The 72089-nt window shown below is 36.2% G+C and overlaps 1 long non-coding RNA gene across 1 annotated transcript; it reads right to left on the bottom strand.

The window, feature by feature from the left end:
- Window positions 1-11240: 11240 nt before the first annotated feature.
- LOC143269485 (uncharacterized) lies at window positions 11241-38899 on the bottom strand. Its single transcript, XR_013045910.1, has 4 exons — window positions 38772-38899; window positions 18044-18198; window positions 15019-15078; window positions 11241-11681 (listed from the first exon to the last, which is right to left on the bottom strand). It is a non-coding gene; the product is annotated as an uncharacterized LOC143269485 (long non-coding RNA).
- Window positions 38900-72089: the final 33190 nt, after the last annotated feature.

The raw sequence follows: 72089 nt of genomic DNA on the forward strand, positions 1-72089 counted from the left end.
CCTATTCTCATGTGGTCTTCATTTACCATGGTCTTCTATTCCTTGTTCTCCCTCTCTGTTTTGATCCAGCTGGGATCTCTTGCTCCCCCAAGCTCTCTTTCCCTCTACCCTTGCCCTTTTGTTTTTGTTTTTGTTTTAAAAGGAGGTTGACCAGTTGGCCTTTCCTGTATTCCTATGTATGTATGTATGTATGTATGCATGCATGCATGTATGTATGTATGTATACATGTATATGTTATGCCTACACAGTGAGGTTGAGGCTCGCTATTTATTTATTTGTTTATTTATTTATTTATTTATTTATTTATTCATTTATTTATTTATGAGGTTGACCGGTTGGCCTTTTCAATTCGATTAACTTAGGACAGTTGTATAGTGGTTGTGAATTTATTTTATTTTATTTTATTGTTTAAGAGGAGGTCGACCAGTTGGCATGTGGACCAATGGAATCGAATTGAAGACCCTGACATTAACCCACACACCTATGGACATATAATTTTTGACAAAGAAGCCAAAGTGTACAATGGAAAAAAGAAAGCAACTTCAATAAATGGTGCTGGCATAACTGGATATCAACATGTAGAAGGCTGTAATAGATCCATATCTATCACTGTGCACAAAACTTAAGTCCAAGTGGATCAAGGACCTCAACATAAATCTAGCTACTCTGAACCTGCTAGAAGAGAAAGTAGGGAGTAGTCTTGAACACATTGGCATAGGAGATCATTTCCTAAATATAGACACTGAGAGAAACAATCAATCAATGGGACCTCCTGAAACTGAGAAGCTTTTGTAGAGCAAAGGATACGGTCAACAAGGCAAAGCGACAGCCTACAGAATGGGAAAAGGTCTTCACCAACCCCACATCTGACAGAGGACTACTATCCAGAATATATAAGGAACTCAAGAAATTAGACATCAAAACGACCAACAGTCCAATTAAGAAATGGGCTATAGAACTAAAGAGAGAATTCTCAACAGAGGAAACTCAAATGGCTGAAAGACATTTAAGGAATTGCTCAACATCCCTAATTATCAGGGAAATGCAAATCAAAACAACTCTGAGATACTAGCCTGTCAGAAAAGCTAAAATCAAAAACACTGAAGACACCTTATGTTGGAGAGGATGTGGAGCTAGGGAAACTCTCCTTCACTGCTGGTGGAAATGCAAGCTTGTACAACCACTTTAGAAATCAATATGATGCTTTCTTAGAAAATGGGGAATCAATCTCCCCCAAGATCTAGCTATACCACTCTTGGGCATATACCCAAGGAATGCTCAATCATACCACAAGAGCACTTGCTCAGCTGTGTTCATATAAGCATTGTTTGTAATAGCCAGAACCTGGAAACAATCTAGATGCCCTTCAACTGAGGAATGGATAAATAAAATGTGGTACATATACACAATGGAATACTACTCAGCAGAGAAAAACAATGACATCCTGAGGTTTGCAGGCAAATGGATGGATCTAGAAAAAAATCATCCTGAGTGAGGTAACCCAGACTCAGAAAGAGAAGCATGGTATGTACTCACTCATAGGAGGATAGGAGCACACAACTATCATTGGCATAGAATTAAAAACTCTATGACATTTCCAACAGTAAACACAAACCTGTGTATTAACAATAAATAACTGATGTCCACAATCCAGGAAGGAAGGCTTTACTGACACACCTATAGAGAGCAGATTAATTATTGTAGTTCTCCAAGTTTGCCAAACAAGCTGGCTCACTCTATCACTGGCTAGACAAAAAATTTCGAACAGGTAGCCTTGGGATATCTTGCAGTGCCTGAGGATGATGGAGACCTGAAAATCTCTCCTATTTCCTCTATTTTGTCATGCCTGGCTTCCTTGACATGGAAGTCCTTGCATTGTTTCTATACAGCCCTACATCTCCTAGTACTGTTAACACAGGAAGTTGACACAGAAAATCTCATGTGTCCAGTTCTTCACACACTGCACTTAAAAGAAAAGCCAGAATTTCTTTTGCACAAAAGACTCTTCCTATCACCAAAATTCCCCTGTCCTTAAAAAAAGATACAAATAAGAGTGAGTGCTCTGCATTGTTGATGGGAAGAAGATAACAAAGATACCCAGAAGCAGGAAACTTACATCCAGACACACAAATAGAACATAGTTGGCTTGTGACTGGTCCATGAAAATAAACCAAAAGAAACTTCCCAGAACAGTTCCTTGTGGTCAAAGAGTCTTTTCGGATTCACTTCATCTCAACACAGTGCTGGAGCTCTGTTTCAGAATTTCTGTCATAATTTGTTTATAGCTTTGCATTTGTAAGCTTGTGATATAGAAGTACAGAGTCTTCATAGCCATTTTCTAAATAAACAAGAAACAGATTGCCATGTGCTGTAAAATATGTGCTTTTCAGATGATGAGTTGATTTTTAAAAGGCATTGTGTAATAGTGTCTTTAAATGCAACATTATTTTATAAACACAAAAATTTTAAACAATGTGTGTAGAGATGATCAATCATGGAAGAATACTTCCTTGGTAACTTGATGATTATTTTTCTCTTATCCACACTTGCTAAACTCACTGTATTCTGCCAGTATTTTCCTAATTTCCAGAACAAGTATATTCCTTTATAAATAACTACTTTATCTAACTTTTCTCCCACTGATTTTTGTTACTTAGCTAAAATTATGTGATTACTTAATATTTTCCAGGTATGGCAGATGTTACGTAGTTCCTTAAGGCAATGGGATAATGTTCTATCAACAGCTTTCAAGGTAAATCAACTTCCATTCATAAATCTAAGTCTGGATTATATGTTTATTAGCAATCCTTTCCTATTTACAGCTTCTCTTGGGAATACCCATCTTTCCTTTGCCTTGCAAAAATGAACAACAAATGCCCTGTAAAAGATACATTTTAGGAATGGGATATGTAGTTGATATATTGTGCACCCCAATAAGCTTACCTGGGTGTCAGAGAACAGAACAGCTGCTATATTAAAGAGAGGTTTAGGCAATGGTAGCATATGCCTTTAATTCTAACATTCCGGGGGCAGAGATCTGTCTGGATCTCTGTGAGTTCAAAGCCACACTGGAAACAGCCAGTCATGGTGACACATGCACCTTTAATCCCAGGAAGTGATGGCAGGAAGCGGGAAGGTATGTAAGGTGTGAGGACCGGGAACTAGAGCCTGGTTAAGCTTTTAGCTTTTAGCAGGAGTTCAGCCAAGATTCATTCAGATGAGGATTCAGAGGCTTTCAGTCTGAGGAAACAAGATTGGCTGAGGAATTGGAGAGGTGAGGTTAAATGTGCCTTGTTCTGCTTCTCTGATCTTTCAGCATTCACTCTAATAACTGGCTCTGGGTTTGTTTGGATTAATAAGACCTTTTAGAAACTCATCTACAGGGGAAGAAGATCAACAAATATATTTTGTAGTATGATTGTCCCTTTTGTTTTACCTAGACTTTTTCAACTCGTGATAAAAACTGATTTCTAAGCAGTGATAATATTATCCCATTTGATACCTTTCAAAAATAGATAATTTCAATATTTATTTGTTCAATGAAGCATGAACACAGTCTAAAACAAAAGCTTTTGTTACATACTTATTTGAACTATGTGATTTATTTTCAAGAGAATTTGTGTTTTTTTAACCCCCAAGAAAGTATTTGGTTCAAAAATATTGGATAATTTAAAAAATAATGTAATAAAAAGTACTTACCCATAAGGCTATATTGAAGTACCAAAGAAAAGAAATTGGCTGAGAGGAAGTTGCTTAGATGATGCAAATAGGCTAAAGAATAATAAAAAGGGATTAGCAATCAGTGAGTCAGTTTTTTAATTAAAAATAAAAATTCATGAGATCCTGTGCAAGCATTAAAGTACAGAAAGCCAATATTTGTTCATAAAACCTTCTCAATGAAAGTTGAATGAGGAATATTAAACTATTAGACTACTTATGAGATAGAGCAAAAGAGTTCATTTAATTCCTCAATAAATGAAAATGGAAAAAGTCCTCTGAAAGGCAAAATGGACAATAAATGCCTTGTAGAAGATACATTGGACAATGCGGTAGAAGATCAACAAATATATTTTGTTGTATGAATGTCCTTAGAATAACTGCAGTTTGAGTTTGTAGTTGTCATCTTTGAAAGGATATGATCTCCCTAATCTTCTCTCACCTATATCCTCTAGTCATGAAGCCCAGTTGGTCTTTTATGGTTGTGATCTAAATGTAAAATGTCCTCCACAGACTTACATGTCTGAACACATGATCACCAGCTGATGGCGCTATTTGGGAAAGTTGGGGAATGTTTAAGAATTAGAATATCCAGGAAGCAATAGGTCACAGGGAAGCACCCTGAGGCCTTACAGCTGTGCCTCACTTCCCATTCACTCTCTGTTTCCTGAGAATGGATTCAGTATGAGTAACCAGGCTACTGATACCACCACCATGTCTTCACTGACTGTGGTCATGTTTTCCCACCATGATGGACTGAATCTCTCTAGAACCATAAATCTAAATAAACTTTCTTTCTCTTTATGGCGCTTTTGGCAGGATTGTTTTAAAATCTTTATTAAATTCATTCTTTGATATTTCTACGCAGATAGATAGATAGATAGATAGATAGATAGATAGATAGATAGATAAGATACATTCTGATTACTACTCACCATAAAATACCCTTAACTCCTTTACTGCCCTCTTCTCTACAAGCTCCTTTCTCTCTTTCATGTGTTTTGTTTGTATTATGACTTACTGTCTATTTGACCAGGGATTTGGGCTATCCTTTGCAGACTACTGGGATAAGCTACACAGTTTAGCCTATTGTGTACCAACTGTAGACAATTTCTGCCCCTGCACTCTAATACATCAGTAGCCCGGTTATCCTCTCCTGGATCCGTAGTTGACTGTTGACTATACCAGTCTTAAACAGACACACTACAGGTAGCCATAGCTATCATGAGATCACAGTCATTTTGGTTGTGTCATGCTTAGAAGAATTTCCCCTGTCTTCTAGTTCTTACATTCTCTTTTCTATAATGTTCACTGGTCTTTGTGGGGATGGTATAAATGTACTGTTTATGGATCAACACTCAACTGTTACTTATACTAAGCACCTTGAGTAGCTATATGTCCTTGTACCTACTGCCCCTCAGCCATTCATTGCTAAACAAAATTTCTCTAAGGCTGAGAGTAACATGCAACTGGGGGTATAAATACAGATATTAATATCTGGCTCGAAATTACAATAATTCAGCTAAATAATAGTAATAATTACCCCTCTCTGTGATAAGACCTCCTCAGCCATGGGGTTTTACATTACTGGGCATGAATAGTCTCTTATGACATGCTCTCTTCTATGGTGTTTACTGGTCCTTGTGGGGATGGTATAAATGTCTTGTTTATGGATGAAAACTCAACTGTTACTTATACGAAGCACCTTAAGACTACGACTAAGACTAAGAAGGTCTCCTATAGAGAGTGTTGGTCAACCTCATAATAACTTGCTACAACTATACCAGTGAGAAAATCTTGCCTGGAAGGTTGGTATTGGAGTTTGTAGGGTTCATAGCTAGGTAAAGCCCTTAATGCCTTTTCCCCCCAGCAGTCTGCAAAACATCTGTAAACACTATAGAAGGTGGCTGACAGGAATGATGCCCCAGCTAGCTCCATCTTTCTTTGTCTGTACCTTTCAACCAAGATGTGTGTTATCTTAAGAAATAGAGAGAGATCAACTTGTCTTGTTTGCAACTAAAAGCAGATGTTATTAGAGCAGGGGGTGGTCAGGGGTTTGCTAACCAACAGCTCATAAGGAGGTCTTGTATCTTAGACTGAGGTTTTTAGTCAATAGCCCATTATCTAACCCCACCGGACAGCTCTCAGTGGATTTCAAGTGCTTTTACAACTCCCTCAAAAATTACAAGTAGAACTACAATATGATTCATCTATTGTACTGCTGGTTATTTAAGCATAGGAAATGAAGTCAGAGCAAAGCAAAAATCCCTGCATCTTCATCCATATTGTGGCACTCTTCATGTTATTGAAGCTATGAACCAGCTAGGTGCACATTAACATTTAAATGAAGAAAGGAACTGTGGTATGAGTACACAATGGAGTAGAATTCAACCATGAGGAACAATAAACTTAAGTCATTTTCAAGAAAATGCATAGAATTGAAGGGTATTATACTAAGTAAAATAAGCCAGAAGCAAACAAGTACAACTGAATAAGACTACCTGAAAGAAAAGAAGAGCTATTAATAAATGAGAAGAGACCAAGGGAAGGAAACTGAGAAAGGAGGGAAAACTTGATCACAGCACAATACATCCATGTATCTCATCATTTCATGAAAATAATATATACTGCTAATTATTATTGTTAAAACAAAATATATTCACATAGAAAAAAACAGAGTATGGAGGAAGTCTTAGAGTGACTTCATATTAGATCTGATATGGCTGGAAATCACATGTCCAACAGCCTTGTTTAGAAAGAGTTTGTTACTTAACATTTTTCCTGAGTGAGTAGTAATGTCTGGTAATCTATGAGCTATCTGACAAGTTAAGATGAGGACTTATCCATCCCTTCATTCACTCCACATGCCCCTTATTATTTTCCCTATTCCAGTTATTCTTGTTTTATTGCTGAAGTCCAGAATTTTCTGATTTTGCATGGTGATGGAGAATTCTAAAGTTTCTCTGGGCCAAGTAGAAATAAGCCCCTTGGATATGCTTTGTCTCAATAATATTTCCCAAAGCAAATATTATTTTCCAGTACAAATTGTAGTTTCCCGTCATTGAATAAGCTGATTGTTCTCTGGATCCCAAAATTCTATAATTTAAAAATTTATAAGTCTGAAGAATAAAAATTTTTCCTCTACAGTTATTTCCCATGAAGAAAAGAAGCAGCAACAGGAGGAGAAAGACCGTTAGCCCTCCAGGAATAGATCTGAGTTCAAAGACAACAGAGTGGTTGCCAATCCCGGGCCAGCTTCCCTCCCTGAAGATGGTAGCAGGTAGAACTGCTTTCTATCAGATCTTTGGCCAGAAAGTGAAGAGCCTATAATTTTAAGCTCTTTGAATGGGCAATATTTAGTAATAGAACACTAAAATTTCATACTGTTTCAGATAGTTACAATGGTATGTAATCATCTAACCAGCACTTTATCAAATGAATAAACATTGTTCTTCAAATATATTTACTAAAGGTGAATCCCCCTCATAAATATGTAATGAAGTACTGCAGGCCAGCATTTCTCTGTCACAAAAAAGTTACATCTAAAATGTCTCCTTGAGACAATCACTTATAGGGAGTAGGCAGTATTTACTTACTCCTCAGCTTTATTGATTCTAGAACATGTATTTTCATGTGTTAATTTTCAAGAATAGATATTTCTCTAAATAAGTTATAAAGATGGTCAACAAGTACATAAAAGTTATCCAGTTTCATTAATCATCAAGGAAATGAAAATTAAAAAACCAAATGATCTATCTCTTCACAGATCCAATGATCTATCACTTCATAGCTGTTGAGTGTCTGATGTTAGAAATTTTAGATCATATTGCTGGAGAGAGCAGAGAGAAGGGAAAAAGAATGCCTACTATTGTTGGAAACAAAGAATAGAACAGCTATTATGGAAAATATTATAGAAGTTTCTTCTCACCCTGACACAAATAGAAGTGCCATATGACCTAGCAATCCCTCTTCTGGGTATATATCAAAGGAAATGATATCAATAACTCATAGAATTATTGACAATCTTATCAGTCACTTACAGCATACAATGTAGGGAAACCACATGGTTATACACAAGCCAATGAACAAGAAAACTTGCTGTGTTTTTATATTACATCCTATATGTTACATCTATTGATATCTATAAACCATGTATTCAATATATGAGATATTATATACAAGAAATGCAGTTTGTACTGTAAAATATTGCTAAATCCTCTGAAACCCAAAGACATTCTGTTTTAGTTTGTCTAACTATGGCTGTGATAAAAAACAAACAAAAAAACATGACCAATTTGGGAAAGAAAGAATTCATTCACTTTACACATCCTTATCACAGTCTGCCACGGAGGGAAGCCAGGGCAGAACTGGAGGCAGAGAATGAAGCAAAAACTACGTTGGTGTGCTGCTTACTGGATTGCTTGTCTATGGATTGCTCACTCTGCTCTCTTATACCACCCAGAGCCAACTAGCCAGGAGTGGCATTGTCCAAAGATGGCTTTGCTTTCCCACATCAAACATAAATCAAGAAAATGAACCACAGATATGTCTGCAGGCCAATCCAATAGCGGCAACTTCTTAATTGGGATACCCTCTTCCCAGATGTATTTAGTTGTGTCAAGCTGACAAAAAAAAAACAACCAACACACATTCATATTTACTACAACCTGAAAGAACATTATTCTAGCTAAGTGAAAAGTACCAGACATGAAAAGAAGAAATATTGTATGTTCATATTTGCACCTGGAATCGAAAGGAAAAATATGACTAAATACATGAGGCCAATGTAGAACCATAGTCTCCATGGGTGGGGTTTCAGAGAGTTGGTGCAAAGCACACAGCTGTACTTATACAGGGCCAATACTTCTAGAGATTTAAAGCACAGCATATACAGTGAGGTTAATAATATTTATTATTTGCAAGTAATTCGCAACACAATGGATTTCATTCTCATTTATCATACAAAAAGATAATAGAAAAGGAATAGGTAAATATTTGAAATAAAGGTTATGCTAACTGACCTGATAATATAATGATTCTACTAAATATGTGCATGGAAATATTGTGTTATACAAATTAAATATATACAATAAAGATATTATAAACAAGCTCTTTAACTGCTCCAAAAATCACTGAACAGTGAGGGAATTGTTCCTGCTACCTCAAATCTCAGAATGTGTAGATACTGCTCAGGAAGTCTGGGTTTGAAAGTTTCTAGTAATTATTTTAATAAATTGTCTTTCTTCTAATACGAACAAAAAATAGTTGCAATCTTACCTGAAATATTTCTGATACAAGATTTATGTAAAAATGTAATAGCTTTTCTATATACCAGCAAAGTATAATTTACATGAATCTCATTACTAAAGAAACAAAATTGATTCTATAGAAGGTATCCTTTGAAACAACCAACACAACACAAAAAATAATAGAAGAACAAAATTGCAAATCTTTACAAAAACATAAACTTTATTATAATGGTGTACCATATTTTTGAATGGGAAGACAAAATATGTTAATTGCTCACATTTTTATAATACAAAACACCATGTTCATGCAATCCAAAATGAAATGCCACTAAACTCCATCTAAATGAATTAGTCCTAAAATATTATACAGGGAAAAATATGTGATAGAACAGTCAAACTACAAAAAGTAAAAAGGCACTTGAAATACAAGATGTATATATGCACATTGTGGATCTTTAGGAATGGTTTGGATACTAAAATATGTAAATATATTAATAGAAAACAACAGAATAGCAATACTGGGATGTATATATTCATCAGTTAAATTTTGTGGCATGTGTAGCATTTCAAGGTAGTAAAACAAAGAGTTTCCAGGAAAGGTTCTATAAAATGGAGGAAACAAATCACAGGCTTGAGAAATCATGCCTTAGATAGAAGTGGCAGCTAGTACCTGTAATCTACTAGTCGGGAGGTTGAGAGTTCAAGGCTAGCCAATGATACTTACTGAGACCTTGTCTCAAAAGTGAGCCCAAATTCACAGTATATTAGATCCTCAAGATTACAATAAAAATTAAAACTATAACATACCTATTTAACACAGGAAGAGATGCTTATGGTATTTATTGAAAAGTACTCTCCTACATGAGATCAAACAAATACAACCGAGATACCACACTTATGATCCAAAATTAGAAAGATTGAAAGGAGGTTTTGGGTTTTTTTGCCATCTAAAAAGACTTAAATTACATCAAAAGGAAGCAAGCAAAAATAAAGGCCTACCTTGAAATGCAACTTTGACGGACCAAGAGAATGAATGCCAAACTGAGAGCAGTAATTTTTCATCTGCAAGCAGGAGAACCATAAAAGGCTTTTGACAAGAGAGCAAAATGATCAAAGATGCCTTTTAACAATGAAATGTGTTCAGCCACACACAGAATGGAATAGAGCGGCAGGGCAAGGCCAGGTGGTGAGGAGAGGAATATGCACACAGCTGCTGAGTTGGACACACGATCAAGTAGGAAGCGGTTACACTATCCAGGCAACTAAGAGCAATGGCTGCTTTGGTAGCCACAGGAAAATGAAAATCCAAGCTGGGAATCTGAAACTCTGAAAGGGTAGAATGGTAGTACTTATCGAAGGCCAATATTTATTACCAGTTCTGTCTTTCCTGTGGGCATACAAACTGTGACTAAATCTGGCCCCTTCAGTGTTCCTGGTTTACTTCCTTGGTTCTTCTGTATCTTCTGAGTTACCTCATACATAGCTTAAGGGAGGTATGCCCACCATTGCTCCAGCCCCATATCATCAGAGGGTCAGTGCATAAGATGGACATGTCTGTATAAGGTGCATGTAGAAAAGTATTATTTTAGCAGTCTGAGTTCTTCAGACCCTTCACAATTAAGAAAGTTCTGATTCCATGGCTGGATTTTGCTAGATACAGATGGGTTTGTTGTCGTTGTTATTGTTTGTTAGATTTTGTTTTTTAATTTTGTTTTAGAGCTTAAGCATTTGGAACATGAAGCGCTAATTTGACCAAATATTTTATACTAATATGACCACTTATAACTGTTTTCACACTGGCAGCTAAATCTAGAGAGTTGAAGTCAGAAATATAGACCCTGTGAGCCAATGTGACTGTCTGTCAATTAATGTTCTGAACACCCTGACTTTAGTGAACTTTTCTGTCTGGCAATACTTTTCACATGTTTTTATATTATTTCCATGAGGAGGAAGTATCTTTTCATGAAACTCCACTACAAAGAGACCATAAAAGCTTAGAGTTGGTTTCTCTTGGATGTCATCCCCATGTTTCCTCCCTTTACTTATTGTATTCTGGGAGCTGTCTCAGTGATAATCTATAAATGTAATTTAACCATTTTGCTGAGGCCTGTGAATCTTTTCAGTGAATCACTAAGATTGAGAATAATCCTGGGGACCCTTGACACAGAACAGCCTTGCTGATGAAGGGCTTCTCTCTGATAGATATTTGTTTTCTTGTATCACTAGTCATGAAACTTAATAAGAATTTGGACACAGAAGAAGCAAAGGGCACACACATTTAAAAACCAAAAAGGATAGCTGGTACATAGACAGACAATAAGGAAGAGAGATTTGGTGAGGGGTAAGGAAGAGAGAGCTTCACAGTGGATGAGAAATTAAAGTCAGTTATTACATTAAGGCATCTGAAATCTGGTAATACCCTAGAAGAAAATAGTTTCAGTATTATGATGAAAAATCTGAAAAGATTTAAGATCAGTAGCATGTGACTCCTCTAAAAGTAAATGATCTGCACAATTTATAGGGACAAAGAGTTTGAATGAAAGGTAATATGTTAATTTTTGTTTATAATAGTTAATGTGATATATCTTCAACCACAAAATATAAGTTCAACTGCTGTTCTATATAACTCATTTTACCTAATTTTTATAGTCCTCAGATATCTCATCAGCAGCAATAGGGCCCAACCTATTTTTGCCCATTTTTCTTCAGGGTTGCTATGGAGAAAGAATGATAATATACAAAGATGTTTAGAAATATAAATGACTCTTCCTTCTGTCTTATGAAAAAATAGGAAACACAATTAAGCAAAATAATAAAAAATTTCTGAACATACACTTTTTTCTATAATTATAATTAATACACATTTGAAGTATGTATGTAATATACAAAGATCATATCCTTATATTGTATAGCTCCCTCTATCATTGTTTGTAAATTCTTGTGTTACTGAGGGTATTGATGATTTTTTTTCCATCTTGTATCATTACATCAGTAAATAAAATAATCATTTTAATTAGGTTAGGTATTAACATCAGGCACCAGCCCTCCACACTCAGAGAGTTCTTATATAAGCATCTAGTTGTAGCTGGGTTTTTTTTTAACCTCTTTGGAGGCCCACCACTTAGCTCCCAAATAAATACACTGAGATTTTTTCTTACATATGAATGCCCAGCCTTAGCTTGACTTGTTTCTAGTCAGTTTTTCTAATTTAAATTATTTAATTTCTCTTTAACTATGTTTTGCCCCTGGGCTTTTCACCTTTCTTTATTCTATATTACCTTTCTTTCATTCTTACTCCATGGCTGGCTGTGTGCCTGGGTGGCTGACCCCTGGCATCCTCCTCTCCTTCTTCTTTTCTTGCTCCTTGCTTTTCTCCAAAGTCTTGCTTTCCCCTCCTATTTATTCTCTTTGCCTGGCAGCCCTGCCTATCCTTTCTCCTGCCTAGGTACTGGCCATTCAGCTCTTTATTAGACTAAACAGGTGTTTTAGGCAGGCAAATTAACACAGCTTTACAGAGTTGAATAAATTCAGCATAAAAGAATGCAACACATCTTTGCATCATTAAACAAATATTCCACAGCACAAATGAATGTAACACTAATTAAACTAATATTCAACAACACCTAATTAAGACTTTAGCAGCAACAGAGATTGATTCTAATCATTTTCTCCTAAGGAATTGAAAAATGACTCTGTTTGCCTTTTGGGTCAATATAGTTTTTCACAAAATCTGAACAAGGTCATAAAAATGATGATAGTGCAGTGTAGGATACTTTCAATGGCATGCCAAGTTCTGAATATGTGGAGGGACAAAGAAGCAGGTGACCAGGACTATAGATCATTTTTGTTTTATTGTTGATAGTCTTCTTGTAGCATCATGAAAATCATCACCTCTGGTGTGCCCATCCCATTAATTTGAATGTTGTTACCTCCAGAGCCATGGATGAGAATGCTCCAATCAATAGAAATAATTGAGTAGACTCCACCTTGTGAAGTCAAGGAGAAAACCGAACACCGTTTTTGAACACCGAAAAACTAGTTGCTCAGAAGTAGTTTCATAAAATCAACTGGCCCATTTCAAACCAGACTCATTTGCAGAAAGCAGCTCTTTAGTTTGCATTACAACAGGGAAAACTCTCCGTTACTGAAATATCTTGAATCTGATGCGTTGTTTTTAAAAGGAAGAGTGACACTGCCAAGATGTACACAGTAGAAAAACTAGTAAACAGCCAAGTGCAGACAGCACCAAACTTAAGCATTGCGCTATAAATCAGGGCAGCACTTTCTCCCTCCACACGTATTGATACAGTCTTCAGTGGGCCTTGAAGGGACAAGTGTTAAAAGCACATGGTCATAATAACAAAGTAAAGCTACCAAAGTCTGTAAGATCAAGAATCAGTTATAACTCAAAAAGAAATGCAAGGTCAACCCACATTTCTTTCGGAAGCTACAGGTTAGATGTTTTCTTACTGAGAAAAATAAACATTGTACACCTTTAAAAGTACTTTATGCTGCTGACCTATTCTGGTGATGGGATGGCCGAACACCTTAATAGTCGTGCCAGAAACCCCATCCAAGGACTGAGGGATCTGGATGCAGAGATCCACGGCTAGGCCCCGGATGGAGCTCCAGGAGTCTAATTAGTGAGAAAGAGGAGGGTTTATATGAGCAAGAATTGTTGAAACCAAGGTTGGATAAAGCACAGGGACATATAGCCAAATGAATGGAAACACATGAACTATGAACCAAAGGCTGAGGGGCCCCCAACTGGATCAGGCCCTCTGAATAGGTGAGACAGTTGATTGGCTTGACCTGTTTGGGAGGCATCTAGGCAGTGGTACCGGGTCCTGTGCTCATTACATGAGTTGGGGCTTATGCAGGATCGCTAGGCTCAGTCTGGGAGGAGGGGACTGGACCTGCCTGGACTGAGTCTACCAGGTTGATCTCAGTCCTCGGGAGAGGCTTTGCCCTGGAGGAGGTGGGAATGGGAGTGGGCTAGTGGGAAGGGGAGGGGGGAGGAGGGGGGAAAACAGGGCAATCCGTGGCTGATATGTAGAACTGAATGGTATTGTAAAATAAAATAACAGGGGGAAAAAGTACCGTATGCATCTTCAAAGGTGAATTCTGAAAATATTAGACCACCTAGCTCTTTAAAATATATGTACTGTTGTATATTTGACCTTCATAACCAGCTATTCAAAAATGGTCCATAGATTAAATTTTGCTTAAGTGTAGATTTGGTTTGGAGAATCAAGTTGTTAATTTCAGAATAGTTTTTATTCATGAGAACAAGTTATTCTTCCATTTAGCAATTTATTATTATTAAATTTTCAAGTGCTTATCCATGGATTCTTCCCATAGATACTTAAAATTCACTAGTTAACACACACACACTGAACTTCAGCCCAAATATCCTATAAGAGAGGATGGGTAAGAAAAATCAAGTATTGGCTGGAGATTAGTCTCAGTAGTGAAAAACTCTGCTGCTCAAACATGAGTCCATGAGTTCAGAACACCATCAATTAGGGGAAAGCCATGTGTGATGACACAAGTCTGTAACCCCAGCTCTATAGGGGTGAGGGCAGAGATAAGATCTCTGGAGCTCATTGACTACCCAATCTAACTAAATTGTTTATCATGAGGTTCAGTGAGAGACTTGTCTAAAATAATATTAAAAATAAGGTAGAGATCAATGGAGGAGTTAGACACTCAACACTGACATCAACATCATGTCTCCACTTGCATAAAACCCCTCACACATATGTATATATTCACTTAAATATGTATATATGTACATATAGTACAATAACACTTACATGCCCATACCTTTTCCCATACTAGATAAAGGAAACAAACCTGAAAACAAAAACACATTTTAAAATCCTGAATGGGATTCTGTCATAAACCAAGTGCATAAACCATAAACTATAAATTGAACACAGCATTTGTCTATAGCTGAATGCTTTTGGGAAATCATCAACATACAGAAAAATAATTGCTACATTGCTACTAAATAGCTAGTGAGATCTTGAAATTTTACAATATAGGCACCTTCGTAGAAATTATCTTGTTATTCCTTTCTTCCCTCTGTTAGTTCTCACTTTCATGCTCCTTCAAAAGAGATACAGAAGTACACCAAGTGAGATTAATTGATATTATAAAATAGGTGAAGATTAATATTAGAATGGTTCATTAGTATCCCATGGGCCATTTGTGGACATTATTGAAGTTATTGAGGACATGGTTGTTGTTGTTGTTTATAGTGACAGGGACTGAACTTAGGGCCTATGCAAACTAAAACCATGCTCTACCACTAAGCCCAAGAATTATTTTTAAAGAAAAGTATTAGTATCAACATATTTTGAGAGTCTGTCAATTCAATACATATTTGGAATATATTCTAAAGTCATGAATTTATTTAAATTGTACTTACAAATAACCTCCATGCTTTTAGTGAGCTGATGAAAATTGGAATATTTTCAGAGCCAGGCTTTCAGAAATTTGGGGAACTTATTATTTATTTCTGATAAGATACCTACTAAATCTAAATCTGTAAATATTGCCTCTGGTTTTATGAATAGCTCTGTGTTCCTGTCAAAACAAAACCTAAATTACTGTGCACATAAGGAGAATTGCAATGAGAGTACACAGAAATGATTGGATTTTGAAGTCTGTAATTATTTTCCCTTCCTCTTCTCACCACTCTATAGCAGAAACAATATGATGAAAAGAATATTATTTGCCTTTTATTTGTCAATTAAATCATACTATACTTTTCCCCCAGTACCTTTACTTTCTGGAAGATAGAAAAAATTGGTTCCCAAACATCTTGTATGAGGATCTGTGGAAGTATTACAGGAGGTCCAGTGATAATAGTCAATGATCATAACACCTCATGGACAAAAATATTCCCAATTACTACTTGTTCTAAGAAGTCATTGCTTATATAACTGCATAGCCAATTAGTTCTTCAAGTGGATAATGAAAAATGCATTCAATTACAACTGGCATGACTTGTTCCAGCAAATGTGGAAAGTACTCCTAAATGGCACCTGGGTGTTTCTTGACCTGGCATTTCTTAGTAACAGTCATTTGTGGAAAACTACTGCCTACATAGAGATGACAGTTCAGCTGCCCTTGCAGCTAGGTGTGGTCATGCGACTCATTTGCAGATTGGAGTGGGAGAAGTGGTCTTTACCACACCAGGAAGAAACCTTTGAAAAAGTGGGTGCACACACTCAACATACCTCCCATCTTTTGGTTCATTAGAACAGTGATGAGGAGAATAACTTAGAGATGGTTGGCAACAGCAGAGACAATTTTCAGATGGTTCCTTCAGTCACTAAAAAACAATCTCACTTATCTATCCAACTGATGTACGACAGAAATAAACATTGTTTCTGAATATCATGGTGATTTTTAGTTGCAAAAACTGACACTGCATCCATTACTACTGCATAACAAGAAATCATTGAAAAAAAGAAAAAAGAAAAAAAAAATGTTGGGCAATGGTGGTACACTTTTAATCCCAGCACTCGGGAGGCAGAGGCAGGTGGATCTCTGTAAGTTCGAAGCCAGCCTGGTCTACAGAGTGAGTTCCAGGACAGGCTCCAATACTACACAAAGAGACCCTGTCTTGAAACACCCCCCCCCAAAAAAAAAAGAAAAGAAAAGAAATCTACCAACACAAACCACCAGATGCAGAACAACAGGAGTTCTCATCATTATTTATAAAAATACACATAGGTACAGACATGAGAGAGATAATTCACCAGTTACAAAGAAAAAATACTCTTAGAATTTTATTCGGTCATTTTACTCCTTTTCATTTGCTCAGGTAAATTAAAAAGGCATCTATACAAAACCTACATATAAATGTATATAGAAGCTTTAGCCATAATAGTTAAAATTGGAAGCCACCACAATTCTCTTAAGTGAATCTACTTTACTCATTCATGACTGAATTTTATCTTGGGTGTTTCCAATGTGTATTGTATTTAGTCCATACAATAAAAAGAAATGAACCAAAAGGAGACATGGAAAATGATAAGCACACACAGATCAGTGAATGAAGTCAACACGTAAAGTGCACATTATTTCCTGATGCCATCTATGTGACATTCTGGGAAAACACAATTTTGCGACAGCTTAAGAATTAGTCACCAGCCAGGTGGTGATAGAGTATACCTTTAATCCCAGCACTTGGGAGGCAGAGACAGGCAGATCTGTGATTTCAAGGCCAGTCTAGGCTACAGAGTGAGTTCCAGGAAAGGCGCAAAGCTACACAGAGAAACCCTGTCTTGAAAAATAAAAAGAAGAAGAATTAGTCATCACTGGGGCTTGTCGTACAAGGGAGGAGGAATGAGCAGATCAGAACTGAGTATGTTTAAGATAATGAAAATATGCTTTATGACACTAATAGTGATTATATGTATTTATACATTTGTCCTAACCCATAGACTTGTCTAACTCACAATGTCTTCTCATATTATGAAAATCATGAAAGTTAGTTATATCAATGTAAGAATATTGGCTCATTAGTTGTAACACTCAAAATTCCTTAATAAAAGATGTCAGAGGAAACTGTGCACCTAGTGTATAAAGTCAGGAGTATATGGAGTTCTCATGCTTTCTGCTATATAATCTATAAAGATAATTGTTCAGAAAAATTGTCTTAAAAGTCATGAATACATTCATCTATAATCATACACACAGCACACACATGCACAGAGGACTGGCTGTGAGACAAAGAGTCATATATACATATATAACATGATGTTTTAATTGACAGTAAAAAAATGATTAATTAGAACAAAGAAAACATGAAGAGAGAGAACTGAAGCATTAGCAAGGACACAGTGAAACATACAGCATTCAGGATCAGACAACAAAGAAGATACAAAACAAGATGTACTTGGTGGCCATCTCACCAGTTCTTACTGTCTTCTCATTTGCAGCAATGGCGAACTCCTTAGTAGTCCTAGGTGCTCAAAGATCATTAAATATCTTATGAGATTTTCTTTAATTATAGTCATTTAAGCCCCCCAGTTTTTTCATATATCATTTAAATATTTACCATGACTTGTTGGATTTTTTGAAATGTTAGATGAAAAAGTTACCCAGCTTACTTGAAGTGTCTCTGTGAGTTGCATAGCTTGAGTTTAAACTTTAGGGCCCTCACTCTAGACTGTACTCTTGATCTCCACCTGTTGCCACCAGCAATTACTGAGCCTGTAGAAGAGACATGGCTATTGTAGTGGTTAATTTTGATTGTCAATTTGACTGGACTAGGATCAACTAAGAGATGTGCCCCTGGGCAAGTCTATGAGGGTTTCTTCAGCAGATTAACATATGTGGAAAGACTCCCCCAGACTGTGTGGCACCTTCTGGTGGGTCATCCAATACCGAGGTTCAAGGAAAAATCAGTGCTGTTTGGTTGACAGCCTTTGTTACTTGCTGGTCACTGTGTCTATCTCTGCCTTTCTGTGGCTGCCATCCTTTGACACCAGGCTTCAGCTTCCGTGGCCTTTCAACTAGGACTGAGTATAAATGCTTCTCAAAGAATCATTCAGGCCTTCTGAAGCAGACTGAGACTGCTGGTGTGCATAGTATTACAGAATGAGTGGCCACCTTGTTCTCAGACTCTGCAGCATACAATGGTCTTTTTAGACTACTCAGCCCTTATCAGTTGTAAGGCATTCTAGTAAACCATCTTTTATAATATATAGCATGCATGTAATATATACATTTAATTGGTTCTGTTCCTCTTGATAACTCTGCCTCAGATTCAGCAACCCAATTCCTACTTTATATTTAACAACCTGGTTTCCTGCACAGGACTTTCCCATTTCTTTCTGTCATTGAAGCATCATTCTCCTCATACGAAGTAATCATATTGATTCTTTCTCCAAGAGACTAGTTGTCTAGTTCTATAATTTTGTCATTCATGTTATTTCTTATCTCCTGCTGAGACAAACCTTATCTAGCCAGAGAACTTGAGTTTCAATACATACTTAAATCAAACTTAAATTATTTCATAAACAACATCCTTGGGAGTCATTTCAACAGATGGATCATGGTCTCCCTATTACAGATATTGTCCCAGAATTTCTTATTGCTGTAACTATTTTATTTGAAATTGGGTATTTTGGATTCTATTATAATGTGTGAAAAACAAGCAATACAAGTGTAGTTAGGATGTTCACAGTTTAAGGTTTTTAATGGTCTTAATTGGGAGGAGAAAATCTATCAGAAAGGATTTGGGGTATCATAATGAGGTTCTAAATGACAAAAATATATGTGAGACACAAATGGGGGAAGCTTACTTCTGTGGGCTAGACAGTCTAAGAATAAGGCAGATTTTCTTGGAATTGACACAAATTTGCAGGTACACAGAGTCTAGGGAATCTATGATTTACTTTATCCTTGCCTGGAGCTGTAAGATCGGTTCAGGGTGCTTCGTGTGGCTTGTGCTTTCATTTTAGACAGTAGTTTTATGTTCAGTTTCTCTGCAATCTTAAATGAGTATTTGCAGGGTTTTTAATAATTCTTTTGAGTGAGCAGAATGCTTTGAACAGATAGATTGATTTCCCTGATATGTGTCAACCAAACTATTCCCTGATAAGGCATCAAAAATAATACTGCTTTAAGCAAAAAGGCTTAAAAGAAACCAAAGCTATTGTGAGTTTTCAAAACCAAGAAAAGATGTAATTAAAAAAGAAAGACAGAAGACAGAAAGAAAGGAAGGAAGGAAGGATTGAAGGAAGAAACAAAGGAACAAAGAAAGAAACAAAGGAAGACGCTACATGTATGCTACAGTATTTACACATTCACTATCAATGACACATTTGTTTACTCGTTGTAGTTCTTATTATTTCCACATGCAGAAAGATGAATTCACTCATCCACCAAAGAAAAAAGAAGAAAGAAAAACTATGGTAGAGTTCAAAGGAGAAAAATAGCCTTCTAAACTTTCATGACTCATGTGTCCTTTTACCATCTTTTCTCATCAGTAATAATTGCTCTTTGGTCTCCTTTCTAAATTTTATACTTTACCCACACTTATGTCTGCTTACATATATACATGGTATACATTAATCTACAGGTTCCCAAAGATGAGGGAGAACATGGAGATTTTTTTCTTTCTGAGTTTGAGTCAGCTTACTTAATCTTATACTTGCCAAATGTATCCAGTTCCTTGCAAATTTTTCCTTTACAGTAATTAATAAGTTCTACAGAGTCAAGAAAACTAGAGAGAAGTACATAGGCATGGATTGGCCACCATCCTGATCTAAGTTAATCAATTCAACCACTGCAGAAGTTATAGGACACATATACTTATAGAAAACAAATGTGAATTTTACAACTCTGTGAGATTCCTAAAACCATCTGAGAAAATTAAAGTTCATTTTTCCACTAAATAAAGGGAATTTTATCTTTCCATGGAAAGAACCATAAAGCTATTTCAGTTGAGAAAAAAAATGAAACTTCTCACTGATTTACATATGACTATAAATTCTGAGTTGATTTCCAACATAACAAATGTTAGTTCATGATTTTTAACAGAATTTTCAATAGAAGTATAAATTTTGTCCTGGCACTGGTGCAAACATGAAAATATTATGTATAATGTATAAACAATGGCTGCTTGTTCACTTTTTTCACATTCTCTGGTTTTGCTTATTAATAGCAGTGTTTTCCACTCATAATTTGTAATAGCAGCACCTTGAAGAATCATAATAAAGGCATAATTTCTAGACCAGTGCACAGATATTCTAAGAATGCAAACTCAACATGCATAATTTCTGTATAAATTGTATATCTGCGGCACTGCAGACATGGCAGAGACCCAGGTTACAGATTCCCTGCTTCACTTCACTGCCTTTAATACAAAACATCTACCAAAGTAATGAGGGAGGAGACAGAGAATTTAAAATGAATTCTGTGTGGCCCACTCAGATCTTTTTCTCCTAAAAATGGTTTTTTTTTTTTTGTTTTGTTTTTTGTGGTTTCACTTTAATACCACCTCATCAGTGATAGCACTCTGTGAGTTCATGTTCATGAGACCATTGAGTAGAAAAAGCTGAACTTGCAATCCCCAACACTAGCCTTTGCGTAGAACAGTGGTTCTCAAACTTTCTAATGCTTTGACCCTATAATAATACATTTCCTCATGTTGTGGTGAACCCTCACCATTAAATTATTTTCATTGCTACTTCATAACTATGATTTTGCTACTGTTATGAACCAATGTAAATATATGTGTTGCTCTTAGATAACCTCTGTGAAATAGTCATTGAACCCCAGAAAGGAGTCTCAACTCACAGGTGGAGAACCACTGGTCTAGAACAAAGCAGTGAAGTTGCTGCCTGGGAAAGGTAGGCTATTTGTAGGAAATGCAGAAATTGAATTTCTGCTCAACAAACGATTTTTATGGTACTCCATAATCAAGGACTCTCAGTAAATTTGAAGACTATCTGCAATATGCATTATAGAAGAAATTAGATTCATAGATAAGAGTGATTTTGAAAGTGTTTCTAGAGATGTAACTGGCAGCGTAACACAAACGGGGAAGAAGAGTCTGGATTTTCACTGCTGATTGTAGCTGAGAAATTAAAATGAAAAAGGCGGGTTCCATAGCAGCACGAATGCGGCCATTGTGATGGAAATATGGAGCTGGAATTAGTTATCAGATCAGAAAACATTTTTTTTTTCATTTCATAATTGTGCCTGAGTCCTTGACTCTGTTTGCCAACCCCCTTCCATTTGTGCCACACTTAATTCCTCATCATTTCCCCCATGTAGGTCTTCCTTCATGAAGACAGGGAATGTGACACTCTAAAAGAAACCCTGTTTCTCATTCTCAAATTGACAAGTTCAAATCTTGTCCACTCCTGCTTGAGAACAGAAACCTTAATGAAATGTCTATCCTTCAGAGGCAACATCCGGCATGCTGGAGTTTCAGAAAACAGCATCCGGTGCCAAAGCACATCTACCACCTGAACCAGAAAAGCAAATTTGTGAAAATGACTTTCTCGCGTAAGGGCTCCAGAGCCCATGATTAGACCCTGAAGCTTCAAACTCTGCAGCTCCTATGCCCTCTCCTACCTGTCACTCATTATTCTCTAGGACAAACTGATCGAAAATAAAATTAGGTTTTATAAAATCCCACTGTTAATTAAATCATGTAGGAGTGTTATTATTCCTGCCCTGGAATACCATCCGGCCCCGTGCCATTTCCCAAGTTACTGCAGTTCATTAGCTGAATCAAGGCAGCTCTGCTAGTGTGAATTTCTTTAGAGTTCACCTTTCTCAAGGAGCAAATGAAAAGGGCAAAGCATGACAATTTCTCATTTCATAATGGGAAATTTATTCAAGACTTTTTCCCTCCATTTATCACGGAAGACACATTACAATTAAATGCCTTCATTTGCACACAAGTCGCCTATAAACTTTTTTTTTTAATTCCCCAGGTGTTTACAGTACGTTCCTTTCTAGCAATTTTATATTTCATTTTACTCTGTTCACCTATTAAGCAGTCTGATTCAGAACTTGAATTAACTCTGTCAGTAGTAGCAAAGGGCTGGCAAAGAACAGATTTCATGCTGCACAGGTCAGCAAAAACAAAATGAGAGAAGAGACAATCATCAAAAGAAACCTCCTTTCTGACTCCATACTCCCGATTATTCAAATACTGTGGATTATCCATACCCTGATTAAGGACTACTTCTAAATGACCCATCGCGTCTTTCCTAGGAAACAACATGTTCATTTCCTCCTAACTAAAATATCCCACATGGAAAGAAACCTATTCACCTCTGCCCCGTTACATTACACCCCATTTCACCATACTACATTTTATACACTTTCTTTTCATTTTGTTAGGTGTGATTGCATTAGTTTCTGCAATTAAAAGAAAATTGTCACATCCATTTCTTCATTCTAATAGCCATTCTATTTCTAGTCACTCCACAAAGGCCTTGAGCAGAAAATCTATCTCATTTAAGATTTATTTAACTTTATAGTATAAACATGTCAGTGTTAGCATTATCTTCCAAATTCAGCTCCAGGGACAAATTACTGTCCATTATAAATATACAGGCCAGAAACTTGGACATGTCATAGTGTGTTTCTACAACCTTGAAATCCACTTAACACTTTGTTAGTTAGTTTCGGCACTCAAAATATGTTTAAATATTGGTGGTTTATCTGTAATTACATATTTGCTTAAAAGGTTATAGAGTTGAATTAAATAATCTGTGAGATTATTTCCATCCTAAAACCAATGAACATACACCCAAACATAAATAATAGTTTTCAAAGCCATAAGAAATTATATTAATTTTATTTACCGAAAATTACATATAACACATATACATAAATAAGTCTATGCATATATATGAAGATATTCCACTGGGGTGAATTAGGGAGCATTAGGAGTCATAGACAGACAAAAATTCCAATACAGAAAGTCTAAAAGAATCAAAAACAATATGGGCTTTGTTATCTCCTAGAAGTTGAAAACAATTCCCTATTATTGGAGTGTTAATCCCACTGATCAAGAATAAGACCACTACCACAGTTTAAAGCCAAATTTGCAGCAAGCTTTCATTAAAATCTGGCCAGGTGGATAGGCTCTGGCCAGGTTCATACCCAGGTTCCTGGGAAATGGCCCCGAGTCATGGTTTGCAGTGGTTTAAGAAAGAAAACCCATAATTCATTGCATTTCCTGTCAGGTCCAATCAGAGGCAAGGATGATGTACTTCTAGCCTATGTTCAATCAGGAGCAAGTGTATATCCTGACATATTTCCTGCCTGTGAACTTCCCACCTATATGTGATCAAGCACATCCAGTGTTGATGGGTCAAACAAATTTGGTTAGGGGAGTGAAAACATGTGGTTTGTTATCTCTCATAAACAATAGACTCTAGCATTTCAAGAGCTGTATAACCTTGAACAAGGGGCTTGCAGATCAGAGGAATTTTTGTTTCTTGGATCTCTAAGGCATAGTAATTAAAACTTAAAATGTAACTTTGGCTTTCACAGAAGATACCATGCACTTCAGATATAGGACTCAGAGAGTTTGAACTGGATCTGCCTTGAAATCCTCCTTCCAGTGTATTAGCTTTAATAGCACCAGAAGGTGCTATTCAAGCTTCCAAGAGAGGGGAGAAACTGATAGTCCTACTCAGCTATGACTTCTATGAACCACAACAATTGCCAACTTGGCAAGATATCTCTACAAGTGTAATAGTGGCCGTCATATCTTAGGGGTACCCAATAGATGTCTAGTTGGACTTAAGGCCTGCTCAACAGGAGGGAAATCATATATTGTACTGGAAACACAGCCAACTACTCAGGGCTGGTGGGGTCATGGATCTTAGAAGAGAACCTACTACCCCTAATTTACTAAACTGCCATTATTCCTAAGGGCAGTCTAATTTTTATCCTTATACCCACAGAAAAATGTGTGACACACTCCTTATCAAAGAAGCTTCTCCTACCAGCAAACAGAGACTATTATATGAGACCATAACTGGTTGAAATGCAGAGAACAACTGATAAAGGAGGCTCACCCCCAATACATACATCTACAACATAACTTCTCCACACGAGGCTCAGGGAACGTCATGGCAGAAGGGACAGAAAGGTTCAAGAGTCAGAGGACTAATAAGTCTTCTCTGAAACTGTATATCTTAAAAGAGATACCTCAACAATATGGGTGCCTACACTAGATCCAAATAATGACATCAATAGACATATTAGCATGTAAGGCACATGACTGGGAAATGCTGAAAGATAGAGAATAATTAGTCTTCCTCAAGCAAGTGTCCCCCAATTGCTTATTTTATGCCAAGTGGTCAACCCTAAAATCATGCATATACAAATGATGATGGAAGGACTCACTACATTGTATTTCTATACTTATGCACTTATATATGTAAAAATAACATTTAAGGAAAAATAAACCATGAATTTGAAAACAGGTTGTAATTTTCCCAAGATTTTCAGCTACAAAATTAATTTTACTAGTGCTTTGAATTATCAATTAGCTTTATAAAGAAACTGTGTAGAAAAGAAAAACAAAATCATTAAAGAAGAAAATCTTTATATTTCTTAGGTATGCAAATGAGTTTTCCTTAGCATCTTTGGCATATATTTCTTACTTAAAATTGGCTCTGATCAGTAGTTTGCAAACTTTTTTTAGATGATGAAAGCCTTTTAAGGATATGAATTCAAGACAAAAGCATATTAGCCATATGTGGGATAGACAGATACAACCCAAGCAAATTCGAAATCTGGTGTTGAGAGAATCCTTCCAAGGTTCCTGAATTTATAAAAATGTATACATAGAACTATATAAAATACATGGGACTAATTGATACTAAGAAATGAGAATGAGAATATTTGTAGACAAAATGCATGTAAACTAATATGACTTTCCTTTGTAATACCATGCCTACATTATCCTTGTATATAAAGGATGAAAGGGAGATATAGCTTCCCTGTTTATATTAAAAGGAAAGCTATTAAGTCTGCTACTTAGAGAGTTTCATCTGTGTTCTCTGAAATTTTGAGGCCTATAGAAACAAGTATTTAAGAAACTAAAGCATACAAGGAAGATCTTTCTTGGTAGACCAAGAGTTTGAGGTCAACATTAGAATCCATGTACTGCTGCACTGGGTCCCTGGGATCTGTCTGAGGGGTGAATGGAATTTTCTTTCTTCTTCTTAAAAGATAAAGAATATAGAAAAGGTAAAAATGGAAGGGGACAGCAACAACTACAGTGTCTTCTGCCAAACAACAAGAGATGAGAAAATAACCAAAAGATAACATCAGATACACAATTAAGCTAGTAGTGCCCTTTCTAGGTAAGTGGAGGAAACAAGAGGCTCAAATTTTTATTGAATTACAACCAGAAATGGACACTTGAAAAATGTTAAGAGTTTCTTAACATATTAATTTCGCATTCTAAAATTTGAAATTATATTAGTACCCTAAAATGGAGTCATCACTGATTTATTAACCAGAAGAATACAGAAAAGTCAAGCAAGAGTTTCCATCTTGGGATGAGGGAAGTATATTATTCAATTAAATTAATTTTAAAGACAATAGAGAATGGAAACAACATTACACTTGACTAATTTATAGGTCTTCCTATCCTGGGCTGTAACACCAGCATATTTCTAAAACCAGTTATCTCAATATATTTCAAAGAATTTCCTCTTCCCACCACAGATGATGGAAAACCACATCTTATACCAGAACTACAAAACAGAATATATTTTAAATAGCCAAGCTAATTAGGTCCACCCTAACGTCAATGGTTCATTATGTAAAAAGTCAGTGATGTACAGTTGTTGACACTAATAAAATCAGAAGTTTAATTTCAGTCCTTGATATATTTCAACTGGATTTTGAGATAATCGTATTATCTAAATTCAATAAACTTTTCAGTAACTTGTATATATGATTTAATACTCACAAATCACAATATAGAATATATGCACATATGCATATATATGTGTATGTATATATGAGTATAAAATTATGTGTATGTGTGTGTATCAAAATCAGAAATGGTAAACCCCTTACAGGACAAAGTTTCTGACTTTGAAGAAGGAATACAAAGTAAAAGATGGACTTACGATGAGAAGACAAATCTATATTATACCCCAGAAAATGAAGAACCAAGTAGGTTTCAGAAATAAACTAAAATCAAACCACGGAAACTTCAAAAATCATTTAAGATACAGAAAATCTATAAACTGGAAAATTAAATTATCTTTACTAATTACACTGTGATTTAATTCTATATGATAAAGAGAAGTCATCTGAACTTGGAGCCAAGAATATTTTAAAGAACAAGACAGAATCTGGAGAAGAAACCATTATAGATTCCAGTTTATCTTCTATTTCCCAAAAGTGTTTTAGGAATACTGTGGAGTAGGATCTAGAAGGAGTTCTGTGGTGACATTTTGTTTGTGCTCTAGCAAATGAAGTTTATCTGGAGATATAGTGTGGAGCTAGCCACTAGAGGCCAGGCAGTGGTGGCACACGCCTTTAATCCCAGCACTTGGGGTCTCATGTCTTTGATCCCAGTACTTGGGAGGCACATGCCTTTAATACCAGGACTTGGAAGGAGAAAACAGAAAGTAATATGGCTGGCCAGAGGGGAAGTGATAGGGCAGGAAGAGATAGGAGCTCAGCCCATTTTTAGTCTGAGGATTCCTAGAGGTAAGAAGTCTTTCTAGTGGCTGGCTGCTCTGTTTCTCTGATCTTTCAACTTTTACCCTGATATCTGACTCTGGATTTTTATTATTAAGACCAATTAGGATTCATGCTACAGGAGTTATGCTAGGGTAAAGAATATGATTAAAATGTATTGCATGAAATCCCCTCCAAATTAAAAAAAAAAACAACAACAACATTTGTTTGAGATGAACAAGATATTGAGATTTTCTACATAGTGTTTAATAAAATAAATATATTTTAAAATTTCCTCAGGAACTATTAGTTACATAGACTTTTTTCTAATAGTACTAGAAACTATACAAATATCAAAATAAACAAATTCTGCACTTTTCCCCATATGCAAAACAAAATAAGCATACTTTCAGTTGATTTTACACAAGCAAAGATCCTGAGATGTCTGCATACAATGGAATGTTTTATAATAAACCAAATTTCTGGAAATTTAAAAATTCAATTGTAGTCTTAATTTGTCCAGGAGCACTTTGTAAATTTAAAAAATCTGAAGAGGAACAAAGCAAAAAAACAAAACTACAACAAAAAAGCAAAGATTGAAGTTAAAAAAGGAAGAAGTAAATTGAAAATACATTCATTAAAAAATAATTATCATAGAGTGCCTTGGTTAAACAAGATATAATCAAGAACTGATTAAGATTCAAAAGTGTACAACATCAGGTTTGGAGGTCAATGTTACATTGATTACTTATGAGTGAACTTAGACTCTTCAGATATTTTCTAGTTTGCAAGTTCAGTGAAGACAAAGTGAAGATCAGAACCTAGTAAAATGTTAAGTGTATAAATGCTACCAAAACAATTACTGAATTGATTTAACCCCATTTACTAGATAAGTTTCTGTTACACACACAAACACATTTCCTGTTTCATGCCTCTAGTGCAGACATTCCCATACTAGCTTGCACATTGGCATAGAAGAATAATGGAGGTTATCTGTACAAAAGTTTTCTTCAATATTTTCACATTTGGATTCAGCTCAGTTTCATTTAATATTGATCTACATTTAATTCCATATGTATTTGAAGAAAGTCATCCATGTGGGTTCAATGAATTTATACTTAACTAATCAGGATGTACCTATAAGCATATTTTCAGATATATAAAAAAAAACCCAGAATTTTCTCTGTCTTTTTTGCATTTTTTTATAATTGAAAAGGATGGTTTGTTATATGAAAACAAACTTAAACACTGAAAGGTTTACACTCTGGTCTTCACTATGCAATAAGAGTTCAAATAGAATATCCATTTGCAGAGCTCTGTTATAGTTAGACACCTATGTTCTATTAGGTTACCTAAGGATAATGTATACTTTAAAAAAGTTGGAACAAGCATTGATAACATAGATTTAGTAGCTCACCAAAGATGTTGCACTCCAGTTGGTAAGGAACATACAGTTTAAATGGGTAAACTTGGGTATGATGCACACTAGTGAGCCCGCAGCCCCATGGAGATGCTGCAATCAGTTGTGCACCATTGACTTGATAGTTGCAAAGATTTTTGTCTCCTTTAAAAAAATGTTCATTTTATAAACTCAAAGAGCCCTGAAACCAAACACTAAGTACATAAAAATAATGATCTTGTTTACAACTTTTACTCATGAATTTCTAAATAAAATTCAAATGCATCTGTTTCCTTAAGGATGTGAAGACGTTCCCATTATTTTATGCTTATTAAGTTAGAATTGCAACCATCAAATGCTATTGGGAAGCAGCATAGATGACTATGCTAAGTCATTAAGTCATTATTTCTGGCAAAGCATACATAGAAGACAAATTTTCCTACCACACACTTAATCTGTCTTTCAGAATGGGTGAACTCTGAAGTCACAGACTGATAACTTGTGTGTCAAACTTAATCTCTCATCTATGTTCTGTGGCTTCGATGGTATAACAAAACAGTTGATTGGTTGCCAACATTTAAAATTAAGGAGATTTTGCTCAGAAAACTTACATTTGACACCGTTTATAGTAATTAAAATCCTGGCAACATATAGGTTGCAGTCACTAGAAAAATAGGAAGCTAATCTAAAGAATGGGTCCCCTATCCTAGGGCCATTCATTCACTCACTAGTACACCACCTTCCCCATCATTCTCATTCCACACTTATAAACGGAATTTGCACCTGCTATTCCTTTTCAAAGTGAGGGAACTGGCTTTTGTAAAAGCATTTAAAGTGTTATATTTAGCGACAAAAATGATCACTTTATGAGACAGGTAGTATTGTTTTTGTCTTTTTTGTTTGTTTAGATGAATAGAATTATATTTCTCTCTTTCCCCTTTACCCCTTAAGCCCTCCCAAATAACCCTCACCACTATCCCTGAAATTCACGTTCTCATCTTTCATTAGTTATTGCATTCACACACACACACACACACACACACACACACACACACACACACACACACACACAATCTTAAATATGTCTTACTTAGTCCCTATAATGTTGCTTATATGTATGTTACCAAATAACCATTGGTGGGCTCTTCCTTGGGGAAGATCATGTCTCCTACTCCCAGCTTTGAGAAAAGCTGAGGGGTTGCCTATTACTTCTTTGCATAGGGTATTAGGCCTCCTGGGCTGTTACTTGTCCACTTTGGCATGTCCTTGTTCAGCTCACATTAGGGCAGTCATTTTGGTGAGGCTTTGAGCATGTTACTTCTGACATTACTAGAAAATAGCATCTCACAGCTGTCTTATACAGGACCCTATGGCTTTAATAATCTTTCTGTCCCCTCTTCCACAATGTTTCCTGAGCTTTAGGTACATGAGCGTTTTGTAGATACATCCATTTGGGATGGTCTCCACTGCTCTGCATTTTGATTGGTTGTGGTTTTCAACAGTGGTCTCTGCTGCAAAAATAAGTCCCTTTTTTGAGTGATGAGGACTATACTTACTTGTGGGCATTAGGAGAAATGTTAATAAATTGTTGTTAGGGATTATGTGGGGATTATATTTTTTTTCCTTAGAGGCTTCCTGCTTTAATCTGTTACATTGCAGCCTACTTCTTATGGTAGATATTTAAGATCTTTCTTCAATAGATATAATCCCTTCTTTAAAAATCCATATAATCTTCTATAAGTACTTTAATGTATTTGCTGCTCATTGCTCATAAAAGTTTTAACAAGAGCTGAAAAACATTCTAAAATACCTTCCTGTATGTATCCTCTATCTTTTTCACTACAAATCTGAGAACCACTCTCCTAAGATTTTCAGTACGATCCTTAGCTCAGTCACATTCTAGGTGGCAGAAAAAGAAAAACAACAACAACAACAAAACGTGCATTGAGGACTGTACATATGAACATAACCTCTATCCTAATCAGAGGCCGAATGATCAAGCATAAAGAAACATGGTATCTATCCAAAGAACAAAGCAAAAACAAAGACAGATATCAAGAGGTGAATTTTATTAGTTGAGTGAAATCAATAATAAAATAACAGAAGTTCAAAAACATAAAACCAAAACACAAAGTTTCTGCACCATATTAGCAAAAATGTCCAGTCTGAATCACAGTAATACCTATACCCTATACACATGCTCACAAAACAAAGAAGAATAAAGAGAATAAAAGTAAAATAACTGGTGTGCAGATTTGACTAGATGGGATCAATGTTTGATTAGAAACAAAAAAAAAAAAATTAACTCAGCCGGGCCGTGGTGGCATATGCCTTTAAACCCAGCACTCGGCCTGAGCAACACAGTAAGTTCCATGAAAGGTGCAAAGCTACACAGAGAAACGCTGTCTCCGAAGAAAAAAAAAGAAAAGAAAAAAATTAACTCAATTAGAATCTGTAGAACCACTTCATGTCAAAATATTTGAAGGATCCTGAAAAAAATCAAGAAGGAAGCACATCATATCATACAAAAGAAGAACAATATGACTTACCACACTTTCTCATGATAAAGAAGACAGAAGATGATTGATAGCATTCAATTCTGTGTTCATGAAAAACATCTTCAAATTTATGGGTTTTTCCCCATTACTCTTAACAAAGTGAAATGAAAATAGTCCTAGTATGTCTATGGTTTTGTGTTCATATATGTATGTATTTTCTCATGTTTTAATGATCATATATTTATTTAAAGAATATAGTTTCATGTTGCATAACAAGTCCCATAACACACTTTGGAGAGGAAATTGAGTCATAGTTACATTGTTGTAAAATTCATATATTTGCATGAAAAATATATATATAAAACTTTTAGATAACTCACTAAAATTGAGTTAAAATTCACTATATGTTTAATTAAATAAGTGTATGCTAACAGTATTGTCTCATATAATTTTAATGAATTTCTATTTTATTTTAAAGTACTATTATTGTTTTTTATTAAATTGAACAAGGTTTTTTTTTTAAATTTGAGTGAGATATGAGATGAATAAAACAGAAGGTGAAAGCACACCTAATTCCAACCATATTAATAAGAGCATTAAATGAGAACTGATAAAGCCTTCAAACTAAAATTAGATGATATCAGATTAGAAGTACAGCAATCCCCAACTATACCTTATCTTAAGAAAGTAGGCTTTAAATGCAACTATGAACTCAAATTCAAATATGAAGAGGATGAAAGTAAATGGTCTAAGAAGATAAACAATACAAACCAGAAGCGTAAGTAAGTCATGTCAAAGTCACCTAACATAGACATGATGATTAAGATGAATTATAAAACAAAGAGAGATACTTCATAATGACAAGTGTATCAATGTATTAGCATAGGACAACATCCACATATGTATATGACCTAAAACCAGCCCTAAAATTTACTGCTATAAAGAAATATTTAAAGAATTAAAAGAGCCATAAATAAAACAAAAATTACAGTGGCTAATTTCAATATCTCTTTTCAATAACTGTTAGTGTCAATAAAGAAAAAGTTAGAATATAAAAATATCTACAATAACTCTGTTAAGCAACAAAAATTCCCTAGCAGATGTAGGATAAGCTATAAAAGTAGAATATAGTGTTTTCAAGTGTAAATAAGAGTAAAGCTTTCCAAGGATGATCTATACATTAGATGATCAGTCTCAATACATTTAAGAGGACTAAACCCATACAATGTATTTAACTGACAACTGTAGACATAAGTAAAAGCCATAAAGAATCTTAAGAAACTCTAAAATACAGGAAAATTTAAAATACACACCCCTAGATAGAACCTGGCTTTAAGAGAAAGTTATGAATAAGTTGAAATGTACCTGTATCAAAGCACCAAGTATTCAAAGTAGTAGAGGGGATAATGGTGGTAAAGGGAATAAATTCAGTAACAAAATCGGCAAACAACCTGACTGCTTTCCTTTGGCTAAAGTCAGAGAAGAGTACAGGGCTCACATAGGCCAAGCTTTCTTTCCAGGACATGCAGCGTTTTGGAACAAAAACAAAAACAAAAAGTCCACATCAGACAAGCTTCAGGGGCACTGTTTTATGAGGTGATAATCAACATCTCTCAATAATTTAGTACAGCATATTAGGAGATTCAAGAATGTTTTTCTTCTTGGTTTACTATTCGTATTCTTATTAATTTATCCTAAACAAAGGCTTAAAACATTTGCATCAAAGTGTGTACAGTTCTGCTTAATGTAGATCTATTTACAATTTAATAGATTTAATTTATTTAAATTTACTGTTTAAATAAATGTAGATTTATGTACTATTAAATATTTTACATACTTCCATACTAACAAAAAATCCATAGGATAAAATATCAACAAATATTCATACTCTATAAAAACAGATAATGCCAGGCGGTGGTGGCGCACGCCTTTAATCCCAGCACTCGGGAGGCAGAGTCAAGCGGATCTCTGTGAGTTCGAGGCCAGCCTGGGCTACCAAGTGAGTTCCAGGAAAGGCGCAAAGCTACACAAGAAACCCTGTCTCGAAAAACTAAAAAAAAAAAAAAAAAAAAAAACAGATAATGTCAGGTCAAGTGCTTACAAAAATTGATATGATATAAATGAAAAGACATTATTTGGAATATCAACACCACGTGGACTGGAGTTTTGACTCTTTCCTCCTCTAACTAGAGCTCTCAGGGTCAAAGCAGAACCCTGGCAGCATGAGCAGAGCTAAAGCTACTTCTGGGGAAAAGGCGACTAGAGACAAAGGAATTCTGAAAAGCAGAAAAGGGGGATTTATTCAGTGTGGGCACATTTGGAAAGAGGCATAATGAAGTTCCACCTCAAGGTTCAACATGAGGTTCCTCCCCTGAGATATAGGTCTATATGGAAATTTGGACACAGCCAGCAGTCCTGACCAAGGTGTAGTCCCACTCATGCACACCATCTTTATCTCAGCTTGTCTCTATTCAAAGTAGCCTGACAGGTTATCAGAACTGTGTGAAATCTTGCTCGGGAGACAAGCTGCCCTCGGGATAGTACCAGGATTCAATCTTTTCCTTTGTCCAGCAAAAGATGACTGGAGAACTTCTTTCTTAAGCCCCTTGCTTTAGTAGTCGGGTATGCAAAGGGAACAGTTTAACTGTCTAGAGTATCTTCATTCTTAACAAGGACATTTACATTCCTATATGTTCAGCATCCAGAAGACACAAAGAAATCCTGATTTTCAAGTTTGTACCAAAATGCTAACAGGGCCAGCCTCTCCTTGAATGCCAGAATTGAGGATGAGGTTACTCCACGCTTTTAATATTTAAATCCTCTTCTTTTATGACAAATGTCATTTAAAAATTACTTCTAGTTGTTAGAGCATAATTATAGGGAGTCCATAAAAGTCTGCTGAATTATAGGAGTCTGAGCTTTCCTCCCATGGAGATCAATCACCATTGGAAAAAAAGTCCCCTAGGGAAGTCTAGAAATAAGATTAAAATCTTAAAAAAAAAATTTAAAGACTCATTCATACTTCCACCAGCAATGGAAGCTACTCTAAGATTTTCACTCTTTCAATAATTATGATACTGTGTATTTCCTAGGGCTGGCGTTAGTCATCTCTTGTGATGATAGTACCCATGGCCTGAAGACTCTTCTCTATAAAAAATATAAAATAGTTCCCAATAATGGGGATGAACTATCTTTTAAAGAAATTATGTTGTTAATGAAACCATTATAAATATTTTCAAGGACAAAGGTTAATAATTCAAAGGCTTTGTAACAATAATGTGCAAATTCTTTGGTTTACTGATAGGGATGATGAAATAGCAACATTCATTCATTTACCCTGTTCTGCTGGTCGAAAGAGGATGAAAGCTGCCTGCTCAGTCCTGCACTAATGCATTAGTGTTTGGGATATATAAAAATGAGATTTGACAAAACAGTTCAAAATCCTCAACCATGTCTCTCTTACAAAAATAGAGGGATTATTTATGCAATATTGGAAAACATGAAGTGAATTAACAATTTAAAATTTACTCTATGTTATGCCGGGTGGTGGTGGCGCACGCCTTTAATCCCAGCACTTGGGAGGCAGAGGCAGGCGGATCTCTGTGAGTTCGAGGCCAGCCTGGGCTACCAAGTGAGTTCCAGGAAAGGCGCAAAGCTGCACATAGAAACCCTGTCTCGAAAAACAAAAAAAAAAAAAAAAATTTACTCTATGTGTATGTTCTAATGCAAACTAGTTGCAATGGTTTTCAGATTTCCATTTGCAGAGCGCTCTGGGAAGATGTTTTATAAGATACTTGGAGAATCAATAAGTATATTAATCTAGGTGCAAGCACGAGGCAGAACCAATACAATGATCTCAACAAGGGATTTTAACTTAACAAATTGTAGTACATGACCAAGAATAATTGGAACTGAAGGTGTACTTGAGGCAGAGAGAGGGGACCAGGGAAGAACAGACTTGGGAAAAAGACATCTTTATTAAGGCTAAAGTTCAGATCTCAATGCCCAAGAATTGATTAGCAGAGACACTCACTCAGATTCCCAGATCACATAGACAGACCACTGTCAGAGGAAGCACCTCCCAGCAGTTGAGCTGCACTTATAGGAACACATACTAAGAGTGGGAACACTGCTGCAGCCAGCAGAAAAAAAGCCTTCCTCCCCCAGCATCCCTAAGGAAGCTGAACTAAGCTCCTAATAGAACAATATAAAGGAATCTATCTAATCAACCTTTGCAGAGCAGGATCCGAAAGCCATTTTGAATGTGGAAAAGGAAGCCTATGAGATTAGCATTTGGGTCCCTCGTTCAACCAGGGAACATCAGTTTTTCCTTATTTAAAAGATGATAGCAAGCCAGGTGGTGGTGGTGCACACCTTTAATGCCAACAATCTGGAGGCAGAGGCAGGTAGATCTCTATGAGTTCAAGGCCAGGCTGGTCTGCAGAGTGAGTTCCAGGACAGCCAGTGCTATTTCACAGAGAAACCCTGTCTAGAAAATCAATAATAATAATAATAATAATAATAATAATAATAATAATAAATAAATAAATAAAAAATAGCCACAGAAGTTATTTGAAACATGAACTTTGAAAGGCAGTGGATGGGAATAGATAACACGACATAAAACTTTTAAATTTAAGCATGAAATATTATTAAAAAATCAAAATGTTGACTAAAATTTTTTAAATTTAAGTATCTTTCATACAATATATTTTGATCACATTTTCATCTCCCCCAACTCCTAACAGATCCTCTCCACCTCTCTACCCATGCAACTTATTCTTCTTTTTCTCCTTCTTCAAAAGAGTATCCAAAAGTAAAAAATAAATAAAAAAGCTAGTAAGACAAAAATGCTAAAAAAACAAAACAAAACAAAACAAAAAAACAAATGGCCCACAAACAAACAAAAAAATGGAGCCCATTTTGGCCAACTCTTCCTAAGCACAGGGCCTGCCATGGGAAATGGTTGATACACCAAGGATATTTCACTGGAGAAAATTGATCTTTCTTCTTCCACCGGTTATCCACTGTAAACAACTTGTTAGTTAATAATGGGATGTTGTGTCCACTTCCTCTTCTCAGTGCTGAATTTGGTCTGGTTTAAGCCTGTACAGATCTTATATATGCTGTCAGAGTCTCTGTGAGTTCATAGGTGAATCTGCACTGGTGTGTCTAGAAGCTGTTTTCTTGGAGTCATCTTCTACCTCTGGCTCTTACGATCTTTCTACCTCTCTTCTGTATGAGTCCCTAAGCACTGAGGCAAGGCATTTGATAAAGATATCCCATTTAGGACGGAGTGCTCTCCACAGTCTCTCACCCTCTAATCACTGTCTAATTGAGAGTAGAGTCACAAAAGAAGGGTCCAGGACATAAACAGCAAAATTAGTAAGTTACATGTGCTAAGGATAAAAAAAAATTAAAAAAAGCATTAATTGAATATGATGAGATCTTCTTCTTCTTCTTCTTCTTCTTCTTCTTCTTCTTCTTCCTCTTCCTCCTCCTCTTTTTATTATTATTCTTTTTATCCTTTTTTAAAAAATGTCTCACTATAAATTAAAGTATACCCTGGAAATCTTATATAGATAATGTAAATTTTGTATTGCTTATTTTGAGAATTTCATACAAGAGCACAGTATGTTCATCATTTTAGCCTGACCATGTCTCTTTCCAGCTGCCCATTTATCTCCATAGTGGTTAAAAGGAGATTTAATTAATGGTGTAACTTACATATGAAGGAATAGGTAGGTTGAGGGTTCTGGGGAAAATGCAGCAGTAGTTCGGTGATGTTCTCTGGAGAACTTTCCTCCACCAACCTCTAGCCTCCGGGCTCCTGGCAGCAAGAGAGCACACGGCATGTCCTGATCTTGGGTCTTCAGGCCCTCCCTTGGCCCTGCCTTGTGGGAATGATAGTTATCAAAAACCTCAATGGGGGTTGGAACTTCCAGACCAAAGCTGGAATGGCTACTCACTACATCTCCCCCTTTTTGTCTAAATAAGAAGGTTCTAACTTAATACAAGACTATATACAAAGGAATGGTTATTAACTATTGTCCAGAAGTAATGAGAGATAATGACCTAGGTAACATGGAACTACAATCAATGTGAACAATATCAAGCAAAAAACACATATTAAAATCCAGAGAAGTCTAGAGCATAGGTAAATGGTATGTTACAAAGATCATTCCAAAGGGTGTCCTATCCTAAAGAACCTGAATCTAATACTTAATATGTTCTATCTAAGAATATATATATATATATATATATATATATATATATATATATATATATATATATTTGTAACTATAACTGCTAATCTTCAATCCCATCAAAGACCTGAGAAGGAATATAATGGTACCTGAGAAATGGTAGATGGATGCAAGCAACTTTCAGGAATCTTGCAAGAGTAGACCAAGACAGCTGGCAGCCTGAACAGTCACCTAATGTTTCTCAGCATTGTTGGTGCATTCAAATTGGCTACAGGCCTAGAGTATTTGACAGACCATTTTCAGAAGCAGGAATTCTGGAAGGCCATCTTATCCTGTCTTGGCAGAATACAGTAGTCGCTTTCTTTGTGTCCTGTTTGTCCAGGAAGGACAGCATTGCATTCAGTACTGTTGACAGTCAAGACAAGGGCAGTTCTTTTCCCAGTAGGCCATTCTGTGCCAAGAGGACAAACTTCCAAATGGAAATGTCTTAGAAGCCCAACGTTCTCTCGGGATCAAATTGGTGCTGCTAGGAACAATTGTGTCTCACGTCAACAGAATTCTAAGTTATTTAAATGCCATATTCTCTAGGTCTATGAAGTGTTTGAAGATTACCTGTCCATCTGACCTATGTATCTGTAAATCTGGATAACCTAACTAACGTAACTATAGAGATGACAAGCATAGGTAACTATAAATCTATAAGTCTTATCTACCGAAATAACCTAAGGACTAAGGTTTCATGTAAACAAGGTAAACATTCTATAAGCAAATGTATGGTAAGGAACGGTGACTTCAAAATTGTGACAATACACAAGATATTTATAACAGAGGTAGGAATATATAGTGTGATATGCAATATGACAATAATCTTAAATATATATCAATATACCGAATATCCTAAACAGAAGTAGAACATACATAAAGTATGACAGATATAAGTTTACATTTGTATCAATATACAAATATTTCAAATAAGAGTAGAAATATATGTACATTATAACAAATATCATTCTGTATTTGTATCAATATACAAATTATCTTAAACAGGAATATAAAAATAGTTTACATTTGTATCAACTTATAAGAATCCATAACAGTGCAAATTACAGTGCAAATTATGTAAGGCTGCTATTTTACTAAATTTGTTTACAAGTATATACAATAATCTACCATAATATCTTATACCTATCCATTCCATTTCTTCTTTTTCCTTTTTTTTAAAGGAGAATACTGAGTCAAATATTTTCTTCCACCCCCAACCCTATAACCATCATCCATAACCCTGAGAAATATGAAACCTAAGGGAGAAGGGGCGTTGTTTTCTTAGAATTGCTTCCTGCTGTTTAGGGGGTGATGTTATCTCTGTTGGGTACTGTGAGAAAGCTCAGATAGTTAAATCTCAGTTAGACTAACTGTAGGCTCTGTAGCAAGTCTTAGAGTAATAGGTAAGATTGTCTGAAATTCTGGCAAGAAGTGTAGTATGATGATGGTTACCATGGCATCATTCTGGATTGGGTAGAGTTGTTGTTGTTGTGGCCCCATCTTCCTTCTGGAGACTTCTGAGATTGCTATTGGAAAAACTTGTTTGTTATCAAAAATGGACGGTTTGGATTTAAAGAGGACATAGCATGTAAGAAAGAATTCTGAGAAAACTCTAGCTACAATAATCTCTCAGAGCAAGCCTAATGTTCTGTGGTGATACATTGTGTCCCCCAATATATTGTGCACCCTAATAAAGCTTATCTGAGGACCAGAGGAAAAAGCCAGTCACTATATTAAGCATAGAAGTCAGGGAATGGTAGCACGTGTCTTTTATCCTAGCATTAGGGAGGCATAGATCCATCTGAATCTCTGTGAGTTCAAAGCCACACTGGGGAACAAAGCCAGGCATGGTGACACGTGCCTATAATCTCAGCACTAACCATAGAGGTCTGAAGGTTTGTATAGACAGACAGAAAGTGATGTATCTGGGCAGAGAGAGGAAGTGAGATGCAGAACAGAAAGGCATATAGGCATTGGTATACAGGAAGTAGGTCTCTTTGGCTGAAGATTTCCAAGTGGTAAGAACGTAGCTGGCTTCTTTCTGTTTTCTTGATCTCTTAGTTATTACCCCAATATCTGACTCCAGGTTTGTATTAATAAGATCGTTTAGCAATTTGTCTTACCATGTTCCTCTGGTCCTTATAAGCATTCTATTCCTTCTTCCACAATGTTCTCTGAGCCTTAGGTGTAGTGGCTGTGTTGTAGGTGTTTCCATTGGAGCTGTTCACCCCATGGTCAGCTGTTGTTGACATTCTTACCAATTATGGCTTTCCGTAATGATGCAAAAGTGGTTTCTTTGATAAGTGGTGGGAAGATAGATTTAAAGCTATGTGTGCATTTCTAATACAGGTGGGAATTATACTGGGTTAGGGAAGTGGCTGTTGAGGTTCTCCTCTAAGGTCCATGACCAGCCCATGGGTAGTTGGCTAGGTTTCCTGTACCAGGTGTAAATTCCATGCTACTGAGCAGACCTTAAGTCTAATTAGTTAGTTGTTGGTTACCCCCAATACATAAGTACCACTGTTTGGGTATATCTTTCTACTTTGTTCTTTGTTGTGGTTCATAGGCTTGGCAGCTGGGTAAGACTTTCAGTTGTTTTTGTTTTCCCTTGACAGCTTGCATAGCAAATTCTGATACCACGAGGCAAGTCAGTCTTCAAGTAGGAACCTTCTAAGTCAGTTCTAGATCAATTCTTCTAAGTCCTGTGTATGAAGTACATGGTGTCTTTAGCAATACCTTCTTACCTTTAAGTCTGTTGAGGCAAATAAGGGCAATGGCAATAATACATATTGTTTTGAGACCCTCTTGGACCTCCCTGACCAACAATATGAAGGGATGTCTCCCATGCTCTGGAACTGGGTTTTTTGTTATCTAGTCCTTAGCTATTGTGGCAGACATTAGCACTCATAATGGTAGAATTTTATTTAATTTATGTATATACACATAGGCATATATTTATATGTATTATTAAACTAACAGAAAACACAGGGTTAGCTAGATTCAAACTCACTATATTGTTCAGACTTACCTCAAAATTATAATTCTCTTTGATTTGTTACAGTTATGAGATTATAGGCATGTGCAACCATGCCAAGGTAAGTTAAGTCACACACACAAAAAAGTGTATAATGAACAAAATAAGCACTAATTAGAATAAAAATCATGCCACAACCTCATCAAACAATCAGGGAAAGAGAAAATGCGAAGATGGCAATAAAATCTTCTCAAGTCACCCAGAATACATATTGTCTAATATGTATTAGCCATGATAAACAGAGAAACAAAATACTTGTGAAATATTTTTTCCCATTTAATTGAGAAACTTAGAGGCAAACTCCAAACATTAGAAGAAACTGATGAAGGTTACAAATGCTCTAAACATAACTAAAATAAAAAATTCTGGCTAAGAGGAGTAATTTTAGCTTTATTCAATTTGTGTTTATGCACAAGCTTGAACTTGATGAAACAGGCTGACAAAGCTAAATCATAGGAAAACTATTTTTAAAAAAAGATCACCATAATTCCACAACCTTTAAACTGCTGGCACTTTTATTCCTTCCAAACATTCTAAGCTGAGTATGATTTTAAAAAATGTTCAATGTTCAAAGTAAACAAATGGTTAAATGAAGTCATAAGATATATTTGAAGGGAAAGTGAAAAGTAACATCCATGCATTAGTGCTACTAGGATGGAAGTATTTATTGAGTGACCAGTATAAGGTCAGCACTGGAGATAGTAAACAAAAAATAAAGAAAGAAGGGAAGAACAAAAAAAAAAAAAACATTGCCCATTCCTTTGAGGCACTTAAATTCAAATGAAAGAAAACATAAACTATGGAAATAAAAGTGAGATATTAAGTTTCATTTTAATGGCAAATGAAATAAAAATAATTAAAAAGCTCAGCTGACAGGAAATTTAGAGGTTCAATAATAACTGAAATTTAGTTGAAAATAAAAGAATAACCCTTCCTTTGCTCCTGCTCCAAGTAATAAACATTGTAAATAGCTATCATGTAAAACTATGAAGATTACTGCAAAGTTGCAAAGGAAGTTATTGAGTTTGCAAATTGCAGCATTAAACTGGCTTTGACCCTGAAGGTTCATCTCGTAGATTCTTGGGACATCTGATGATTTAGATGCCAATGCTAACAACCATCTTTCACTCTTCTGTGGCATTTACCACTGGCTTGTAATGGTTTTCTGATATCACAACATAGACTATTACGTCTGCCTTTTAGCATCTACCTCAGATGGGACTTAGCCCACATGCTAATGAAAACTTAAAGGTCAAAGTCTTCCTTGTAGGGGTCCTTTCTCACAATATGTAAGATGTAAAAAAGCAGGGCATTTTAACCAAAATTAGTAAAGATTGCTGTCCCTTGTATGTCATCTCCCCCTTTAACACACTTCCTGTGTAGAGCCATATTTTTAGTGGCCCTGTGGTGCAAGTGAAATGTTCCTCTTGGTGCTTGCTGATGTTGCTCTTTAGCAAGATTACGGAACACTTTATAGTAAAGCCTCACTGGAGGAAATGAGTCTTTAGGGACAGGCCTAGATACTTTATTATCTGCTTCCTGCTTGCCCTCTGTTTCCTGAGTGTGAGTAGTTCGTGGCCAATCAGTCTCCTGCTCCTGCTACCAAGCCTGGCCCGCCTCCTGTCATTCCTTCCTCTCATAGTAGACCATGTCCCTCTACGACCCCAATGCAGAAATCTTTTCTTCCTCTACTTGTTTCTGTCAGGGTATTTTATCATAGCACTAGGAAAAGAAAAATAAGACTGAGCAGGAGTTAGGCTGGAAACAACTGAAGTTGATTTAGTTCTGTACGTGTAGACCGCTCATATCTGTCTCTACCTCTACTCTCTATTTCTAGATACAGATATTTGAATTATGAGTAGATGCCCTGCAGGAGGTATGGGTGCCAGGGTTACTTCCAAAGTAACTGCATTTGCACATTTTATTGTTGAAACGGAAAATCTTGAAACAGAAATCCCACAGTACAATTAGCACATCTTACTGAAGCTGTCCCTGGGAGAATGTAGGTTACAGAGGAAATGATTGAATTGCAAACCATAAGAATCTATGCTCTAAGAAATCCCCCCAGTGAGGATATCCATGACAAAAGAAGCTTTGGAGACACCTTCTGATATTTGATAGCAATAATACATTTACATGTCATTAGAATAGGGAATTATGAAGCTGTAGAGAAAAATTAAAAATTGTAAAACAATGTAAAGACAAATTTAATAAAAATCACATCATCTCTCTAAAATCTGGAAAAAAAGTGTTAAATAATGTTCACCTAAAGTAGTAGTCAAGTTTGAAGCAGAAACAAGGAGGAACTAGCACATAGACATTATTTGGTTGAAATGTGATAGCTTTCATCTATTTTTGTTATTGTTTTTAAAGGTTGTTTTTAAAAGATGTGTGTGTGTGTGTGTGTGTGTGTGTGTGTGTGTTTGCTCACATGCATGAACATGTATGTGGATACCTGCAGAGGCAAGAAGCAGGCATTGGAGCCCCTGGAGCTGCATTTATAGGTGGTTATGAGCCACCTGCTAGGGATGGTGGGAATAGAACTCAGTCCTCTGCAAGATAATTAATTGCTTTTTAATCTCTCTGCTATCTATCCAGCCCCATTCTACAATTTGTAAGATTTTCAGAGTTGAAAACTTGTTATAAATTATTTTATTATCCTTAATACATATTCTTTCATATTTATGCATATTTGTAATTTTATTTAAGAGATGCTTTTCATCTTATATAAGATTGAGACTTCATAAGCTTGGAGATATCCTTGATTGTTTCTAGTATTTAAAACATTTGATCATGCTATGTTCTGTAATCTCACAAAACAAATTCTAAACAAGCGATCTCAGGATAAATCAGTTTTTTACAGACTTTATGGGCCTATGCATCCATATTCATGTTTTTGGATCCAGGTGCAAGATCTCAGACCATCAAAGAAAAAAATTGTTCAAGAAACTGTCAGAACTTGTGAAAAATAAAAACAAACTATAGAATGAGGAAAAAATATACACGAAGTTTAGATGGAAACTTCCTACAGTTCCTGTTTTCCTAATTCCTCCAACTGACCTTCCAAAAGAAGGGTAATATAAGAGAAAGTGTCACTTCTGAAGCTGCGTTTCAGACAAGCCCATTTACCAACATTTATCCATCCAATCCCTACCAACAGTACTGCCAGTCTCAGCCACTGGCACCCAACAGTCTCATCTCTGCTTCTGAGGTTGGCATTTTATATTCAATGTGTAGTATAAAATCATGCAGTGTTTGTTTTTCAACAGATGGTTTATTTCCCTGGTATAACATCCTCCGGTTTGATCTACGATGTCACAAATAACACCATTTCCTTCTTTCTGTGGCTGAATAGCATTCTACTGTGACCCACGGACTATGATTTCTTTATTCATTCATTTGATCTTGACATTAAGATTGTTTACATGACTTGACTTCAGTGAGTAATGCTGTAACTGATAGGGCACTGTTCATGTCTTGGTGACATATTGTTTTGGACAGGTACTCAGAAATAAGATTATCCAGTTGTTTTTACTAAAATACTTTTAGCATTTTAGAAACATTCATACTGCAGAATGGCTGGATACATTTGCATTCCCACCAACATTGTTTCCCAATTTTGTCCATTTATAACCAGGTCATTTTCTATATCCTATTATTTTGGGGGGTTCATATATATTTTGAATATTAACCTCAAATCACCTGATTAGTTGACAAACACATTTTCCTATTTTGTAGGCTAAAAATAGCATTCTAATATCTTTTTTACTCTCCATAGAGAATATCTCATTTTGATAATATTATTCCTGAGACATGAACATTAGAAATAATTATTACTTTCTATTTTCTGCTTTACCAGAGTAATTAATAAAACCAATAAAATCATTCATCATAAAATAACATCTATTTTGAACACTTATGTTAAGCCATAAAATAGTCAAGAAATAATATTTTACTTGTTTTACAATTATATGGAACAAGAATATAAGTGGGAAATAGTGATCTTGGAACTCAATGATCAATGTCAATATTCAGGATTATCAATAATTTTAATGAAGCCTAGAAATACAAGAAAAGTAAATAATCAGTGAGTAGCAGAACATGAGAATATTCTTCTGGTAGGATAGATATTCAGAGTGTAGACTTTAACCATGAAAGAAATCACATAGATTTACAACTTACAGAAATATTCAGAATAACAAATTAAGATAATATTTCGTCCTCAGGTATATATATATAACATGGCAAATTAATTACATTTAGCCCTACAAAATATATTATATGAGAGGTTTCATTGACAATAGTTAGATTTCTAAAAGTCATATGCCACTGAAGTATGTGCATGACATCTACAAATACCAAAATACCAAGGAAGGCCGTAGCACAGGAATGTCATGAATGTCACCTCATGGACTTAACCTCAGGGTCCAACAACAAATGGATGCATATAGAAGAGTTTGGGGCTGGAGATATGTCTCAGTGGTTGAGAGCACTGACTACTCTTCCAAAGGGCCTGAGTTCAGTTCCCAGCACCCACATGGCAGCTCAAGACTGTCTGTGACACCAGTTCCAGGAGACCCAAAACCCATGGCAAAACACTAATGCACATAAAATAAAATTTTTTTAAAAGATTTTAAAAAAGAAAAGGCATTTGAATATACAGTGGAACATTATTCAGTCATAAAAAGGAATAAAACTAAGTCATTTGAGGAAACATGAATGGGAATGAAGATAATTAAAGTAAGCCGGGGGGGGGGGAAATGACAACAAATACACGCATGTTTCCTTTCATATATGAAACCCAGATGTAAATAAATTAAGACATTAAAGCAGAAGGGGTCTACAGGAGATCAGTTTGATTCCAAGGGAAGTTAAGGATAGGGGAAGAACTTGGATGAATATGACCAAAAGATACACCTGAAACACATTTATAATAACGTCCTAAAACTTATTGTTCACTTCAACTAATAGAAACTAGTGAATTTTTAATGTGAAGGCATTACTTATCATACTTTTATTAACCTATCCAAATAATTTTCTAATAACACTTCAGTTTGATTTTCTGAAATCGTAAGCCATTATGTACTTGGACTCACACTAATATCTTACAAGTTCTGAGAACTTCTTTAACTATATTGAGGTGCCTGCCAGCTTCTGTGTGATGACCTAGAATTTAAGCCGCCAGTGTACCAAAGCATGTATTCCTCAACAGCTCACTTAACACAAACTCCTCAACTGATACAGTGGGCAGGCCCTATAAATAGCCCCAATTGAAAGTCCACCTCCTATTTACAAGTTTAGAGTAACATTTATGTAGAAGACCACACAATGTCTAAATTGAAGAGGGCCATTTTCACAATGCCAGCTCACCATAATGAACACACCATACCCTCTTCCTATAGCGGAGCTAGAGTAGCTGTAATCAGCCAGCCACAGAGCTCATCATTGTACTGAATTTTATTTGGGGCTGTGCCTAATACTCTAGTTCTACATGTGCTGAAATTTCTATGGGTAAAATTATATCAATTTGTCTTCGTTTGGAAAAAAAATTCTCCACTACCTTTCATTTCTTAAAATGACAAAACCCCAGCAGATTAAAAAGCTCAAAGTCTATTGCTAGAACATCTCAGCACAACAAAGATTTAGTTGACTAATTCATGTTACCACCAGGGTAATTATCATTTTTATCTTCATTATGTGAGCTGAATGCAGCACTTTTTAATTCCATCATTCCTTTAGGTGTTCAGGCACAGCAGTCCGCCAGCAGGTGCTCTCACTCTGGCTCCTGGAATTCTGCTGGATCTCATCTTTGCGAGTTGATGTTGCAGTCGGGGAGCACATTAGATTATGCTGATGTTGACCTCTGGAGACACTGTGTAGTTCAGTAAGCCTGGAACAATTGAAAATGCCTCTCAACAGCATGCTGGCAGCAGGAAACTGAGGCTTACTCTGACGTAAGTTCGAGTCATCACATTATGAAGTACTGGCCGCAAAAAGAAATTAATTAGGCAAGTGGAGGAGAGTGTGGAAAATGGACAAAAGCTAATGTAAATTGACCGTGACATAAGGAAGAAGACTGAGAGGTCAACATAGACAACAGGTGATTGCTCACCTTTCAGTCTGTATTGGCTGAATGAATGGAAAGGAGTAAAAAGACTTCTTATGTCACAACACCGTGTTTGTATACCACTAGCAGTCACAGAAAATATTGGAAATGCAATGAAAAGATTCAACAGGGGATTTCCATGGAGACATGGCATTATTGTCTTCATGAAGAAAAGCCATTCTACTCTGATTTTTGTTTTGTTTCAGTTTTTTTTTTCCTGTGGGTCAAAGATCATTATTTATAGGTGACAGGGTCAGAAGCATGTTATGTACCAGATAACTCAAAGAATGAGTTGATTAGTTAGTATGTGTTAACCACAGACCTGAGCTTGCTACAAGGCTTCTCATCACTCTCTGGGGAAACCAGCCTTCCAAGGAAATGCTTTGAATATTATCTGTGGTTCACGGGTGGATAATGGAAGTACTAGGCAGATCAGGTGGAAATGAACTTAGACTTACTGATCATATTTTGAGTTCATTGCTTTGGGTGAAAATAGTTATGGCAGTGGATAAATGACATTGGAAAAGCTTAAAGTTCCAAATAACTTCCTTTTCACTTATTTAGTCACTTTTAAAGAAGTATTTTTTTAAAAAAATGTGACTCAAATAGTATGGTGTGCAGAATTCTAAGATTCTCCATCCTGTGGTGCACATGTCCTCTGTAACACCTTGCTCTTGAATGTGGGCAGGACTTGGAAATGTGACAGGGTATCATTTCCATGATTAGGTCACTAATGTGTTGGTATCTAATTAATCCATATAGAGATTATTGCAGGTAGGGCTGACCTAATCAGCTAAACCTTTTTAAAAGAAAGTGATGTGCAATGTCCTGCTGGCCTTGGAGACAGAGTCTCCATGAATCCAACAGCTGCAAGGAAATGAATTCTGCCAACAACAATGTGAATTTCTAAGACTGCAAGCTCCAGAAGTCCAGATGCCTCCTAGCACTGGCTGACAACTTGAGAACTTGAGCATAAGACCCATCCAACCTGGCACTAATGTCTGACCTTTACAAACTGTGAACTAATGTAGCTGTGTTGGCTCAAGCCCTAAATCTGTTGTAATTTGTTATAAATAGGTAAAAATAGCAAATAAAGGGGATGTGAAAAATTAATCTCTTTAAAGATTGCTTGCTCACATGTGTGTGTGTTTGGATAAAGGTAGGTGCAACTCATGGCCTTGTGCATACTCAGCAAGCACTCTACCATGAACTGTACCTTATCCCTGTATTTTAAAATTTAATATTTCTGAATATGGAATGTTTTCTCTTAAATCAATATTATTACTGAGAATCATGTTACCCGTGACCTAACTAAACTGAATCTTCTTTTTAATTCAACTCTGCTCTGTATTTTATAATCCAAATATTACTACTGAGCAGCATGTATGTGGAGTCAATATGTCTTTAGAAATGGAAACACATAGGTCATTCTTTATTTTTTGACAGCCGGGCAATCCCCAAGATCTAGGAAATCATTTTAGTAAAAGGAAAGGAAATCTTTTGGTTGTTTTGAAACTCTTTGAAAGCTTAAGCAAAAGATTGATACATAACCTATACACTGTATGGAATTTCTTTTATAATGCTTTATATGACCTTTGTCATTACACTCTGTCAAACTTGGCATGTGCTACAAATGAAGGAGATAACAAAGAGGCATGTTCACCCCTGTGGGGGAAGAAAATAATCTTTCAGAATATTTTCAGGATGTGTTTTATGAAGTATCAGACAACTTGAAATATTCCCTTTGACATTAGAGGGTTATAAGCTAGGAAAAACCTCCACCATGGAGAAAAACATGAGTTATACCCATGAAGAGCAACAGCTCAGAAAGATTTATAATTGCTCATCTATAGTGAATCATTTTCTCCAGGATGGACAGTTTCTCTTGTCTTACTTCCTAGCTTCAGATCTGCACCCAGCTGCAGAGTTAGATGGCCTGGCCAAGCTTGCTCCCTCCTGCCTTTCTCACTCTGCTGAGTGAAGTATCTGAGAATAAGAGACATATAGCCATGAACACAGAGTTCTCCTACCAAGAACTTCCAAAAAGCCACAGGGAAACTTTCCACCCTTGCACCTCCTCATAAGAGGTGATGGAATGGCTTAGAATTCATGGTCTGGGCTTATTCATGATCATGCTAAGGTTCCTCATCTGTAAAACATTCATAAGAATCTTTCCAAGGTGGCCACCACCAAATTCACTTTGTTCTGATCTGAAAACATGGAACCTAAAATGTTAATTACACATTATTTCAAAATGGTCTCAAGTAAAGACTATGGAGAAAGCTGAGAAAGAGAGAGAGAGAGAGAGAGAGAGAGAGAGAGAGAGAGAGAGAGAGAGAGAGAGAGAGAGAGAGAGAGAGAAAGCAAAAGAAAGAACAGATACAACTCTTTTGTGAAACTCTGCTGTACCAGCACATTAAGTGGAAACAGCCTTCTGGGTAGGGATGCCTGCTGCCACAGAAGCACTGGCATCCCATAGCTTGGGGGATTAAATGTAGTTTCCGGTTAAAAATAACGCAGCTCTCAGTCAGGCCTACAGGGTTCATCACTCACAGACCTGAGATTTTGCTCATGCAGACAAAAAGAGGTGTGCAGTGAAGCAGGTTCAGATGGAAAAACCTCTACACATATTCCAGTGTGTTTAAAAATGTTTGTAGGCTTAAGAAAGAAAAGAGAAATGGTGTAGACAGTAATAGAAAAATAGTTAAATAATAATAAAGTCTTCAAAGAGAGAAGTAAAGTAATAAAAAAAAGAAGAAGCCGTGTAGAGATGGGAAATACATAGGGAATCTGGCTCCTGAGTGGTATTGTGTTGTCATTGAATTTTTTGAATGCTAATGACCAAATGACAGGTGCTGAGAGACATAGGATTGAAAGAGGGACTGCTAAAATAAACCAGTCTAGATATTTTAAGAATGCTTTAACCTTAAAACGGAAATCAAAATAAGTATTGCTCTGGGGAAGAGGTTATGCTTTTGTTTCCACAGGAAATGAACGGCTGTGGATTCTTTCAAGGTTGATAGAAATCAGGTTTGGTCAGGGAGGAGGACCCCATGAAAATCTTGGCTATAGACAAAAAACAAATAAACCTAGAAAAACTAAAAGGCAGGTGATGTATATTTTACCTACTCAAATATAAAACAAAAAAATCATCTTTGGCAGGCTTGTGTACAACTCACAGTACATCCTTATATTAATACAGATATGTATGTTACCTTTGAAAGTTTGTGTGTTTTCAGAGCAAGGGGACAAGATGCCAATGAAAATGTCTATTCCAGGTGATCCAGCCTCTCAGAGTGCTTCTGTTGTAGTTTCCTCAGAGTTCTGCATCCAAAAGTGGTTCCAGGCTGCTGGCTGCAGACTATAGGTAGGACTGCAAATAAACCTTGTAAGTTCCCATTGCACGGAGACTGGACCACAAATGTTCTGGCTACTTTTCCTAGGAATTGACTATTATTTCAGTTTTTTTTCAGGCTCCCTAAAAAGTTGCCTTCACCCACAGACAACAGGAAACTGTCTAGAGTACACAATGCTCATATTGACAAGAGGTGGGGGTGGGTGGTTTTTGGTTATTTGGGAGTATGGATGTTTGTCATCATTTAGTGGGCATATAAGAATATAGGATAAAAAGACACTATTAATCTCAAATACTTTACACTGGTGTGGACTTTGGTATACTGATACAATTTTAAAGTAATTTTCTTATACTGTACATATGTTTCTACCATTGTTTGTGATATTGTGCTTTTGCAGCTCATTTAAAAATGTAATGTATAATTAAGAAATTCAGGTTAGTAGTTAGTCATCCAGAATCATCAAAATTGTTGCCATATTAGTTATGTTTTCAAGGTTAAACGGATATATTTTAGATAGATAGATGGTCTTCAAATACTTCAAGGACCTACAGGATACAGCATTTAAGATGTTTAATAACCTGAGGCTTTTCATAACAGTGAGACATGTCTGCTCCTGGCAGCACCAATTTACTTCAGAGAAGTGATGGGCATCAAAGAAACTCCATACAGAGTTTGCTTTCACTGTGGCAAAAGCTACTCATTTGGGAGATAAACTGTTCTTGCCTTGACTGTTGACAGTATGCTGTACAGACTGGACAACAGGATACAAAGAAAAAAGACTGTTGAACATTGCAAGATAAGGCGGGACAGGAATCAAAATTCCTGATTCATAGAAGAGTCTGCCAGATATTCTAGGCCTGTAGGTTGAAGGTGGATGCTTCAATATTGCAGAGGAAATTTGGGTGACTGTCCAGGCAGCCAGATGTCTATCATTTCTATAGGTTTGAAAGTGGCTTGCACTGCACTTCCTGTTTACTCAGGTAATATTATATCCTTCTGGGGTCTTTGATGAAGCTGAAGATTAGATAATTATAGTTATAGTGTTCCTTAGTTATGCTACAATGTAAATTAGGTATAGAGCTTTGGATTAATCAAGATAGGATAAATAGAGTGAAATAATAATAACAACAACAACAACAACAACAATAATAATAATAATAATAATAATAATAATAATAAATATAATAATAAAGAATAGCCTGGAAGCTGTTCTGGATGCAGAACTCTGAGGAAACTACAACAGAGGCACTCTGAGAGGCTGGGTCACCTGGAATAGACATTTCATTGGTGTCTGGTCCCCTTGCTCTGAAAGCACACAAACTTTCAAAGGTAACATACAAATTTGTCAAATGTAAATGGACTGGATATTATAAATGTAATTCTTTCTTGATATGTGCTCTTATTGTGTATAGTCTTACTATGTTAAAAACCTTTATTTTCAGTTAGAAAAAAAGGGGAAATGTTGAGGGATATCATTTTAACTAGACCAAGATGTGTTACATTTGTTTATGCTGTAGAATATTACTTAAACTGTGTAAAGGTGTGACTCTTCTTTATGCTGCATTTAACAATGTAAGGATGTGTGTTTAGTTACATAAAGATATGTTGCTTCTGTTTTACCTTGCCTTTCTAAGGCACCTGATTGGTCTAAGAGAAATCTGAATGGCCAATAGCTAGGGAGAGAAAAGATAGGTGGGGTTAGCAGGCAGAGATAATTAACTGGAGAAATCTAGGCTCAAGAAAGAGAAGAAGATAAAGGAAGAATGAGAAAGAGGAGAGAATGAGAGACATGCCCAGGGCCAGAATCCAAGCATCTGTCAGGCAGCCTGACATGGGAACAGTAAGAAAGTAAGAAAAGGTAAAAATCCCTGAGGCAAAATGTAAATAAAAGAGAAACAGGTTAAGTTATAAGAGCTAGGAAGAAAAGAGCGAAGGCCAAGCATTCAAAACTAAGACTAAGTTTCTGTGTATTGATTTGGGAGCTGGCTGGTGGCACAAAAGAAAAAGCTTTGGACAAATAGTAATTACCATAACAGTAATAAATTAAGTAGAAGCCAAAAGAACAGAAAAGATCAAAGAAACAAAAATCTAGTTATGTGGAAATACAAAAATGTTGATATATCCTTTACCAAACTAAACCCAAGAAACAGAAAAAGTCTAAGACTAGAAACAAAAAGGCAGATTTTTACAACACAACTAAATCCAGAAGAATGTTTTTTTTTTTTTTTTGTTTTTTTTTGTTTTTTTTTTTTTTTTGGTTTTTCGAGACAGGGTTTCTCTGTGTAGCTTTGCACCTTTTCCTGGAACTCACTTGGTAGTCCAGGCTGGCCTCGAACTCACAGAGATCCGCCTGCCTCTGCCTCCCAAGTGCTGGGATTAAAGGTGTGTGCCACCACCGCCCGGCCAGAAGAATGTTTTTAAGAAAAATTGTTAAAATTATATTCTATTAAACTGGGAAATTGAATGTAGGTTAGTGAATTAGCAAGCATATATTACTCACCAAAATGGAACCAATATAACATAAATACCCAAAAAGACAAATGACAAACAGTCAGATTGGTACATAAGTCTTTAAATGAAGAAGTGTGCATATCCCTATGGATTCGCTGCACTTTGATCAGATTACAAACAACTTTTATCAGTTTTTCTCAAACTGTTACAAAATATGAAAGCAAAGAAACACTTTCAAACGCATTCTATTAAGCTAATATCACACTAACCATAAAGCATGTTTGAATACTATACACACATACACGCACACACACACACAGCAATATAGACATACACACAAAACTAAAGACCAATACCTTGATGATATATACAAATATCCAATGTAAAATAGCAACAACCTAATTCCACCAACACTTTTTAAAGGCCATTTACCTTAACCAACTTGGCTTTGCTCAAGGGATGCAAGGATGGGTCAATGTACAGAAATAAATTTAGCACATAAATAGAATTAAGACTAGAAACATGTGGTCCTCTGAATGAATGCAGAAAAAGGATTTAACTAAATGCAAGATTCTTTCAAAATACATAAAAAACTCAAGAAATTCGATATCAAACAAGCAAATAACCCAATTTTAAAAAATAGGGTACAGACCTAAACAAAGACTTCTCAATAGAGGAACCTCAAATGGCTAAGAAACCAGTTTAAAAAAAAAAGTTCAACACCTTTAGCCATCAGAGAAATGTGAATCACTTGGAGATTCCATCTTACACCTGTCAAGATGATTAAGTTCAATAACACAAGTGACAGCTCTTTCCAGCAGGGATATAGAGCAAGGGGAGAAGACTCCACCACTGCTGGTGGGAGTGCAAACTTGTACAGCTGTAGCTGGAGTTTTTCTCTCCAGCTCCCTCCAAGCCCGGCAGTCCTGCAGCCCACTTATAAAATAAACACACAGACTCTTATATTATTTAAACTATTTGGCCTAATGGCTCAGGCTTCCCGCTGTCTAGTTCTTACATCTTAAATTAACCCATTTCTAGAAATCTATACCTTGCCACATGGCTTGTAGCTTACCAGTATCTTACATGTTGGTACTCATGACAGCGGCTGGCAGCATCTCCTGACTCAGCCTTCCTGTTCCCAGAATTCTCTTCTCTGCTTGTCCCACCTATAATTCCTGCCTAGCTACTGGCAAATCAGCATTTTATTTGTACAGAGCAATATCCATAGTATACAGCCACTATGGAAATCAGTATGGTGGTTCTTCAGAAAGAAGGGAACTGCCTACCTCCAGATCCAGGTATATCACTTGGGGCATATGGGATGCTCCATCCTACCACAAGGACACTTGCTCAACTACATTTAATACAGCTTTATTCATAATAGCCAGAAACTGGAAACAAGCTAGGTGTCCCTCAGCTGAAAAAAGAATAAAGAAAATGTGGCACTTTTCCACAATGGAGCATTATTCAGTTGTTAAAAAAAAGTGACATCATAGTCAGATGTGGTGGCACATACCTTCAGTCCCAGCACTTGTGATGCAGAGGCAGGTGGATCTCTGAGTTCAAGACCAGCTTGGTCTATCAATTGAGTTCCAGAATGGCCATGTCTGTTATACACAGAAACCCTGTCTTCAAAAACAAACAAAAAAAAGAAAAAAGAAAAGAAGAAAAGAAAAGAAAAAAAATGACATCATGAAATTTGAAATTTGCAGTCAAATGGATGAAACTAGAAAAAAAATAATCCTGAGTGATGTAACCCAGACCTAAAAAGACAAAATATGCTATGTATTCACTTATAAGTGGATATATAGTAATCAAGCTGCAATAGACCAGAGAGTTTAGATAAAGAGGAGGGCTGGGGGGGCGTGCATGAACCTCCTTGGGAAGGGGAAATAGAATAGATATTGCAAGTGGACTGAGAGTGGGTGGGGACATGAGCAGGAGGGGTCAAGTGTCATGGGAGAGATGAAGGGTGATAATGCTGAAAGAGATTGCTGGAATTTGAAGACACTGGGAGCTGTGTGGAAACCTAATACAGTGGAACCTTCCTGAGATCTATGAGGGTGACCCTAGTGAGCACGTGTAGTAATGGAGAATACTGACTCTGAACTGACCATCTTTTGTAGACAGGCAAGGCTTCCAGTGTTGAGACTAGGTTGCATTCAGTTGAGTTGTTGACTAAGGGGTCCCATGGAGATCCCTAAAGAACCCAGGCTGATGCTATGATAGAAAATCTCTCTATGAAAACTGACGGATGAGGGCTGTGGTGTTGGATTTCACTGAAAACAACAGCTCATTGAATGTAGAGAGGTCAAACTAGTGTCTGCATGGAGCCTTCACCCCTACATTCTAGTCTCTTTGGTATGGGAAGGTACTCTGTAAGCTGCTGAAAGAGAAACCTAGACACCAACACAACCACAAAACCCTCAACCTGCAATCTCCTACAATTTCCTGCCCTGGTCTACAAAGTGAGTTACAGGAAAGGCACAAAGCTACACAGAGAAACCCTGTCTTGAAAAACCAATAAAAAGATGTGCAGGGCAATGGTGGCGCAGAACTTATAGGAGTGTCCAACCAATATCTGATTTAACTTGAGGCCCACACTAGGAGAGGGAGCCCATGCCCTATACCACCTGGACGGCCAGGAACCAGACATGGGTTAGTCCAAAGACCCAGGGAAGAGCCAAACATATCTGGTTGCAAAAAAAAAAAAGTCAGTGAACTGTTTCTTAATGATATTCTGCTATACTCATAGATTGGTGCCTTGTCCAGTTGCCATCAGAATGGATTCCTCTGGTAGAAGATGGGAGCAGGTGCAGAGATCCATAGTCAGACATTATACAGAGATAAAGCATAAAATGGAGGTCTCCATTGGGTCCCTCCCCTTCGAGATAGGGGCCTGTGGAAGAGGATGAGAGAATATTGTAGGAGTCAGAGGCGGATGGAGGACATCAGCAGAACATGGCCCACTGAATCATCTAAGCAGGGCTTATATGGGTTCACAGAGACTGAAATGGCAAGTATGATGCCTGTATGGGTCAGTATCAGGTATAGCTAGAGTTTTCCTGCCTGGCCCACAGCCAGGACAAATCTCCCTCACCCACCAGTCCCTCAGCCACTCAGACCCAACCAAGTAAACACACAGAGACTTATATTGCTTACAAACTGTATGGCCGTGGCAGGCTTCTTGCTAAGTGTTCTTATATCTTAAATTAACCCATTTCTATTAGTCTATAAGTTGCCACGTGGCTCGTGGTTTACTGGTACCTTACTTCTCGCTTGTCAGGGCGGTGCCTGGCAGGGTCTCTCTGCCTCAGCCTTGCACCTCCCAGCCTTCTTCTCACTGCTTGTCCCACCTATACTTCCTGCCTGGCTACTGGCCAATCTGTGTTTTATTTATTGACCAATCAGAGCAACACATTGAACATACAGAACATCCCACAGCACTTCCCTTTTTCTTTTTTTTTTTTTTCAAAAAAGGTTTTAACTTTCATATAGTAAAATTACATATAACAAAACAGTTATCAGGCAAGAATTACAGTTACACTATCCTATTTATAATATCTAGTCTATTTGTATTTGGAAAAATTAAGGAAGATATCCTATCTATCCTATATTTGTGAGTCTAAGGTGGGAAAAGTGGAGGGAGGGAAAACTGTGTTCGGGATATACAGTATGAGAGAAGAATCTATTTTCAATAAAAAATAAAGATACTTTTAAATAGCCATCAAAAAATTAAAAATGGGATTGAAAAATCCTAAAGAAAGTATATATAGAAAAATCGTATCTCCCTTTAGTAAAGGCTAATGATAATAAGCCTGTAACCAATAGCACACTGGAGAAGACAAAAGCAAAATGCATTTCTTTTAAAATAAGGATGAAGACAAAGATGTCTTCTTCAATAAAGTACTTGAAATATGGGTTGGAGGATTCAGGCAACAGGAAGAAATCAAAGGGATACAGATAGTCAAACAATAATTGGTATCATCCCTGTTTTTAAGTGACATGATTTAATATATAAGAAACATCACAGAGTCCATAGAAATGCTGAAATGACAAATTAGTAAATTATCAAGATATTAAATCAGGGTACAGAACAATCACTTTGTTTTTACATTAGTAAAAACTCACTGGCAGATAAATTATGAAAAAAGAAATCTCACTCACAATAGACCGTTACAGACTGACTTTAATTCCCATTAAAATTGCAAAAATTCTTTTTTAAATTTTTTTCTTATTTTTGTGATTATAATATAATTACATCATTTCTCCCTTTCCTTTCCGCCTTCAAAAGCTCACATTGATCTCTTTCAAATTCATGGCCTCTTTTCTCATTACTTTTGTTATATATATATATATATATATATATATATATATATATATATATATATATATATATATATATATATATATATGGTTCAGTATGTATGTATGTATATATGGATATATGGTTCTGTTATTTGAAATAACAGAACAGTGCTAGAGATATTCAAGTGACACCACAGAGCCATCATATCAAAACAATACTATACTGTCACAAAAACAGACAATAAAATAGAGCAGAGCACTCAGATAAGGAAACCTAAGTGTGTGTGTGTGTGTGTGTGTGTGTGTGTGTGTGTGTGTGTGTGTGTGTGTTTCAGAGAGACCCATGAAAGTGCAAGGAGACTAGGGAGAGAGTGGATATTAGTTGGAGGGGAGATGAGGTAAAAGAGACTAAATGGAGGTAACGAAAGGGGATGAGTAGTTAAACTACATGATGTACTGGAAATAAATGACCTAGTTGAAATTCAAAACTACCCACAATGAATAACTGCTAATAAACTAAACAAGACTCCTGCTTTAATTTTTGAATATATGCTTACGATCCTTAGATACAGTAACTTATTATATATGAACTTGTGTTATTTTTTCCATGGTTAATCTGCTATTGGATTATATACCTCATTTTTACTATTGTAATTTTTTTATAAATATGATAAGAAATATATTTTTAAAGTGCTGTATTATAGATGGAAAATACAAGAAAATAGAATATGGCCAACTAACTATTTATACAGCACTGAGGCAGCTAACAGGAGCCTGGAGAAATCAAGTGGTAATACCTCAAGGTAAGAGCCTCAGGACTGAACCCTGGAAATATCAGATCCCTCAGTGATAGAGTTCAAGAGAGAAGCAACAGGTAACTGTCCTTCAGAAAAACCCACCATAGTAGAGGAAATTTCAGTTTTCCAACTCCTATGACAGAGCATGTCCTATTGGCATGAAAGATGCATTCTTATTAGCATACTAACCAAGTACATGCAAGTAACCAAAACAATTTGTAGGTTTTTTTTTCCTTTGGGGACCCACGACCCAGCTCCCAAATAAAAACATGGAGATTTATTCTTACTTATGAATGCCTGGCCTTAGCTTGGCTTGTTTCTAGCCAATTCTTCTTATGTTTCTCTTTAACTACATTTTGCCTCTGGTCCATTCACCTTCCTTTATTTTAATTCTTTATTTCCTTTTTACTCTGTGGCTGGCTGTGTGGCTAAGTGGCTGGCCTCTGGTGTCCTCCTTTCCTTCTCTTTTTCTCACTCCTCCCCCTCTCCCCTAGATTTCTCCTTCTATTAATTCTCTCTGTCTATCAGCCCCCTGTATTCCTCTCCCTTGTCCAGCTATTGGCCATTCAGCTCTTTATTAGACCAACCAGGTGTTTTAGACAGGCAAAGTAACACAGCTTTACTAAAGCAACACTAAAGAATGTAACAAACCTTTGCATCATTAAACAAATATTCCACAGCATAAATGAATGTAACACACCTTAAACTAATAGTCCACAACAACAATTGATCATATTTTTGAAAAGTGGGAGGTACTCTATCTTTGACATGAAATTGCTGAAAAAGTGAGAAGGCATTCAAGTGTTCTCTGTGTATTACTCTAGGATTAGATGAATATTAGATGAAAATTTCCAATGCTAAAAGTGAAATGACTTTTAACTACTTTCCAAAGTATTTATGTACTGTATTATCTTTATTTTTCAAAATGATTTTCTTCCCTTTTAAATAATTACATTTTGGCCAGTAAGATGGCTTAGCTGATATGAGCATTTGCTACTCAAGTCTGATGACCCAAGTCTAATCCCAAGACCCCCAGTGGAAAAGGTGAAATGGCTCTCTAGTGGTGTCTTCTGACCTCTACATGTGTACCACAGCATGTGTGCATGGGCACACACACATGCATGTGTGTGCACGTGTGTGCGCACGCACGCGCATACACACACACACACACACACACACACACACACACACACGATGAAAAATATAAGACATTTTATAAAGAAAAGTACCTGTTCTGTTATGACATTTAAAGGTTAGTATGTGGTCTGCAAAAATACATAAATGTGGAAATGGGCAAAAGGAACCCTTCCTGAAACATTTAATATTATACTGAGACATTTTTCTAGCAGGTCTCTCTAGGGCATCTCACTATTTCATAGGATATAATTTTGGTCTACTCACTGTGATTAGGAATTGTGTCTTGTAAATCACAGGATGATTTGGAAGAAATGAGTTGTAACTGTGCTTTTCCTGCTGCTCAATAGAGAAGATAACCCTAAACACTTTTTTTAATTTCTGTGTAAGATATTAATGAGCTTTATGTTAAAATAAATACACTTATTACAAATTTCCTTTTTCTTTTATCTTTTCAGATTTCCTTTCAACTGTTCTTATCAATCTGAATTTCTCACATTCTTTATGAGTCAGCCTTTTCATTCTGTGGATTCCTATGTAAATAAGTTAAATAAGTTGGACGTGGCTGTAAATTTATATGACTGTTATCTATACCACAGTTTGAGAATCCCTTATTTGTGTATAGACTGAATCAGCCAAGTTTCAACATGTTTTTACCAATATTTTATTAATTATTTAATCTCACATTTGCTTCAAGAGTGATACAGTAGTTTGAATGAGGCTCAGATGAACAAAGGTAGGTCAGCTGCTTCACCTTCACAGGCTATGAGAGGTAAAGTCCCTGCTACCTTCTCAGGGCCTTTGAAAATTGCATGGTATTAATTAACTTTTCAATGTGAAGACCTAAGAAGTATTACATCAGCTAAATCAACTAAATTGCTCCCTTGGAACAGAGCAACCCTCTGTATCACAAATGTTGGTCACATCCCCATGCTTTTATAGAGGCACTAGTGAAACTAGGTTAATATATTGCATAATTTTGCCAAAAATCACTACGAAGTTTAGTGAAGGGACCTTTGGCAGAGTCCATATAAGAAAATGAGAAAGTGTAGTAGAACTCTAAAGTCCACAGATTCTTCTAATTCTACCATGGTCTCATGGATTCTTGTCACTCAGTGATTTTCCATTCTTATTAGCAATGAGGAGCAGACACAAAATATAGCTCATGCCCTTGTTTACAGTTTAAGCCACCTGATGGCTGCTTCATATGTAGGTATACAGAGCCTTCAAAATTATTCATTTTGACATAAGCAGTGGGTGGTTTTTTAAGTGCAATGGCGCTGAGAGACAAAACTTGTGTAGGAATAAAGTTAGGTAAATGTTGAGGGAAAATTGAAGATAATGGGAGTAACAAAGATCTCGTTCTGATCCAGTTGTGTGTTGATGTACCATTGTGAGGTTTCTTTGAAACATTTGGCAGTTGCACCAACATGAGCATGAGGTTAAGGGAAAATGTCATTACATATTTAGATGGTCGGGCAATAAATAATTTTGTAATATTCACTGTCTTACTGAAATATTATTTGAGATTTTTAAATATATAAACCCTACAAAGTGATAGATGGTAAGCAACCCACCTAAAAGAGAATTTATATCACTATATATAAAGTCATTCTAAAGGTGACAAGTATTTCTAAAATAATAATCAAAATGTTTCATTTTTGGTCAATTCCTTCAAATTATATCAAAATATTTTCTTTATATTTAGAATTATGATCCTTAACCTAGGCTGTATATGGGAATGATTTGCATATCTGAAAAAAATATACAGAGAGTTAACTAGCTCCCCCAAATCAAACGCTTGTACACATGGCGTTGGTTCAGCCTGGGGAAGGGATTTCAGGGCTGCACAGGTCATCATCGTCTACACATCAGGCCAACTCCAGTATCTGCTCACCAGTCTGCGATACTTCACCCACACAGTATGGTCATCCTTTTTCTCTTTCCTTTTCGTTTTTTGTTAAATGCTAACAGAGCACCCATGTTTTGACCACCACAATAATGCTTTATCTCTTACTTGCTATTTCCTGTTGGGAAATCGTAATCAGTGTTTTATACCTAGAAGATCTTATATGCCATCTTTCCTGCAGAGCTCTAATCTCTTCTTTGAATTTGACTCTTCATTTATACACCTGCTGTCACCTTCTTTAGATTCAATTTTTTTTGAAACCTTAGTTTAGTTCTTCAGTCATGTTTGTGCTGTATATGATTTTCCTGGAATAGTTCTCATTCTCATGTGATATCCTATCTGTGTTTTTATTATAGATTTGAAAATGTTAAAATTTTACCTTTGCCCTTAATTAACGATTTATCTGCATATACAATTCTGGATTCAAACAGTTTTCCCTCAAGGATATTTGAAGATGTTTCCTCCAATTTTATTCTAATGTAAAGTGTACTGCTGAGGAACGCAACATCTCTCTGTTTCTTCTAGAATGATTCTTTTGTTCTTTAAAAATCATATTTTCTGTATATTTTGTTTTATTGTATTTTCTATATGATTTCACTATCTTTACTAAACTTTCTACTAAATAATCATAATTTTAATTTACGTGTATTATCTTTACTTTTTTAGTATTCTTCTCTCTCAGTCTCTTGTTCATGTTTTCTGGCTAACATGATACCTTGTGATCTTGAATTTAAGGAAATTTATTTCTTGGCCTATTTTCTTAATTGTCATTATATCCTCTAGGCTCATGTTCATGTCTTTTCTTAGGATGAACTGATCATTTTCCTTGAGCACCTAGTGATTGTTATCCTAATTTTTCTAGGATTAAAAACTAAGAGGTAGAATGACATATGGAAATAACTTGATGACATGCACAATTCTCTTGAGCATATGGAAACAGCTAATGACAGGCTTATCATTTTCTTTCAGTAATAGGAGCAATGGCTCATTAAGATGGATCTGACAAAATGTCACAGAAATGTTCAACCTGTGTCTTATGCAACTTCTGGTGGCTAGGAATGGCTATAAATTTGGACCAACACAAAACCCTAAAATTTAAATATTATGAGTTTTGTTTCTCTGTTTTGTTTTTGTTTTATAACTTGATTGTGTAGATTGCTGGTATGGATTTGTGAAAATGATAATGTTGTGTTGCCTGGTTGTAGCCCTAGTCCTTTTGATCAGTTAATCTCCTTTAAAAATGGGGGGAACATTCATTCATACTAGGGAATCTGTATTACATGCTGATAAATCACTGTAGAATAAGGCAAGACAGAAGGTAGATTTCTAGTGACAGTCTATAATGTCAATTAAATTCAATTTTCAGCTTCTTAACCCATTCCCACCTGAACCCAAATCTGGAGCATCTCAGTGTTGCAAGGGATGTCTGTCTCCCTTCTGTATGATCCTCTGTGTATTCTGACCTATAACTCCCTCGTCTCCACTCTATTTGCTAAAACACTCCCAACAGAATTTTCCTTTCTAAACATTTGTTGAAATCTGTCATTTACTAATAACCTTTCTGCATAGTACTATCTCTATTCGTAAGGGTTTATTCTCATTAAAGTGTTTTTCCCGTGTTATTATATTAATTAGATCTTAGATGACAGGAGACTGGTCAGTACACTCAGTGTGTCATCTAGAGTTAGAGATGTCAAGTATTCACGCTCGTTTTTGCTTCATACTTTTAATCTGACCTGAAGAAAGTCTCCAAATCATTGGCTTTTACAATCACAGCTGACAGATGAATTTTAGATGAATTATCTGAAGTTCTTTGTATCCAATTAATTGCATCACATCTAGATTTTCTCTTATATGAGGAACAAGATAGGTCTGTTTATATTAAATAGGTGTGTTAGCCTAAGAGCCAACGTTTGTTGGAGGTATGAAAAAATGTGATTCTGAAAACTCTAAGCTAGATTCTAGCTGTAGACAGGGGTACCTGAAATCTTCCTCCAATATCAGTTTCACTTAGTACTGACAAATACCAATGGTGACAATTAGAAATACAGAGAAGAAAAAAATGACAAGTCAACATAGCATATATTTAAATAACTAATTTTGAGTAGTATTGAAGAGCTAAGCATTTTTTATCACAAATATTAAGATTCTTCCCTAAAAGTGGCAAATGAAATATTTGAAGATAGAATAAGTAAATGACTGATAACAACTAAAACAGAAATAATCTGATAGGGATTGTGTGGTTAGGTCTCTCAAATTGCCTAGAGAGTTGGGACTATCAGCACATGCACAGTGATGCTGTCCTCTAGGCAACTACATCTCACGTTCTGTACTTGCAAACTTGCAGTATCTGTTGACTGGGAATTTTACATAGTTTTGAACAGAGTCCTTTCGCTATATCAACTCAGACATTGACAGTGTTCATTCTCAATACCTTTACCTTTCAGTATAGGATGGAGAACATGGTAGAAGATCCAGAACAAAGGGGAGAAAATGGGCTTCAACCAGCATGTCCAGCATTTTTATGCTAGGATACATATCGGGCTAGGATGTAACGAAGTACAGGGGATTCATTTCTCAGCAAGCACTAGCCTGCTTGAAAATGTCATCCCTATTGTTTTCTGCTTTTCCCAATGCATCATTTCCCTCAACACATCCAATATATTATAAAGTTTTCAGAGCAATGGCCTAAGCTGATACACAGTTTTTATAGCCATAGAGGTACCTTAGTTGTGATCCCTGACAGCTTTTCTCTTTAATCTGCTGACTCTTCATCTCAATAGAAATGAAATAAGCATGAAAACTAGTGATATCAAATTCATTGTGTTTACACTGTGCCCTTTCACAGAGATGTGTCTCTTCAGTTTGTAGGGGGAAAAAGGCCATAATGTGAGAAGTGGTGATGTTTGCTGCTGGGCCTCTGCAAAAGCCAAGCACTTTCTATATTCTAGACCTCATGTCTAAAAATTGTATCTCAGGGTCTATTGCTCAATCCTTTTGGTTTCTTTAGGATATACCTTGGTTTGAATAGAGCCCTTTCAGAAACTTGACTGAGAACAAAGGCTAATGGTGAATTTCACCTTAAAAAATTTGAGAATCTTTATTTTACTGACAACAAAGTCTGTCATAAAACACCTTCGCAACACAAATCTTATTGAAGACAGGAGAATAATATTGTTGGTTGGTCATTCTATGTCCCAGAAAGAGAAAGCAGCTCAAACTGAAGTCTTTCCCTGTATATCTGACCAACCAACAATCCTCAGAACTGAAATTTTTTCCCTAATTACTAAATTAGACCTGGATTCAACAGTGGAAGCATCTACATTTATGGTAGGCTCTTTCTATTCAGAAACTATGCTAAACTCACCTATATTTTGCTATCTTTAGGAGCTCATGAAAGGTAAGTATATAAGAAAGTGCATGATATCTGTATTAATTATCTACTGCTACCTGACACATTACCTCAAAGCATGGTAGCTGAAAGGCAGTACTCATTATGTCACAGTGAATTCAAAGCCAGAACAAGCTTAGCTGGGCGTTACAGCTCTCAGCTCTTCTCTCACAAGGCTACAGTCATGTTGTAGAATGGAGTTGTCATCTTCGATCTAACTGGGCAAAGATACACATAAGATACTTGGTCATCTGGAGATTGCCAATACTCAATGTCTCACACATGGAAGGGTGGATTGAAGACTCACTCTCCCACCAGATACTAGCCAAGGGCCCCTCTCTTCATCCCTTGCCATGGGGATCTCTCAGAGCAGTTAAAAGCATGACAATGGGTTTGACCATGTCAGTAAATTAGATGGAAGACATTTCCTTTACAAGCTAAGCTCAAAAGTCATAATACACTTTCAGCTTTTTATCGATGTTATAAGCAAGTTGCCATGTCCAGCTTACATTTGAGGTGAGCGGATTACACAGGGTCTGAACATCAGGAGGTAGCCATCATTAGGTACTGCCCCAGGTGTCAGACGTGCATCAATGTCCTGAAGAATCGAGCTGCCAAAGGGGATTAAAGTTGGAATTTAAAGAGGACAAAGCACAGGAGCTTATTCACTCCAGTGACAGCACCTGCCGGATGCTGTCAAAGGCCTCTCCCTTCTGTGTCATGGCAGCTACCTCAGACTTACCTTTTATGGCTGATCCATCACCTCCAGCCTCCTATTCACTTCCTCCCTGTCACAGTTCCTCACAGCAAAAATGAAAGTGTTCAAATCCAAATTTCCCAGTTGCACAGGATCCACTGCAAAAAGATGACTGCTTTTGTTCACCCTTCCCTTTGTAGTCTGATTTCAGAGAAGCTATTCCCATTTGAGGGAAATACCTCTGCCATTAAACTGGTGGATTCTCAAGGATTTTACTGGCCATTTATCTTTTATTGTGTGCATTCCATGTAGCACCTCTGATGTCCTCCTTCAGGACATGTCAACGCCTGTTTTTCTTCATTTACCCTTGGTCCTTGTCCCCTTCAGATGCCTTCCTATTGTTTTCTAATTGTGTTTTCTCCATAATACACTTGGATGTGGTAAGTGTCTCCAGAGGCAGCAAACACTTGACAACAGGATCCATCTATAGTTAAATTCATTTTTTCTTCTTAGAATTCAGCTGAATTTCCTTTCTGTATCATTTAGTACTTTTGATTATGCCACTTTCTAGTGATGTGATACTCAAGTTCCATTAAGTCACCTTTCAGTGAGATTAGTCCACCTGTCTGTTCACTGTTTCTCAGTCTTTTTAGGAGTGGAGTATGGTGGTATTTTATTTGTACTGAAATGTGATTTTAATTGTATGTTAATGAATAAAGTTGCCCAGAGGTCAGAGCTATTAGAGCCATAGCAAAAGCTGGGCAGTGGTGGTACACGCCTTTAATCCCAGCACTTGGTAGGCAGAGCTAGGTAGATCTCTGTGTGTTCAAGGATACAGCCAGCATTGGAGACATATACCTTTAATCTCAATACCATAGAAGACCTGGAGGGCTGTACATACCGGCAGTGATGAGGCAGTCATCTGTTTGGGTTTACAGCCAATGAGAAGGCAGAACAGAAAGTCTATATAAAGACAAACACACAGGAAGTAGGTCTCTTTTGGAGAGGTCTCTTGGCTGAAGAGGCTAGCTGCAGGGTAAGGCTCTTAGCTCTGATCTCTTGGCTTTCTTCTTTGCATTGGTTCTGTGTTTGTTATTTAATAAGACGGTTGGTTACATCTACAGTGGAGTGTGAGTCCCAGCCTGGGACAGTCACTTTTAGTGTTCTAAATAAGCTCCTGCTGTGTTCTCATTGTGGAAGTTCTCCTGAAACACTTTTAGAGTACATGAAGGAAGCAGGTGGTTCTTCCAAGTGGGAGCAGTGGCCAAACCAAACTTTATTTTTATGTCTAATGGTGATGACATCAGCATCAAAGCAGAGAGCACTTAGGAAAGAAGATTTTGTCATACTTTGGGAAATTCGTTTCATGGAACTATAGCAGAAGGCATAAAACCTCAGAGGAGCTGAACTCCACAGACTTGGTTCAGCACTAATAGCCAGATGAGAAATAAAGCAAAATAATAAGCAAACTGAAGGATGCCAAGTTAGTGGTAGATTGTGTCATTTGCAAGGTCATCTATACTTGGGTCTATAAAAAAAATGCACTAAGGATTTTGTCAACACCCAGGACAGGAATTAGCTATGAGGATGAATAAGCTCAACTCAGTGAGAAAATTTCAAATTTCCACATTGCTTCTTTGATATCATTTCATTTTTCATTACTGTGTTTAATTACATTTATCACAAACATTTTACATATAACCCATTTCTAGTGTTGATTTCATTCAGATCACCCTTTAGTAAGTAAATAAATGTGTTTGTGCTAGTTAAAAACTTAAGAAATTTTAAGAGGTGAAAACAATACTTGTTTAAAGTAAAAATCATAGTGAATTGGCTAGATATACCAAGGAAAAATGAAATTATTAACACAAGTGTCATCAGGAACAAAAAGTAATCAGTGACAAAGCATGTGCTCTTCTGAGGAAGTAGTAAAGTAGTGAGAACACTGTGAAAATTTCAACATAAACAAAATTTTAGACAAAATGAAAGAAAATTCCACTGAAAACAGGCAACTCAAAATAGTTAAGGTAACATGCAACTATAATCACAGAACTTTGGAGGCTGAGACAGGAGGATAATAAGCTGTAAGCTAGGCAGAGGTACTTCAGGAAAATGTAACAAAAGAAAACAAAAAGTAAAAGGAATGAATAAAGGTGAAACCAAGAAACATAAACAGTTAAAATACAATACCAATGATATAATTGATTATTTTCAATGTGAATTTTTTAAATATACAAATTTAATAGCAGAGATTGTTAGAACAGATTGATAAAATAAGACTCAACTATGTTTTGTCCAAAAAAATAACTCTTTCTAAATATAAAGAACCAAGCAGTTCAAAGGATGGAGATCAGTATATCACAATAAAATTAATCAGGAGAAATCAGAGATATTACATTAATCATGGACAAAACAGAGTTTAGAACACGAAACTTTTTAAGGAGGAAAGAGTCATTACATAATGTGAGGGATTCAATTGTCCATGAAAACATAACAGTAGTGCATTTTGCCAAATAAGACTGCATCAAAATATGATAGGAAATAAACACTAATGGAATTCCCACGGAAACTCATGAACCCATTATTATTCTACAGTTGGAATATCACACTCCCTTTTTGTAATTAATAGACCAAGCAGGAAGGAAATCACTAAGTATATAACTGACCCAAGAGTACTAACGAATAGGCTTATTCTGATTTTTATTTATCAGATATTTCATTCAACATGACACAAGAAGTGCTTTCAGTAAGCTCACATAGAATGTTCACTAAGACAACAGCATGCTAGATCCTGTATCTTAACAAATGAAAAAAACTGAAAACAGATATGATGCAGATAATGTCCTCAAAGAATAAGTAAATGGACAAGAGAGAGGGTAAAAATAATTTCAGAACACTTAGAGATTAAATATCATATTCCTATAAAACTCAAAGGACAAAAGAACCTTAAAAGAAAATTTTAACGTTACTACTAGGTAAAAATGATATAACATATCCCATTTTGTGTAATATAATAAAAACAGTGCTTAGAAGGAAGTTCAAATGCATGCTTTTAAAGAATAAAATTCTAAAGTAGATACTCTAATGTAAATTTTTAAAAAAATAGATTTTAATACTAATGCAGACAAAAGAAAAAATAAGAAATACAACAGATATCAGTGTAGTTGTAAACAAGATGCCATAACATAAAATTACTGATATTTAAAGAAGCGGTGCCTTAAAGATCAATACATGTGGCGAGCAGAAATTTGACTCAGTGGTTAAACACTTGCTGTAGGTGGGAACAAATATAGAGACCCACAACCAGACATTACAAAAAGAATAAGAGATGTTGGAGCACTCATCCCTAAATGGGATGTCTCTATCAAATTCCTCCCCTCAGAGCTCAGAAAACCCTACAGAAGTTGGGGTTGAAAGAATGTAAGAGCCAGAGGGATGGAGGACACCGAGAAAACAAGGCCCTCTAAATCAACATATGTAAAATGGATATGAACTCATGGAGACTGAAGTAACATGCACAGGGTCTGCACTGGACTGCACCAGGTAATCTATGTATATGGTATGGCTTCCAGTTTAGTGTTTTATGGGATTCCTGAGTATGTAAATGAGTGGATCTCTGAATCTTGTACCTTCTGTCTAACTTTGATATGATAAGTTTTGTTTTATATTTTATTTTGTTGTATTGTCTTAAAAATTGAATGAATGAATGAATGAAAACCTAGTCAGTAGGGTAAATGTTAACAACTAGACTGTCACTTAAATCTGCCAGGACAGGGAAAATCAGTTTTCTGTGATGGAGTGATACTAGGTATATCAACTACTCCAGAATAGACCTCACATTCAGGAGTGTTTGACCAACATATAATTGGACTCCATAGATTTTTTTGTGTGCTTCTGTTTGGTTACAATTTGGTGTCTTGTTTTTCTTTGGGGGGCTGGATTTTCTTTTCTTCATTTTGTTGTCCTCTGTTTTCTGAGAAAGAACTTAAAATTGAGTGGAGAGAATCTGGAAGGACTTAGGGGAGGAGGAGAATGTGATCAAAATATTCTTAAATTCAAAATGGTTTTAAGTAATAAAAATGTAATAGTAATAATAATAATAACAATGATGGTGATAATAATGAAAGAACACTTGCTATTCTTGCAGGGGACTCAGGATTGGTTCTGGTTACCACCACATGGATCTAACTACAATGGATCCATCACTCCCTTCTGGCTTCCAAGAGCACCATCACACATGTGGCACATGTAGTCAGCACATGCACATACACATGAATAAAATAAATAAATCTTAACAATAAAAATTTAAAAAAACCAAGAAATGTTATCAACCTCTAGTCAGACTACCCAAGGGGGAGGAACAATAAGTTCCCATATCATGACTGCAAAGGAGGCCATCATAACAGATTCCATAAAATGAACATTAACATACTATATAGTAAAGAAATTAAGTTGGCATTTAATAACCTGATCCAAAGGAAAGTACATGCTTCTAGATGAGTTCCTGGGTGAATTCATCCAAGCAGTTAGGGTGGATAGGACCTTAATAGGATCCAAACTACTTATTTCAGGATAGTTTTGATTTTCCCAATTATTGTCCACACACTCTTCTAGAAAATAAAATCAAACTCTTTGTGGCTTATATAGTATTACAAGACAGGAAAACCACAGGCATATACCTCTTATCAACATAGATATAAAAATTATCCAATAAAACATTAGCAAAAGAAATATATGCCATCATCAATTTGTATTTATACTAGGAAAGCTGACAACATTTAAAATTAAATCATACTATCAAATCAGTAGACAATTTAAGAAAAGTAATCTATTGATGGAGAAGTGCTTGATCAAAATCCAGCACCCATCCATGATAACCCTCAGAAAAGTGCTAACAAAATGTAATTTTTAGGCTGGTATGGAAGTACATTGCTATAATCTCAGCACTTGGAGGATGAGGCAGGAGGAGCTAGAATATGAAGTCAGACTACATAGTATGCTCAAGGCCAGGCTGGGCTTTACAGGAGACTATCTTGACTCATTTTAAACTAACTTATCCAAGTAGATACAAAAGATTTATAGAGTCCAGTGGTGGTGGCACATGCCTTTAACCCCAGTACTCAGGAGGCTGAACCAGGTGGATCTCTGTGAGTTCAAGGACATCCTGGTCTACAGAGCGAGATCCAGGACAGGCACCAAAACTACACAGAGAAACCCTATCTTGAAAAACCAAAAAAATAAAAAGAAAGATTTATAGACAAAATTAAAACATCATGTCATAGCTAATAAATTAAGACATTTCCACCTAAGACTGGGGACTAAGCCAGCATGCCCTTGTACCATCCTCATCAACATTAAATTGTTTACACTTACAAAGACAAGGACAGTAAATAAAGAATACACAGCCTTGGAAGAGAGGTTATGTGAACCCTTCCTCTCAGAAGATTTCAAAGCTTCTGAAACCAATAAGTAAGCATAGTAATGGCACAGACACATGGCTAGTTTACAAAATAAGTTGTTTTTGTATTAAAAATACATGCAATGAAATACTAGAATTTAGGGAATTTTTAAATATATTTTGCAACAGTGAGCAAAAATATAGGTACTCTGGTATAAGTCAGAATCCCTATGCATAGATATGCTAAAATTCTTGTAAAAACAGTAAAGTTATAGGCATCAGAAATACAATGTACACAGAAATCAGTGTCTGGAAGTCATATTCACTTGAGTAGACACGATCCCAATAGATTCCCAACTACCAAGAGGTAGGCTGCTCTCCTTCTCTCTGACCCATTAGTTCTATGAGTCACCAATTAGCATAATTCTATGATCTTTCTTCAGCAAACATGTTTGTTTTCTTAGTGTCTCTATTGACCATAAATTGGAAATACACTGATAATGTCAGTTGATATCTATAAATGTGCACACAAGTTGATTCATTTGTGTGTGTATGTTTGTATAACACCACTTAAACAACATAGTATATTTGACTGTATGCTTCCCTTCTGTAATGATATTTTCTACTGCAAAAATTGTAACACTGCATGTTGTAATACATTTTGTTGTAAAATCTATGTGTACAGTGGTTGTTCATGTTATGAGGAAAAATAACATTGGCCTCTTGTTTACAATTGCTGCTCTTTCAATGGACTATAATTATAATTAATGCATTTCTAATCTACATGAGAAAAGTAGATTACCTGTTGTCACTACCATAAAAGTGGTCTTTTTTTCCTCTTCGGAGAATGATGCCATCCTATTTTCAAATTATTATAGAGGAGACTGCTGTGGGACGGTCTATATGTCAAATTGCTCTGATTGATCAATAAATAAAACACTGATTGGCCAGAGGCCAGGCAGGAAGTAGGTGGGACAAGGAGAGAGGAGAATTCTGGGAAGCAGAAGGCTGAGGCAGAGACACTGCAGCCACCGCCATGACCAGCAGCATGTGAAGATGCCGGTAAGCCACCAGCCATGTTGCAAGGTATAGATTTATGGAAATGGATTAATTTAAGCTATAAGAACAGTTAGCAAGAAGCCTGCCACGGCCATACAGTTTGTATGCAATATAAGTCTCTGTGTTTACTTGGTTGGGTCTGAGCGGCTGTTGGACTGGCGGGTGACAAAGATTTGTCCTGACTGTGGGCAAAGCAGGAAAACTCTAGCTACAGGAGACCATTAAAATGGAAAATACTCTCAAAAGTTGACTCACTATATGACTGTTAAACAAACAAGCATCATTCTTACATTTTCTGATAAAAATCATTTCTCACTCACTACAAAGACAAAGAAAAATATCAATAAATTTGATCATATCACTAGGCAAAATAAATATATGAGATGCTATTCTTCTTGTGGTAAAGAAGAATTGTTGAGAGTTCAATACAACAACAACAAAAATCCCTGAAACTTTTAAGGGCAATAAAAGTCAAAAGGTACATATAAATGAAAAAATGTAAAATGGTCAATTTTAAATACTGATAATATTTTCAATTTGTCCAAATCTAACAATTTTTATTCATGAAGTAACCATTTTCATGAAACCATTGAAATGCTCATGGGCTGGGTGTCTTCATTAGTTTGGGATTCTCACACAGGACAGAAAATTGGAAAAGAGCATGTGTGAATTAGAAAAGTAAAAATATTTTCACATGTAATACATTTCCCAACAGCAAATATATCCTGATAGCCTTTTGGAATTTGGACACACAGAGAAACTGTACACTCAGAAGGGGTGATTAGAAAATTACACAAAGTGCTTTATTGGCTTCATGTCATTCTTTGAACAGCAGCAATTAATGTAGCCCTTTCTCCACAGAAAGGGGCCACTTGTATTCAAGCACCAGTTAGTTTCCTAATCAATTATGTCATTTTCCACAATGCCTCCTCTTAAGTAAAGTAAGTAGAAGGCTGGTGCAAAGAGTGATGTTTTCCACTGTCCAAAACGGTAAGACAGTGTATTTTAGTAATAAAGTTGACATTTGCTAAAGATATTAGCACATTGAGGGAATAGTAACATTTGCCTTTTGACACTGAAGTAGACATCCAAGTTTCATTCTGAGTTCTAAAGCATTCTACCCCAAT

This window comes from Peromyscus maniculatus, chromosome 19 (genome assembly GCF_049852395.1).
Source record: "Peromyscus maniculatus bairdii isolate BWxNUB_F1_BW_parent chromosome 19, HU_Pman_BW_mat_3.1, whole genome shotgun sequence".
In the NCBI taxonomy this organism is placed as follows: Eukaryota; Metazoa; Chordata; class Mammalia; order Rodentia; family Cricetidae; genus Peromyscus; species Peromyscus maniculatus.